Below are 72,089 nucleotides of genomic sequence, written 5' to 3'. Positions count from 1 at the left end.
TTTAAACTCGTAGGATTGATCGTTTCCTAACTTGCATAAAGAAAGGATGTGGGGCAAAACTCTAAAATTGGCATTTTTAAATGGGACATTCTTATTATACAACTGGATTAATCAAGTAGTTTTAGCGCATAGTTCAAGCTCGTTAAAAAATAAAGATAAGCCATGAGCAAATGTTTCCTCCCACGTTTAAGCTCATTAAAAAATGAACTATTCCTCGGTAAATAACCATCATGAATGTAGTACTTCAGCCTTTAAAAGACTTGGTCGCGTTCTCACCATCACCTCCACTCTGTATTGGCCGATCATTCACCTCCATTTGATTGTTTACCCATTTTGAGGAACAACTGCGAAGAGTGATCTCACTAGCCATCCTTGTAACACTGCCATGATTGGAACATTCCAAACCTTACCTGGAATCAACTGCTACCCATTTTTATCACTCGTTCCTCAAAAGACGAGTCTCCTTTAAGCTCTTTTCAACTGACTTGTAAAATATGAAAATATTGCTGAGCCATTGGCCTCTCCAGCTTGTTAATGGGACCGGAAGCGCTATCCCTCCTTTAGATTTTAATCTTTTTGGACCTGGGGGATTATTACACAAAAAGATCGAGCGCTTGTTTTGTTCAGCTCATTAAAAGTATCGAAAATTCATCCCTTATATATTGTTTTATACTTTTTCAGACTTAAGGGATTAGATGACGAAAAAGGAATTTTGGAGTTTCCTTTACATTCCTTTTTAGACTCTCTAAAATTGAAAAGGACCGAGTTATCTTTGTCGCTAAACTCGTTAAAAATTAATAGTGACAAACTTGTCTATAGACGAGAACGAGTTTCACTATCGCTAGGCTCGTTAAAACATAGCGATGGGTTTGCCTGAAGGGAAAATTATAGAACAAGCATATGTTATCCTCCTCAAGCTTGACAAAAATAAAGAGGTACTGGTCAGCAATGACTGGGGAAAAATTGAGAAGAAAACTTGAAGAAACTTTGTTGGTAGCAAGTCGCTCTTGAACATGACACTTTCACTCCGCATCCAAGTCGGGTTGGGTTGTTTCATTCACCGATCACATCACCATGGTCCCATCACACCATCCACATTTGGGGTCAATGCTACCAATCCATCACGTCAGTGTCGCTGATATGTTCAAGAGAAGTCATTCAGAGAATTCACCTGTGTCTCACCCGCTACAATACATTTACGCTCCATTCTTTCATGACCGCCACCCTAAACCTTATATCACCAGATCGTTTTCACCTCAATTAAAATCATTTGCTCCGTTCCGTGTCATTGATGTGGGATTCATTAAGGCCCTCCTATGATGGATTGCTTCTTGTCGACATCAGCTAATTATCCAAGAAGTCGATCTAGGAACACCCCATTCAGTACTTTAAAGCTTGCATGCCTCAAATGCAAGTTTCTCACTTCCGGCGACAGGTTTACATCAATGACCTTCGACCGAAAGATTTTGCGTGGTGTTCGACGCCAAGTCCTTTATTCACACCACGTGAATTGTACTGCAGTACCTTGAGGGTCATTATCATTATCGGTGATTCCTCTCACGCCTGTTAACAACTTACATCATTGGCTGGTAATCAGGTGATGTCTTTACATGTTCGACTCCAGAACATCTCTCACATGGATCGACTTGTACTTCGAGTGAAGATCGAACGAGATTGAAGATCCCGGATCTAGTTTCATCCATTTGGGCTACGATATATATTCAGGGAAATAAAGACATCAAATGTACATCATTGCTGCACAGATAATCATCCAATCAAAGGGATGACGGCTCTATCAGAATCATCAGTCTACACTCAGACGATTGTCTGTCCTATGTACATGAAAATGAATTTATAAAGCTGAGCATGGGAATGCTCGCCTCAGCTAGATCATCAAAATATTATGAAGATAATGTATTGTATTGTATCTTATTACAGGTCTCCTCCCAGCTTGAAAGAACTTTGGATCCTCATAATAAAGCATTTCACCTGACATCAAAAGATTAACGACCTCATGCTTTAGGGGGCAACTATTATAGACATTTTTTGGCACTACAACCCCAAGCATGAAATGTCCATAAACCAAGGGCTCCTAAGTCCCTAAAAGTGTTGTTCTAACCCCTAAAGGAACAAGGTCAACTGATTACAGCTTCTCCCAGAAGTTCTCCATGAAAAACTGCTCAGAATTGGTCAAAACAGGATCATTTCAGCTGCTCCATAGGCAAAGTGTGTTGCATCTCACCTAAACACACTGTGTGGGTGTGTTGCATTTCAAAAATCCCTTCTATGGGGTGCGATGGGCGAGAAGTGACAAATGGCAGTGTCATTCCGCGAGGTGGAGAGGCATGGAAACTTCCAGAAACTTCTCCTGTGACACTTGCCTCTCTGAATTCGACCAAGGATGAGTAAGAGATCATCAATCTCCAAGTGGAAGCAAGAACTATCAGAGGGAAGACACTAATCAAATCACAAGTTGACTCATCTCCCTTACAGATATCTATATATGGATCCCTCATCCCAAAGATCCGGAGGCTGGAATTTAGCATATGGTAAGGAATTGTTGCTAGTTTCTTGAGACAACATCAGATTGTTGGGTGATCTAAGCTTTGTATGAGGTGAAGAGGGGCTTCCTTGCTGAGAGGATGATACTGGGTCAGAACAACTGGTTATAACTCCCCTTGGCTCTTTCTTGTTTATCAATAAAAGATATTCAAGTTTTCCTCCATACTCTTGTGTCATTTATGTTTGCTGCATTTGTATGGTCAATTTACATCTGATCCTAGATTGTTTATGATTATAGATCCGTGTTCTTTTATAGTGCTATGCTACTGTGATCTTACAGGTACTCTGTGAAGCTGGGCGTGCAAGGGAGCAAGTAGCGAAAGACTATCAAGAGAGAGAGGAATCGAATCAGAAGATTAGCGCAAGACAGAGGTTGGTCTTCTTTGTTCTTCTCTCATCTATACTTCATAAAGGAAAAATGAAAGTAGCTTTACTTTGTTTGTTTCTAAGGTAGCTATCACACCTTAGTGGGATAAGCAGTTCTGTGTAGACACTTTTCCCTATAACACCCTTGCACAATTTACAACAAAACTTAACCTTCCGCGGAGGAGCAGAAGGTGGTCCGACCTGAGATGTACTCAGAGAAATAGCTGCACAAGTGGCCTCATGTTTATCGAACTTCCTCTTCTTCTTCATCTTCTTATTCTTCTTATTAGTCTCCTGGTTACTAGATGTGGAACTTTCACCAGGCGAAGGAGGAGAGGAGGAGGAAGAAACAGGGGAATAAGGCATAGGCTCAACCTTGGAATCATCATGTCATGTTTTGGATGAAGGAGACAGTGGAATAGGAGTCATGACACTCAAGACCACTGAGGTTGAAAACAACCAAACATGCAAACCGATGGTTAACGCAGGCAAGGAAAATGTTGCCATATATGGAGCACTTATATTTCTAAAAGGAGGAAAGGGACCAGGATTTCCATCTGGGGGAAGACCTTGACCAATAGACATGGGGACTATTTCCATCGAGAACAAGCCTAAGAAACACTCTTATCACAAGTAAGAACTTGAGTTGTTACCAGGAATATTTCGTGGGTAGTAAATTTTATGACACAAGAACAAAACTTGACCTTTTCATGTTTCAAGAGTCGAGAAAAGGACGAAAAGGTGACTCTATCTCTTTCGAGGTTTAATGAGCCTAAAAGGACAAGTGTGTTATAGACATTTTTGTGCCTTACAGCTCTAAGCATAAAATGTCCATAAACCAAGGGATCCTAAGTCCCTAAAAGTGTTGTTCCTACCCCTAGAGGAACAAGGTCAACCAATTACAGCTTCTCCTAGAAGTTCTCCACCAGAAACTGCTCAGAATCAGTCAAATCAGGATCATTTCAGCTGCTCCACTAGCTAGCTGCGTTGCATAGCACCCCAATACACTAGCTAGGTGCGTTGCAACGCACCTAAATGCACTACCAAGGTGTGCTGAGCGGGAAATGAAAAATGGCAGTGTCATTCTGCGAGGTGGACAGATAATGGAAGCTTCCAGAATCTTCCCCAATGACACTTGCCTCACTGAGTTCGACCAAGGATGAGTAAGAGGCTCTCAGTCTCCAAGTGGAAGCAAGAACTGACAGAGAGAAGCCACAAGTCAAATCATAAGCTGACTCATCCTCTTTGCATACATCTATATATGGATCCCTCATCCCATAGATCCAGAGGCTGGAATTTTGTACTTTGCAGAGAATTACTGTTGATTTTGAGATAGAGATCAGTGCATTGGGTGATTTATGCTTTGTTAGAGGTGAAGAGGGGATTCCTTTGCTGGGGGGTTGATGCTGGATCAGGAATCATCGGTTGTAACTCCTCCTGGACCTTCTTGTTATATCAATAAAACTATTTGAGTTTCTCCTACATGCTTGTGTATCAATGATGTTTTGTTATATTTGCATGTTTAGCTTAAATCTGATCATAAGCTATTTATGAATGTAAATCGATGTCTTTGTGTAGTTTTCCTCTTCTGTGATCTTGCAGGAACTTGGTGAAGCTAGGCAAGTAAGGGAGCAGGTAGCTGGAAGCTGTCAAAGAGGAGAGAGATTGGATCAAAGGACTAGCGCAAGACACAGGTTGGTTCATCCTATTCCTCTTCGTTTACAGTTCATAAAGAAGAATACGAAAATAGTTTTCCTTGTTTGTTGCTAAGGTACTGTCACACCTTAGTGGGATAGGGGCGTTCTGAGTAGACACTTTTCTCGTCAACAAAATGGCGACTCCGCTGGGGATCATGTCTAGTTAGTTTGTTTGTGTTTCTCTTGTTGTTTGTTTCATAAACACATAAGTAGCAATCGAACTGCATTTGCCATTATCAAATGCAAAGTAGACACCTGCTATTTCAATCCACTCACTAGATTTGTTTATGATTTGAACAGAGGATTCACAAATGATCTGATTACCCTTTGTGATAGCTCTTAGACCTCTTTTAAATCCACCCTCTGATTGTGCATTACTGATTGCTTTTACTTGGCCAAAATCCATAGATTAAACTGTAAACTGTGACCCAGAACCTGGATAGAAGTCTCGTTTCTGCCCCAGCGCAAGCACTGTGAAGAGACTCTGCATTTCAACGCAGTTCCTGAGAGGGCTACCCGCGCTGCAATTTAGTTTCTCTGTGTAACAGGTGCGCTGATCAGCCTTTCCCTGTGTAGCTGAGGTTCTTTGCTTCATTTTTCAGTTTTGTCTCTGATTTTGCAGCCTTTGATCAGTGTGTGTCGGTTTTAAAACCCCTTTCCTTTGCCTTAATTCCGCCTCCTTTGTACAAAAAGGCTGTAGATGTCCTTTGTGTGTTTGTTACATCATTTACAGTTTTCCATTGAAAAAGTAGAATAGTCATACTGTCGTCCTTGGATTTAGATCTATCGTAAGTGTCGATTTTGATCTTAGGAGAAAGTTTATTTGTTGTTGACAGTTGATTATACTTTTACTTTTACCTTTGGTTTGAATTTGTCACTTTCTAGTGTCGAAATGAGTGTTTATTTCAAAATCATAAAGTGTCGTAATCTTCTCTACCTTTTGATTTCGAAAAGAAGCTTGTTTGTGTTTTTCACTTGAAAGCAAATTCAGATTGGTACATCAACTTTATTTTTAGGCATCAATATTAAGAAAGTGAAAACAAATACATGCATATGTGCATTTACATATTGATAGTCTGTTTGGCTTGATTTAGGAAAAGTGCATCTACAGTGTGCTCTTTGCTCTTTGAGAAAAGATTGTGTCTTTCTTTTCCCCTTGTAGCTAAGATTTTCATTGTTGAAAAGAGATAAAAGCTTGCTTATCATCTTTAGATTGCATTTTAGGAATTACATCTACATCTCGTGGTGATCCCAAAAGGCAAACTTCTAAGAAAGATCAACTTAAAATAAACTGAATGAATCTAACAACGCTTTGGAACTTAACGCACAACATTTAGAGGTCTAGGCTAGAGACGTATTCCGGCGTCGTAAAGCCTGGTAACTGTTGTCCTCACTGATGGTTGGGTGATTCCTCCACTTTGAGACGATAAGTGCCAGTACGGACTTGTGCTCCCACATACTGTCGAGTATATATTGGGAGACCCCTATAGGCTTAAAACCTTTTATCCATAGGAAGCCGTGTTGGCCGCCCTACTGATCGCAATGCACCAAACACAACATTCGGGAAGATTGACTGCCGTACCGTAAAAAGTATTCTGCAGTTTTGCGATTGGTTTGGTACTCCCTCTACCTAGATCTCCAGAGCAGTCCCTTTCATTCCTTTTCAGACTCCTTAACGGAAAAGGTCCATCTGAGCACTTGTCACTTCAGGCTCATTAAGAATCGAAGGAGACTAGAGTCATCTTTTGTTTTTTCTCGACTCTTTAAAACTGAAAAAACAAGTTGTGTCAAAAGCGTCTAAAATTCATTTAATTCGGAAACATAATTCCCCTTTTTATTTTAGTTGATCGAGTAATCCGCAATTGTGGAAGAAAGTCAATTGAAACCCCGTTGTTCGCGGAGGCTTACGAGTCAACCGTCTTTGTCTCCGGAATCGAAACCAGTACGGACAAAGAGAACTCATTTAACCGGTTCGAAATCTCCTATTAAAGTTAGAACAAGTGTTCCAACAACATCCGAGATTCCGGTTACTCCAAACATTTCTGGAAACCCTGCCTCTACAGAAGAAGTTCAACAGCCACAAAGGGACAGTGATACTGATCCTAGCCTAAGAGTAAACACTTGTGTTACTGAACCAGTTCCATCTACAACATGTTCGGAGAGTCTTGCTCTTCAAACATCTGTCGCTGTCAATTCCACCCCTTCTTCGGCACCAGAAATATTTTACGGACCTGACGGTCTTCCCCTTCCACCTGGTTTGATTGCGATTGAAGAAATTGTAGAAGATCCTCAAACAAGTACTCCAACGCACTTTGGAGTCAGGGTCACTCTATATCCTTCTTCATCAGAAGTTAGTCTACCACCAGTGGAAGTTCCTGTAGAATCGCTAGGTAATCTTTTGGATAGACTCCAAATGTCTGAACAACCGTCAACATCTAGGACTGTGTCGACTGACACAGCGACAGCAGAACTCCCTGCCGTCACTCCGACAATGTTTGTCGGCATACCGTCTGTCCCAACTAGCTCTCAACCGCTAGAAGGAGCCCACTCAGGGGCTATTTCGACAGTCTGGTCCGTTCCTGTTTGTTCAACCGGAATAATATCTGGAAACTCTTGTGTTGAGTCTCAACAAATTGATCCATTTGGAGGTCAATTTGGGCAGTCTGGTCCCCAAGGGAAAACAATCCCCTTGAGTTCTGGATTACCACCATATGGGGGGCAGTATGCCCTATCATTATCCCCTCCGGGAGGATATCCATACGGGAGTTCACAGCAATATTCAGGTTATACTGGAATTACCTCAAGTGGTTGGGTACCTATACTACCTCAACAACCAAGGGTTGTGTATTCGATGCAACAATGTGTACCTATGTCGAATATCCTGACTACACCAGCTATTGTGACAGTGTCACAAGTTCAAACGCTGCCTGTTGTATGTCAACCTCAGATTGCTCAGGTTGTAATGCAACAGCCCCTTGACCCTGTGACTCAACCACAATCGCCAACTAGTGGGGTGACACAGGTCCAGACGAGTACAATTACCCCACACCTTGGTCCAACGGTTAGTATAGCGCAACAACACATGGCTTCTCAACCATGGATGGTGCAATACCAACAACCACAATTCCAACAAGTATACCAAGGTTCTGAGCAGCAAATCTTTGCGAACAGTGGATAGCCGTACATTCAAAACGGTCAAAATCAACCATTTTACAATGGTCATGTCCACCAACCGTATCAGTCATACCAGCATCAAATGCATTATGTTGGCATGCAAAGACCAAATGCTCAGGCAATCCCATCTTACCCTAGGTATGCTTCACCTAATCTGAATCAGCAGTTACCATTCGTGGCAACTTTAGAGTTACCTGATTTAAACCGGTTAACAAATGATACAATTGCTTACGCCCCTTGGTGGCCAGCGATTCCTCATAAACTTCCATCAGATATTCCTAAATTTAATGGAAATTTGGGCAAAGATCCATCGAATCACGTGATGACATTTCATCTATGGTGTTCATCAAACACCCTAAACGATGATTCGATAAGGCTTGGCCTCTTCCAGAGGACGTTAACAGGTCCAGCGGCAAAATGGTACATTGAATTTCCTAGAGCTTCGTTTGAAAACTTCAGTACCTTAGCCACAACCTTTTTAACCCATTTTCAATTACCAATAAGGTATGAAACGGGAACAGAACTCCTTACCAACTTCAAACAGACAACGGCCACTCACATATCTGATCATATACATGAGTGGCGACGTCGTCGTAGGATGGTAAAAACGTACATTCCCGATCAGCTATTAGCTGAATGGTTTATCAAGTCATTACTACCTTCCATTATGGAAGATGTGGCAAATGGGGGAGTCGTAACGGAAGAACAAGTTATCGCTTGTGCGCAATATCTGGACTTGATCTATACTCAGTCCGGCATGCTCTACGACAAAATACCTGACGCCCCTAGACCGGAATTCTCAATTCCTCCTCCTCCTAAATCGAACAATGACTCTCACGCCAGCGATGGCGTGATTGGCACAACAGACATGAAATCGACAAAGGCTACATCTAATAAGGCCCGTAAGATTTCAGATCAAAATGCAAAAGACGAACTTCTTGCTTCGGAAGTAAATGCCGTATCGACGGATAAGGGCAAAGAAACCAAACAACCAGGAAGCAAGAAGAAAATCAAAGGGAAGAAGAAGAAATAGGATGAATCATCACCTGAAAAATCTTCTTCAAACCCTCCTGGAAATAGGAAACCAAAAAACCCATGCTATATATGTGATGGAGATCATTGGACCGCAGATTGTCCACACATAGCTGAGCTTAAAAAATTCTTTAAGAGTTCGAAAACTTCAGCAGTGTTAACTGATCCGTTTCCAAATCCAGGAGAAAATCTGGTTGAAAGTGGAAATGCTTCCCCGTCTCAAGTGCTAATGTTGTCGATTTCGAGACAGCAGAATGATGCTTTGATTTTGACAGGGAACAAAGATTACGAGAATCCGCAGCTGTCGAATAACAAGGATAAAGATCAACCAAGTAGTTCGACCACAACTTCGACCGAAGTTGTACCACCCATCATTCCCGAATTAACAATAAAACCGCTGAAGGGAGTAGTACACAAGTCGACATTTAATCCCCGTGCTAGAGCGGCACAACATTATAACATAGTGGAAGATTTGGCCCAATCGCCATCCGCTATGTCGACTCTTGAAGTACTACAAAATTTCCCATCCCAAAGGCAGGCTTTGTTATCGGCGATTGGTGGGATTGACCCAAAGGATTCCAATATTGTATCCTTCGACCACAAAGGATACGATCCTCGGTTGCCGGCTCAACTAGCTTTCCTTGTTCAAGTGAAAGCCCTCAACAAAACTGTTCATCGAACAATTATTGATGAGGGGGCATCTACATGTATTATGTCGATGAGTTGCAGGAAAACTTTAGGATCTCCAACCTTGTCGCGATCCTCGACAACGTTAAAAGCATTCGACGGAAGGACATATAACCCATATGGTATCCTAAATAACTTGAAAGTTGAGCTAGGGGGGAAAACGGTAGAAATAGATGTTGAAGTCATCGATGGGAATCTTGATTACAACATCCTACTAGGAAGACCATGGATATATGCCATGGCAGCTGTTGTGTCGACCTATTTTAGAAAGATTGCATTTCCCTTTCAAGGAGGGATTACAATCGTCGATCAACAAAACTTCCTCCCCAATGGTTCTCAAGTTACAGGAAGCATTCCCATGATCCATGGAAGCCCCCATTCGCTTCAGAATATCGGAGTAGGCCTACAAAAAGATCCTATACTAATGGGAACTTTCGCTCTTCCACCTCCAATCAATCTAGCGAAAGTAGCGTCGATAGGAACCTGCAATATGATATCTTCCACAAAGATCTCAGAAAACGATATCAACATGGATCATGCAATGGTTTTGCCCCCAAGCCCAATAGAAATATTATAGCAATCAATGTTTCTAGCATGGGAGGCAAACCCAAATCAACGCTCATCAAGCGTTTGGATAGATAGGTCTAGAGAATATGGCACCCCTTCAGATCCTTGGTCGCAAGTGCATGTCACCGACGAAGGAATTCTCCAAGCTATGGTAGTTGAAGGAGCACCATGGAATGATTCCCACCATCGTTCCCTTCTTCCGGATTGTGAAGAAGAGACTCAACATGACCTTTATCATCCATCAGTATTTGATTTCCTTTCAAATACTGTAAATACGGTGGATTCCGAGCGAAACTTATCCAACATTGAAGAGACTATAGCCATAAATATCTCGACTAAAACAGATGTTGTAGAGAATATTTATGTTGGCAAATGTTGTTCTCCTTCAGAACTGGAAATATATAACGCTCTTTTTCGCGAATTCAGAGATGTCTTTGCTTGGTCATACAGTGAAATGCCAGGCATCGACTCGAGTATCGTTGAACACGAAATTAAGATGTATCCAGATGTCAAACCGGTACGACAACGGCTCAGGCAGGTGCACCCCAAGAAAGCCGCTGCCATTAAGGCAGAAGTTGAAAAACTTCTCCATGCTGGTTTTATCTACCCGGTTCCTTTGACCGATTGGGTATCCAATATTGTCCCTGTTATGAAGAAACAAGGGACAATTAGAGTGTGTGTCGATTATAGGGATGTAAATCAAGCTTGTCCAAAAGACAACTACCCTACACCCTTCATCGACCAAATAATTGAGGAATGCGCCGGATGCGCAATTTTTTCATTCATGGATGGATTTTCCAGGTATAATCAAATAAATATCCGCCCACAGGACCAGTCAAAGACTACATTCATTTCTCCGTGGGGCACATTCGCATATCGAAAATTACCCTTTGGTTTAGAGAACACGGGAGCGACGTTTCAGAGGGCAATGAATTATGCCTTCCATGACATCAAAAACATCGTTCAACCATACCTCGATGACCTTCCATCTCATTCGTGAAAGCGGACTGATCATCCGCAGCATTTAAGAGCGATATTTCTACATTGCCGACACTACAAGATACGACTCAATCCACACAAATGTGTATTTTGCGTCAGTTCTGGTCGTTTACTTGGCTTTGTAGTCTCCAAGGATGGGATTCGTCTCGACCTGTGCAAGGTCCAAGCAAGCATAAATTTGCCTCCACCTTCAAATTTGCTTCAGATTCAGAAACTCCAAGGGAAAGCAAACTTTCTGAGGAGGTTCATTCTAAATTACGCCGAACTTACTAAAGGTTATACATGTCTTTTGAAAAAGGAGGTACCCTTTTTCTGGGATCAGGTCGCACAAGCTTCCTTTGATGCTTTAAAAGATTCCCTAATGAAAGCATCTTTAATGTACGCCCCCGATTATCAAAGAGATTTTAACCTGTATCTGGCTGCAGCAGATACAACCATCGCAATGGTTTTAGTCTAAGAAGTCAATGGAATTGAACATCCTATACATTATTTAAGTAAGAACTTAAATGATACAGAAAGAAAATATTCTTACGTTGAAAAACTAGCACTTGCGGCTGTTCAAGCGATACAAAGATTTCGACACTATGTCCTCTTTCGGAAAAACTACCATTCTGTCCGATTGCAACCCCATGACTTATATATTGTCGCGACAGTTGTTGGGGGGCAAATATTCGAAATGGATAGCGATCCTTCAAGAGTTTGATCTGGAATTCGTAAAATCCAAATCAAAGAAAGCTCTAGTTTTTACAGAATTATTATGTGATCTCCCATCGTCGTCCAACGATGAAACATTCGAAGAATCAATCGTGGATGAAAATTTGTTTCTGATATCTACAAGCAATGAGTGGTATGGAGATATAATAATTTATCTCCAAACCCAAAAGTTTAGGCCTAACACCTCACACTCTGAACAAAAACGTATTCGATACCAAGCAAAAGACTACATGATCGTCGGTGATACACTTTACCGTCGTGGTATTGATACATTTCTGAGAAGGTGCCTCACCCATGAGGAGGCCGAAAAAGCCCTGAATGAGTGTCATTCAGGGGCCTGTGGGGGGCATCAATCTGGACATGCTACAACACAAAAAATCTTACGAGCTGGATACTTCTGGCCAACAATGTTCAAAGATTGCATAACCGCAGTCAGAAGTTGCCATGCTTGTCAAATTTTTGATAGCAAAACCAGAAGACCACCCACACCTCTACAGCCAATAGTTGCTGTTGGGCCGTTCGCCAAATGGGGCATCGATTTCATGACATGTAACCCCACCTCGACCGGGGGGCATGGGTATATCATAGTCGCAGTTGACTATTTTACCAAATGGGCTGAGGCGATGCCTACATTAGATAATACCGGTGAAACAGCTGCCCTTCTCTTTTTCAATCATGTAGTCACCAGATTCGGCGTACCACAGGCTATAGTCACAGATCATGGATCGCATTTTCGCAATCACATGATGCTCGAATTAGCTGCCAAACTAGGATTGTCTCACGACAGCTCTACTCCATATTATCCGCAAGCCAACGGACAAGTTGAAGTGATCAACAAGGTCCTGAAGCGCATGTTGCAAAGGATGATCGGAGTTCACAAAAGAAGGTGGCACCTAATCCTGTACTCAGCCTTGTGGGCTTACCGAACATTGGTAAGGAATGCAACCGGGTTCACACCCTTCCAACTGGTATATGGCCTGGAAGCAGTCTTACCAGTCCAGTGCGAAATCTCGTCTCTTAAACTCGCAGTTGATCTCCTCCCTGGAACTTCAGAAGAAGAGGCTTGTTTCTTGGAATTAATCCAATTGGATGAAACCCGTCGTGATGCCACTTAGGCTAACGAAGCCCATAAGAAACGAGTCAAGGTGCAGTTCAACAAAAATGTCAAACCCCGTGTCTTCTCAGAAGGTGACTTGGTCTTGCTTTATGACCAAGAATCCGATAAATTGGGAGCAGGTAAATTTAAGTCTTTATGGATGGGCCCCTATATTTTTAAACGGGTGTTAGCAAAAGGAGCCTACTAGTTAATGGATTATGACGGAATTCCACTGGCGCAACCTCGTAATGGGTTGTACCTCAAGCGTTACTATGCTTAAATAGTAACCAATATGCTTTTGTTGTATTTTGTTTTCGCTAAAGTGTTCGTTTTGGTCGAGTAATCCACCTTTTTACATTTATTGCAGATGTCAAACCTTTTGGAGACATGTGTTGGATATGCCGACGGAGTGAGTCGTAGTTCGCGGAACCTGTCCTCCGCAGCCTGGGCCATTTTTGATCCAAGCGGCGAGTTAGTAAGTTTCAGAGGTGTATGTATTGGTCAATCAACGAATAACATCGCTGAGTATAGCGCGTTGATAGAACTTCTCTCTGATGCCATCACCCATGGTATACGCCGACTAATTGTCAGGCTAGATTCACAACTCGTAATACTACAACTCAATGGTATATATTCCGTCTGAAACCCAGCTATTTATCGCATGTTCCTAAGGGTTAAGATTTTGGAAAGACAATTTGATCTTATTCAATACCAACATATTTCCAGAAACTTAAACACATTAACCGACTCATTAGCAAACTATGTGTTAGATAGACATTTGCAACATTTATAAAAAGAAACACATCATCAATGTTTTACATGTGGATCATATAGCTCAACCAGAATAAAACCCCAAAAATCAAAATATATATATAGCTGTTTATGGTTTACATATAATGTTCTGTAACCAAGACAAAATCGGTCACATGACCCAAAAACTCAAAATGCTAGGGGGCACCCTAGTCTAATGATGCTCGTGATAGCAAGTCACAGCTTGTGCGATCATGCGTAAGAGACGAGTCCATCGTCTAGGCACACCAGTAGTATGCCGCTGTAATTGCAAAGGTAGCTCGTCGATCCTCACATCTAGAATATCGAGAGTAAGGCTCTCAACCTGCTCCTGCACAGCTGTGAGATTCTCGGCCACATCAAGGTCACGAAGAATAACCCTCCCGGCGGCCTCTCCTACTGGGGCAACGGCTGGCACTCTCAGGCGAACTACTGGACGAACAGGACCAACATTTGCATGTACACATGAGTTTGATTAAAGTCTTGATAGAATAAAGCACAAGGACATTATAAGTAAAAAACAGTAAACAGTGATATGGTCAAAGATTTTACCAATAGCGCCCCACTACTTGCCATCCGGCAGTACTAAATCTGGATCACCCCGGAAGTCCATGCCAGCATATGGATACTCGGCATAAACCATCTCCTGACAATCAAACCACCTGAAGAAGGTATCAGAAAACGAAATCTGAGACTAGCCAGCATGCCTAGACATATGGTCAACCCATCTCTGCATACGTGGTTCAGTAGGAGAAGGTAAGTCAAGTGCAATGTACTGCGGCTGCATCAGTGGTATCTTCTCCAAGGCAAAGGCGGTCAAAATAGAACTGAACCCAAAGTTCTTCAACCTCCCGTGCTTTATCTTGGTCAACTGATTTTTCATCACAAGAAGTACTGCATCGCACCAGTTGGAGGCATTCCAAGGCATGCTGCATATAGGATCTGTTGGCTACATGAAGAGACGCACTACCGGCCATCCTACCAAAAGTAAACAGGATAGACCTAAGGGACTTGTCAGTGACATCACGGATGATGATCTTACTGTCTTTACTCGGCTGAGATCCTTCCCTGCAATACTGGCGGACATAATCTCTCACAGAGTCACTTCCTCGGGCCGAACCTGACAAAGAGATGGGGGCACCCCGCCTCGACAAACCAGTCAAGAAGTAAATGTCTACTGCAGTCAAGGGGATAGATTTGCCTCTAATCTGGAAAACTTGATTGATAGGATCCAAAGCATCGAGCAAATACTGCAGTAGGTTGATCTGCTGTCTCATGCTAGAGATGCGGAAGAACTTCAGCAAGCCATAGTTCCGCAGCGCATTCACTGTAACCGGATCATGTAGGGCAATCATGTTCTCTTCTTCATGTTCTCGTTCTCGCCATGTAAGGGTCATCTTGCTCCAAGATCTCTGAAAAACAAACAAGAGAGGAGTTAGATCCTGATTTTGATGAGAAACAGACAAAAAATTTCATCAAAAACTGTGCAACAAATTCCTTTTCTGCGCCCAACGCACCTGCAGCAGTGTTCCACCTGTGTTGAATGTCAAACTGCCTTCATACTGGCCAACATTCAGCGCAGGTTTCGATGTACCTAGGGTGCGTTGATGGCAGAACGAACCCATCAAACCCCAGGGGCTCAGAAAAGTAGAGAATGAAGCACAGAATGCAAAAAGGAAACCATGAAATGAAAGAGCTCGGGTTTAGCTCCTACCTGGTCCAGACGGCGCCGAGAATCGTCCACAGAATCTCCCGAAATCAGCTGATGAAAATCAAGGGGGAAAAGGCACCTCCAAAGCTCCAACAAACCAAGTTCAAATGAAATGGTAAAATGAGAGGTAAAAACACTTTTTAATTGCTTTTTACGTAGTTCAAAGTAAAATATTAGCGTTTTAATCTCATTTTCAAGCAAATGTTGTTCATTTCTAACTAGTTTGATGAAGCAGTACTATCTTTGGAAAGACGAAGCTATTTATGGTAAAAAATCAAAACAAGACCATCTAATCGAGCAGTTTTAGGACATAGTTCAAGCTCGTTAAAAAATAAACATAAGACATGAGCAAGTGTTTCCACCCGCATTTAAGCTCATTAAAAAATGAACTATCCCCCGGTAAATAACTACCGTGCATGAATATTTCAGCCATTAAAGCCTTGGTCATGCTTGCACCGTCACCTCCACTTTTCCATTGGCTGATAATTCACCTCCATTTGATTTTTTACCCATTTTTAGGAATAGCTGCGAAGAGTGATTTCACTAGCCATCCTTGTGACACTCCCGTGATTGGAAAATTCCAACCCTTACCTGGAATTAGCTGCTACCCATTTTATCACTCGTTCCTCAAAAGACGAGTCTTCTTTAAGCTCTTTTCAACTGACTCGTAAAATATGAAAAGATTGCCGAGTTTTGGCCTTCCAGCTCGTTAAAGCGACCGGAAGTGCTATCCCTCCTCTAGATTTTAATCTTTTTGGACCTGAGGGATTATTACACAAAAAGATCGAGCGCTTGTGTTGTTCGGCTCGTTAAAACTATCTAAAATTCATCCCTTCTGTATTGTTTTATGCTTTTTCGAACTTAAGGGATTAGATGACGAAAAAGGAATTTTGGAGTTACCTTTACGTACCTTTTCAGACTCTCTAAAAATGAAAAGGACCGAGTTATCTTTATCGTTAAACTCGTTAAAACATAGCGATAGGTTTTCCCGAAGGGAAAATTATAGAACAAGCATATGTTATCCTCCTCAAGCTTGACAAAAATAAAGAGGTACTGGTCAGCAATGACTGGGGAAAAATTGGGAAGAAACTCAAAGAATCTTTATTGGTAGCAACTCGCTCTTGAACATGACACTTCCACTCCGTGCCTGAGTCGGGTTGGGTTGTTTCATTCACCAGTCACATCACCATGGTCATGCCATACCATCCACATTTGGGGTAAATGCTACCAATCCATCACATAAGTGTCGCCGACATGTTCAAGAGAAGTCATCCAGAGAAGTCACCCGTGTTCCATCCACTACCATACATTATACTTCATTCCTTCATGACCGCCATCCTGAACCATATATCATCAGATCGTTTTCACCTCCATCAAAATCATTTTCTCCGTTCCGTGTCATTGATGTGGGATTCATCAAGGCCCTCCTTTGATGGGTCGCTTCTTGTCGACACCAGCTCATTATCCAAGAAGTTGATCTAGGAACACCCCATTCAGTACTTTGAAGCTTGCATGCCTCAATGGCAAGTTTCTCACTTTCGGCGACAGGTATACATCAATGACCTTCGACCGAAAGATTTTGCGTGGTGTTTAACGCCAAGTCCTTTATTCACACCACGTGAATTGTACTGCAGTACCTTGAGGGTCATCATCATTATCGGTGATTCCTCTCGCGCTTGTTAATAGTTTACATCATCGACTGGTAATCAATCGATGTCTTTCCATGTTCGACTTCAAAACATTTCTCACATGGATCGACTTGTACTTCGAGTGAAGATCGGACGAGATTGAAGACCCCGGATCTAGTTTCATCCATCCGGGCTGCGATATATATTTAGGAAAAATAAAGACATTGACATGTACAGCATTGCAGCACAGATAATCATCCTACCAAAAGGATGATGACTTCATCAAAATCATCAGTCTACCATCAGAAGATTGTCTGTCCTCTGTACATAAAAATGAATTTATAAAGCTGAGCATGGGAATGGCCGCCTCAGCTAGATCATGAAAATAGTATGAAGATAATGTATTGTATTGTATCTTATTACAGGTCTCCTCCCAGCATTGAAAGAACTTCGGATCCTCCTAATAAATCATTTCACCCGATAAACGGCCTCATACTTTAGGGGGCAACTGTTATAGACATTTTTGTGCCTTACAGCTCTAAGCATTAAATTTCCATAAACCAAGGGATCCTAAGTCCCTAAAAGTGTTGTTCCTACCCCTAGAGGAACAAGGTCAACCAATTACAGCTTCTCCCAGAAGTTCTCCACCAGAAACTACTCAGAATCAGTCAAATCAGGATCATTTCAGCTGCTCCACTAGCTAGCTGCGTTGCATAGCACCCCAGTACACTAGCTAGGTGCGTTGCAACGCACCTAAATGCACTACCAGGGTGCGCTGAGCGGGAAATGACAAATGGCAGTGTCATTCGGCGAGGTGGACAGATAATGGAAGCTTCCATAATCTTCCCCAATGACACTTGCCTCACTGAGTTCGACCAAGGATGAGTAAGAGGCTCTCAGTCTCCAAGTGGAAGCAAGAACTGACAGAGAGAAGCCACAAGTCAAATCATAAGCTGACTCATCCTCTTTCCATACATCTATATATGGATCCCTCATCTCAGAGATCCAGAGGCTGGAATTTTTTACTTTGCAGAGAATTGTTGTTGATTTTGAGATAGAGATCAGTGCATTGGGTGATTTATGCTTTGTTAGAGGTGAAGAGGGGATTCCTTTGCTGGGGGGTTGATGCTGGATCAGGAATCATCGGTTGTAACTCCTCCTGGACCTTCTTGTTATATCAATAAAACTATTTGAGTTTCTCCTACATGCTTGTGTATCAATGATGTTTTGTTATATTTGCATGTTTAGCTTAAATCTGATCCTAAGCTATTTATGAATGTAAATCTATGTCTTTGTGTAGTTTTCCTCTTCTGTGATCTTGCAGGAACTTGGTGAAGCTAGGCAAGTAAGGGAGCAGGTAGCTGGAAGCTGTCAAAGAGGAGAGAGATTGGATCAAAGGACTAGCGCAAGACACAGGTTGGTTCATCCTATTCCTCTTCGTTTACAGTTCATAAAGAAGAATACGAAAATAGTTTTCCTTGTTTGTTGCTAGGGTACTGTCACATCTTAGTGGGATAGGGGCGTTCTGAGTAGACACTTTTCCCGTCAAAAAAGTGCTTAGATGGACTTTTTCTTTTAGGGAGTTCGAAAAGGAATGAAAGTGACTACTCTGGAGAACCTAGGCAAAGGGTTTACCAAACAACCCATAAAATTGTATATACACCTTTGCAATCATATGAAAACCAAGGACTTTCCGTATGGAAGCCAATCTTCCCGAATGCTATGATTGGTGCATTAGGGTTTTCAAGGTGGTAGACAAGGCTTCCTAGGGATATAGGATGATAACCTAGTGGGGTCTCCCAACATATACTCAACAGTACTGGGAGCACAATTCCGTACTAGATCGCTATTGAGTCACAGAATCACCCAACCTTAAGTGAAAACAATAATGACTAGGTTTAACGACGCCGGAGCACGTATGTAGCCTTGACCTCTAAATAATTTGTGTTATGTTCCAATGCGTTTTTAAGTTCATTCATTTCTTTTTAGAGTTGATCTTGGATTATGTTTCATTTCCCAGGCCTTACTGTATGTATACAACAACCTAGGATGTAGCTAGAATGAGTAAAGCATCTTTCATTTCGATGAACACCTACTTACAGAAAGGTAGAGAGTTCATTCCCAAACCAAGAAAAGTGAATGCAAACACTAAGAAACACAATGCATCAATACACTAATCTCACGATGTATCGATACTACTAAGAAAGATTTAAAATTCTCTTTCCAATTTCTCAAACATGAAATTTTTTAATGCAAATGTACTTTCACTTTCGTATGCTAAATGAATGCAAACTTTTGATTTTTTTTTTTTTTTGAATTTAAAGATACAAATGAGCGAGTGTGAACTAATCGATCCAAATAATTGTGATCTATGCTTGGTAGTTAAGAAATCGAAGCAATATCAAAAATTGGTTTAATAACCGACACTAAAAATCAATCAGCAAGGAAAAAGCCTTAAGCAAATCAATAATATGGTTGCGGATGAACCTTGGATAGACAAAAAATGCAAGAAAATGGTTTGAAATTCTTGAGAGAGCAAGTCACAGGGTCTAAAAACATAATATTCACTCAAATGAAATCAACGAGATAGTACCTTAACAAAAAGCAATCAAAATAAGCTAATGAGAGACAAGAAACAACAGGGGATAAACAAGATTGATGGATTCAGGAGGTAAAGTTGTAAAAAAAACTTTACAGGAATCGTCGTAGGAATAACACCAGCAACTAGGGATGATCAGCCACTAGCTGTAGCAACAGAGCGATGTCGTCATGAGAGTACATGTCTCTTCCGCAATGGGTCAATTTTAGGAGTCGTCGTGACTGTACGACGGGATTCAGTGATGCACAAAACTTTGCAACAGAGAAAAAGCGACGTCGGTGCAACTGTTAAACTATTTTCAGTGACGATCTTAAAAACAATGACATATGAAAAAGAAACTCCCAAACAAAAACCAGTCAATCCTACATACAATAGAGGGATTTCCCAGATTGACCGAGGTAACCCAAAAGACTGATAGTTTATCCCCAAAATTCAAGAGACACTAAATCAAAACCAAAACAAGAGAAAACAAGAGAAGAAACATACAAAGGACTCCCCAGTGGAGTCACCAACTTTTGATGCAAGAAAGTATTCCCTCCGCGGACAGAGGCAACCCCTCTAGCCCTAAAGTGGGTCTAGTCACAGCAAGGACAAAACAACAATTAATTCCCTTAAATAGTCATCGTTGGAAGCCTACCTCAAACGGATGGTTGATGAAGTTCTGTTGTGCTACTCCAGCGTCCATTTCCTTCTCCTTAACGAGTGATCAACCTAAAACACCACAAAGAAACAACAGAGCACATAACCAAGGAACAATAATGATATATTTACTCACAAAGTCAAGAAGTCATGAGCTATCAAGTAAATTGCATACAAGACATAGGAAATCATCATTGATTGTATTAATAATAAATCAAGAGCAAAGCTTACAACCGAGTCTTGGCATCGCAAGCCTTCTTAGAGGGTCCAACCAGTGTGTTTCTTCAAGCATTCACTCTCGAAGATGGGTCTCCCAAATAGCAATATATCTCTCTCTCTTATTCACAAGATTTAGCACAAGGTTAAGGGCACTCCAAACCTTCTTGCAAAATATAAAGCAATCCCACACTTGTCACACTCACACCAAAACTATCTACCAAACTCAAAAGTAGCAACAGTACTATACAACCAAAAGAACTAGCAGATGATAGCAATGGTGAGTGATTTTATAGGAGAAGGAGTCCCCATGAAATGAGGGAAAGGGAGCTTATCCTCAGGACAAGCAGCACAAAAAATGAAACTACCATGCCAGAGGGGGAAGGGCGACCCAAACTGACCTAAAAACCAAGTCTAGAGACATCTAGAAGGCCAACTGTTGGAACGAATTTTCCCAATCTAGATTGTCGCTGGTCGTTAACTAAGCTTTAGCATTGACATCGATAGGAATCAATGTATGCAGACCGATCGTCACTAAAGATAGCTAATAGCCTCACGCTGGGGCATGAAATATGACCGTCGCTAGAAACAGGTGTACTCCCGTGATGGGGTCACGAAAAGACTGTTTATGATAGGGGTCCGTCACGTATATTAAGTGTATTATCGTGACGAGGCCGAAAACTTAGGAAAAGAGGGTCAATTGACAACATAAGAGAGCATTTGTTTAATATGAGCATGTTTCACTAGATACATGACATAGTAGAAGGACTGGGGTGAAGGTAGTGACAAATTACTGTGTAACACAAACACCTACTTATAGGATGCAGATTGAGGCACGAGGTCAAGATCCAGCTACAGTGATAGCACGAGGCAGATTTCAGGGATGCGGACAGCGACGAGGAGGAATGGGACTTTGACGAGGCCGGGGAAAATTAGTTTGCTACAATTATGGAGGACCTGGGCACTACGCACGGGATTGCATGAACCCAACCAGAACATGCTGCCCGTACTATTACCAATTCGGTCATGACACAGTAGATTGCCCCACACTAATTGCACAAATGTGGGAAAATGGGGTGCTCCAGGCTACTCCCACTTAGAATGTCTAGACGATGAAGGTGGAACCATGTGAGGAGGATCCTAATGTGAACATGATGCTCAGAAGTGGTGCAACTACAAGAGAAGATAAAGGGAAGCAACGTGAGGAGGATGCATGGGTTCACAAGGCCCCTACAAGGCAACCTAAATTTGATTTGGAACGCACAAAGGAAACATTTATGGAAGCTAAGAAGAGCTTCACGGAGCCTTCTACTTCGGGTAGCAAGGATCAGACTGAGACAGAGTTGGATACTTCTATGTTAACTACCTTTCTGGAGACATGCATGAAGCCATTACAGGACACTAGAGCGATGAACAGATTGCAATAATTGATAACTAGATGCACAGGGTCCGGTGAACTGCGCATGATCAGGAAGCTAGGCAAGCATGCTCTATTCACAGGGTGGGAGATGTGGTTGACTTCCCAAATTGGCGATTATGAGATGGATCAAGTCATTCTAGACTTGGGGTCAGATGTGAATGTCCTACCTAAACAAACATGGGAATTCATGGGTAGGACCACATTACAATGGTCTCCTATTCAATTATGGATGGTGAACTAGCAAAAGATCTTACCCATGGGGAGACTACAAGGAGTCACAGCAGATATAGAAGGTGAAAGAACATAGAGAGACTTCGAGGTAATAGAAATTATGGATGACAGTAACCCTTACCTAGCACTATTAGGGATATATTGGGCCACAGACATGAATGGAGTCATTAATTTAAAAGACCGAAAGATGATATTTGAGAAAAAGTCTCTATGCGTAGTCATTCTGCTGGATCCGGGTAAAGGAGTGTGCTACACTGAACCCGTACGTGATGAGGAGAGTGATGAGGAATTGGATCATATCTACCAGATCACAGCAAAAGATCAGGATTGGGTGAATTCCACAGTGGATAGGAGAATCTCATGGGAACGCTACAATTCTTGTACATCGGACTTCGATGAAGAGATTTAGCAATGGAAGAACCGATTGCATGAGGTAACAATGATAAATTGTAATATGATGACTAGATCACTATGCCATGTAACGATAGAAGCAAGGGAGTGGCCGACCAATGAGGGTGCAATGAAAATGGAGGAACCAGTAGACCACTGTGAAACGGTGAGTTTGGAAGAAAAGAAAGGTACATAAAGGAGGTCGTTGTGTGCAACAACTGCATAAGGGTGGAGTATACACCAAAAGACGAGGGGAAAGTGGCATGAATTTAGGAGATGGGCACGTAGTTAGGTTGGAGGACAAAAGGGGATGAGAATCCATTGACAATGTAGGGTGCGGGTGTCTGGTGTGCTAACGCCTAACCGCATATGAAGCAAAAATCAAAATTCACCATAGCGATGTAGCCCGCCAACTGTTCGTGACAAAACCAGTAGGACAGCAGGAGGGTGCACGAACAACATAATATGATCCACTAGGACTCTGCAAATACTAGAGAGTCGATGGACCTATCACAGGAGGGAGGCGAAGGTGTGCTTCTTAATAGTAAGACAAGATGGAACCCAGAATGAGCAAGGTAGTATTAGGCTTCGTGAAATCAATGAAAAATGGGCGTAGCGGAGAAGGAGAAGCGCGATGTTAGGGAAAGGAATCAGCAAAGTAAAATAGGGTGTCACACGAGTGGGCTGCGCGAATCTACACATAAGGGGACCCAGTCTGGCTAGGTCTACCTTGGCAATAGGATGAGCTGCAACCCAACTATCATGGCTGTGACCACACCAATGGAGGAGTGTACCCCATACAACAACACCTAAGGAGCTAACGGATACGAAGGCACTCAAAAGGTGCCCATAGCCCGGGCTAGTAGGGATGCTGAGACATCACACTTGGGGTGTGACCACCTAACTAGCTATGGAAAGCATAGTCTCAGTGCCCCCTACAGTTGAAAGAAGGCGCAAGACTATAAACGAGTCTGCGGAAAGTCGGCACGGAAAGAAGGTTCTGTGTTGGGCCATTTGGAAAGCATGATCATGGCTATGTCAAAGGGGCTGCGTTGCCATGTGGAATGGTTGGCAGGTGACCATTAATGCCACTATTCCTGATAAGAAGTTCCAGTTACGGCAGAGAGGAGCGGGTGGTAGGTCATTAAGACAGGAGTTCCGAGATAGATACGAAAAGATACACCTCCTAGAGGATATTAATGGACTAGAAGTGGAGGGAAGGGATATATTCAAATTTACACACTCCTATAACACCCTTTGGACAACACTAGGATATGTGAGATCTAAACTAGTGAAGACCAGAAAACACCCTACTACTAGGTATTCCATGAGTACCATGGAAAGAACCCAAGCACAGTTTGCGGAAGAACTGCATCCAACCCAAGAGGAGCTAGATGAAGTGGCTGTGGCCCTGAGGTTCCAAAGTCCCCATGCACACTGCGGCCCGTGAAAGATAAGCAGATGATGGGGCCAATCACGGTATCCCAGAGATTCAGTAAAGTGTCAGTAGCCAAAAATGGCAAAGAAATCACCACCGAACCCGATGAAGACGAAGAATATTTGCAAGACATAATCACTCAGAATGAAGCACAAGATGAGGACGAAGAAGATGCATTCCAAATACCTTCATTACCCCCATATGTCTCTCCATGGAATGGGATGGCCAAGATACCAAAGGACCTGGATGTTGCGAAGAGTACTCTCCAGATCCCGCTTCTTCTGGATGAGATAAGGTTTGATGGTTTGCCGCTAGGCGAAGTACCGGGTATCAAGTTCGAAGATTTGGATCTCGTGGACAGTGAAAAGTTCCCCCAACTGGTTGCAGACAAATTACTATCGTGGAAATGGTTACTGGGTGTGGAAAAGGAGGGCTTACTTAATCTGAGGTGGATACCCCACTACCACTGCGCGACCATCACCATTTTTGTGATCCGAAAGTTACTCTGTCTGGTACATGATGGGTATCTCTGGTTGGAAGAGCTGATTCTGATCATAGCTGATTTAGTGCACCGGATTACTCACCTGCCGATTAAAGGGAATGACCTTGTGACACAGTAATTTGTCACTATCTTCACTCCAGTCTTCCTACTGTGTCATGTGTCCAAAGTTGTTCATGCTCATGTTAAACAAATACTCTTTGATGTTGCCAAATGACCCACTTCTCCAAAGTTTTCTGCCTCATCACGTCTGTTGGCTAAATAAACGTGCTGATGGGCGCTCCAAAATAGTCCAAAAGCACTTCCATCGCGGAAGTTACACGTGATTCCCGCGATGGTTGAATTTTATGTGCCAACGCAACTATCACTTATAGTCTTTAGTGATGACATGACTATATACGTTATTCAATAGCGATGTCAGTGCCGAAGACCAGTTATGTGCCCATGATGATCCAGATTGGGCGAATTTGTTCCAACAATTGGCCTTTTAGATGACTCCGAACTTGGTTGTTGGCCTAGTTTATGTCACCCTCCTTTCTCTGGTGTGGTTGTTCTGTCATTTGTGCTACCTTCCTTGGAGATAAAATAATCCTCCCACCTTTCATGGAGACTCCTTCTCTTATTTAAACTCTCACCATTGCTATGTGCTGCGAGCTTTTTGGAGTTCTTATTCTTTCGAGTGGTTGCTGATAGTGCTGTTAGTACTTGTGAGCTTGTTAGATAGCTGGTGTGAGTGTGACAAGTGTGGGATTGTTGATAGCTTGAGGAAGGTTGTGAAGTACCTTTGATCTTGTGTAAAACTTGTGAGTGAGAGAGACTTGTGTATTGGAATATCCATCTTCTAGTGTGAATGCTTGAGGAACATGCTGGCTGGATCCCTCTAAGCAGGCTTGTGACATCAAGACTTTGGTTGTAAGCTTACTCTTATTTCATAATTAATGCAATCAATGATGTTTTCATATGTATTGTATGTAATGTACTTGATAGCTCATGACTTCTTGACTTTGTGAGTAAATAGATCATTGTTGTTCTGGTTACATGCTTTGGTGTATTTCCTTTGCATTGTTTTAGGTTGATTACTCATTAGGAGAAGGAAGCGAAAGCTGGAGCAGCGCAACGGAACTCCATCGACCACCGGTTGAGGTAGGCCTCCAACTATGAATGTTTAAGGAAAGCTATTTTTGATCTGTCCTTGTTTGTGACTAGACCCACTCTAGGGCTAGAGGGGTTGCCTCTGTCCGCAGAGGGAACACTTTCCTGCATCACAAATTGGTGACTCCACTGGGGAGGCCTTTGTTCTTTTCTTGTTTACTCTTGTCTCGACTTTTGGTTTGGTCTCTTTTGAGGTTTTGGGGATTATTTATCGGTCTTCTGAGTTTCCTGGCCTGATCTGGGAAATGTCCTTATTTGATTAAAGATTGATTGTCTTTGGTTTGGGAGTTTTTGGTTTGCTTGTTACTGTTTTGAACATCATTGCGGCTTTTAATTTAACAGTCGCGCTATCATCGCGTCACCCCTTTTGTAGTATCTTGTTCATTGCATAATTACGCCTAACAGTCGCGACGGTTTTGTAAATCAGACCATCGCGGAAAAGTCGTGTACTTCCGCACTGACATCGCTTGGTTGTTGCTGTGTGCTCTTTATCAGTGCTTGTTGCTTGCGTATCACCCGTGTTGATTGCTGTAGAATTGATTTTTTCAATTCTGCCTCCTGAATCTGTCAGTCTTACTAGTCCCTTGTTGTTCTCACTTGTTTGATGACTTTTTTTTCACTGTTTAGAGGTTGAGGCACTCTCTTGTGAGCTTTGTTGAATGAATCTTTTCCTTTTGCTTTGTGACCTAGTTTCATTGTTTCAAGTCTTTTGGATCAGTTTCCCTTGGTTTCTTGTTTCCAAGGATTCATTTGTTGCTTGCTGTTGGTTTGATTGAGCCTTCCCCTTTGCTTACTTTTGGTTGATTGTTTAGTGATTGTTATTGGACCAATCTCGACATTGATTCAATTTCTCTTCACTACCCGGACATAGATTGAAATTGTTTGGATCAACCGTTTTTCCACATTTGTTTGTTGCTTATTGGTTTCTTTTAGATTTAAGAGACATCAAAATCAAAAGAAATTCATTTCATTTAGCATGCGAAAGTGAAAGTGAATTTGCATTTCAAGTTTCATATTGAAAAGTGAATGGTTAAATCTCTCATTAGTAGTATTTGTGAACTTTAGCGATTGGTGTCTGTTTGCATTGAGTGACTGTTTGTTGCCTTGGTTTTTTGGGTTTGGGAATGATCTCTCTACCCTCCCATAGGTAGGTGTTCATCGAAGAAAAAGGATATTTCATTCATTCTAGCTGCATCCTAGGTTCTATTATATACATACGGTAAGGCCTGAAAACTGAAACATAATTCAAGATCAACTCTAGAATGAATTGAATAAATCTAACAACGCATTGGAAAATAACGCACACATTTAGAGGTCTAGGCTAGAGATGTGCTCCGACATCGTTAAACCTAGTCACTTTTGTTTCCACTCAAGGTTGGGTGATTCCTCCTTCTGTGACTCAATAGTGGTCTTGTACGGAATTGTGCTCCCACGTACCATCGAGTATATGGGGAGACCCCACTAGGTTATCATCCTTTATCCATAAAAAGCCATGTATGCCGCCTTACAAGCCGTAATGTACCGAACACAACATTTGGGAAGATTTACTACCATACGGAAAGTCCTTGGTTTTCATATGACTGCCAAGGTGTATATGCAGTTTTATGATTTGTCTGGTAAACCTTTTGCCTAGTTCTCCAGAGTAGTCACTTTCATTCCTTTTCGGACTCCCTAAAAGAAGAGGTCCATCTGAGCACTTATCACTTCAGGCTATTAAATATTCGAAGGCGACTAGAGTCATCTTTTGTCCTTTTCTCAACTCTTTAAAAATGAAAAGGTCAAGTTTTTTTCCTGTGACTTAAAATTTATTCGGCCACGATTCACATTTACCCAGTTAGATCTTGTTTGTGTTAGCTTGAGTAGGGTCCTTTCTCGTTAGTTTTCTTGGGATCTTTTGAAGTCATCATCCTGGCGAAATCACCAATCCCGTCTCCCGTCCCAAGTGACCAAGGGTCTCCTTCTTCTGTTGCCCCTGAGGTACCGGTTGTGAGTGATACTCTCCCTGTTATTCTGAGTATCCAACCGATTAAATCTCGTGCTTTAGAGGACGAGACTTACGAGATTCACTGGAACCCCATTTGGGAGCTTTCTAAAGAAGATATTCCTGGTACTCCTCCTATTGTTTCAGTCCCAATGTCTTCTTCTGATATGGAGGACACATCCCCTGTCACAAGTGAAGAGTCCGTTGCGATGAGCGGTGAAATTCCCACCTCAATGGAAACTCCACCTTTTCGTATCACCCCTCTTGGAGTTACGTTTCCTTTGCGCTATAAGGCGTTGAGGGATGTTATGTCTTCTAGGACTCCCCCTACGAGTTATAAGTGGTCGCACACCATCAGTTTGACCTCGGAGTCCTTTATTCCTCAAATTCACAATGTGCCTGTCACTTCAGTCCAGACTATTCCATCTGTCTGTGTGGCTTCTTCAACCCCCATTGTCGGTGTCGTTACTACATCTTCAGTTGTGACTGCGGCTGCTAGACCTTCTTCAAGCTCAGCTAACAGTGGCCCATCAGCATTTGTACCTGGAATTGTTGACCCTATGCTAGGTGCCCCACCTTCTTCTGGTTCTATTCCAACAGTGGGGGCATACGATCAATATTTGCATGCTGTTCAGAATGCGGATCCTCAAAATCCATTTCATTATTATGATTCTAGAGGGGCTCATATCTATTACTGTGGACCTCTGCCACCTCAGCCTATGGTTGAGGTCACGGTCCCATTATCCGTTGCTTGGACCCCCACTGGTTATGGCGGTGGCCAAGTATCGCCTGCACATCTTCAAGGACCACCTCATCAAGGCCAACTGTCTTACATGCAAACCTCTTATGGGCAGCAATATTACGGGCAGTCTTATCTAGGGCAACCTGGAGGCCCACAAGGACAACCCTTTCAGGGACAACCTTCGGCCTTTCGTGGTCCATCTTTTACCTATTTTGGGCAACCTTCTGGTAATCTGGGACTACCTTACATGCAACAAGGCCAACCTGGTGTCTAGCAAGGCTATCCTTCTGGGCAAGTTGGTCAACCTTACGGTCAGCAAGGCCAATCCACTGTCTAGTATGGTCAAACATCTGGACAAGTCGGTCAGCCTCAAATCTAATCAGGTCAACCAACAGTCCAATTCTCTTAGCCATCCGGTCTATCAGGACAACCCTTAGTTGTGCAAGGACATCCCAACACCCAGCAAGCTCAACCTTCTGGGTAGATGGGTCAACTTCAACCTCAACTGGGTCAACCTTCTAGCCAGATGGCTCAGCCCCAGTTCTCTCAAGGACATCCTTCTAGGCCTTCTCAACTGGGCACTCAAATGATTGTTGCTTCTCAAGCTCAACCTGGTTTTCAGCCCCAGGCCGAGCTCCATACCCAATCCGGTCTTCAAATGCAGGTTGGACCTCAATCCCAACCGGCTTATCAAATGCAGCCTACCTCTCAAGCTCAGTTTGGAGCCCAGCCGCCATATGGTCTCCAACAATCCCAAGGGAAAACTCAATTTGCCCCGTATCAAAATTATCAACAACTGCAGGTGAGTCCTTATCAGAATTACCAACAACCTTATGTTGCTCTTACAGGCCAAGTTGGTAATCAGTGGAATGCTGGGGGGCAAATCCAGGGTTAGCCATCCTATAACACCTATGGACAAAATCCCTACAGAAAAAACCTTCCTGGGCCAAATCCGTCTGGACAAAATCAATGGGGGCAACCAGCAACTGGCTGGAACTCTGGTACCACCTCTTACCCCCAACCTCAGATATCCTTTAACCCTCAATTACCCTTTTTAGCAACGTTGAAATTACCAGATGTGTCCAAACTGACCAATGATCCTATTCTTCATAATCTGTATTGGCCCCCGGTTCCAACTAAGATTCTCGGTGATTGTCCCAAATTCGATGGTAAAGTTGGAGAAGATCCCAAAGCTCACATCATGACTTATCATCTATGGTGTTCATCTAATTTGTGGCTTGATGATTCAATCCGGCTTCACCTTTTTCAAAGGACTCTCACTGGCTCTGCTACTAAATGGTATAGTGAGTTATCTCGTGGATATTTTCAGGATTTTAACTCATTGGATATGGCATTTTTAACTCATTTTCAGTTGCCCATTCGATATGAAATGGGCACACACCTCCTGACATCCTTAAAACAGACAACGGCTACGCATATCTATGATCATATCCATGAATGGAGATGGCATCGTCGTTTGATTAAGTTTTGGATTCTCGATCAGCTTCTTACCGACTGGTTTATGACCTCATTCGTCGGTCTGATAGCACGGGACATTGCTATGGGGGCATGTGTAACTGAAGAGCAGGCTATTTCGCATTCTCAGTACCTTGACTTGGTTTACTCCCAGTCCGGTATGCTATATGATTATTTTCCTGATGCCTCGAGACCTGGAACTTCCAAAGCTCCGCCAACACCATCTGTTGATGGTATCATCGGTTCTGTTAATCTGCCTTCAAAGAAAACTTCCGCAAACCCTGGGAAGAAAAAGTCGAATGCTCTGAATGAAAATACTTCTCAGGCTATATCCAATTCTGGTAGTACTTCCAAGGTTAACGCCGTCCAGTCCACCATGGCGGACAAAGCCTCGAAAGGAAAGAAGAAGGGAAAAGGAAAGAATAAAGCAGATCAACCTAAGCAGGATTCCCCTAAACCTCCACCTAAGGAAGGCACCAAATTCAATCCCAAGTAGCCTTGTCTTATCTGTGACGAGGATCACTATACCAAAGACTGCCCAAGGCGGTGTGAAATTAATCGTTTGTTGAAAGGTGCTCCGGGGACTCCTACTGTGCTCAAAGAACCTTTTCCCTCACAGCAAACATAAATGGTGGTTGATCCATCCCAATCCTCTTCTCCCTTTGGTTCTCAAATATTTATGGTTGGGACGATTCCCGTCCACATCAGTACTTGGGCAAAAGAGTATCTGTCGCCTACCAGGAAAGAGCCTAAGCTCCCCTCTAACGCTCCTCTGTCCAGTTCTAGTTCGCTCCATATCAAGAGACCTAGCATTGAGACACCCATTCGACCCCCTCCAAAAGGTGTACTTTGGAAATATTCTTACAACCCTAATGCTCATGCTACCCAGCACTACAACATCGTTGAGGACTTAGCCCAGGCTCCATCAGCTATGTCCGCTTTAGAAATACTCCAGAGCTGCCCCTCTCAGAGGAAGTCCTTGCTATCGGCCATCGGTGGCATAGACCCGGATGACTCAGATCTGATTACTTTCGACCTAGAAAGCCATATACGGAGACTGCCTCACCAAATTGCCTTCCTCATACAGGTCATCATCAATTCCAAAGCGATTCATCAAACAGTCATTGATGAAGGCGCTTCAACTTGCATCATGTTTGTTTCCTGTTGGAAGGCTATTGGTTCTCCAACTCTGAGCCAGTCTCCTATGACCTTGGAAGCCTTTGATGGGAGAGAGTCTTGCCCTTATGGTATAGTCCAACATTTTCCCTTTACTTTGGAAGGGAAGTCAGTCGAAGTGGAAGTTGAAGTTGTTGATGCTAATCTTACCTACAACCTTCGTCTAGGACGTAGCTGGACATACGCCATGCGATCCATGGCTTCATCTCTATTTCATGTTATTCACTTCCCTCATCAGGGGAAGATCGTCACCGTAGACCAGCTGTCCTTCTTTGTCTCCTCTTCCGAAGGCAATGTGCTCTTTGTGGAGCATACCTCCATCGCATATGAGAGTGTGGGAGCTGGACTTTTTAAAGATCCTGCTCTGATGGGTGTTTTTTGACTCCCACCTTCTAATGTTGCTCCTATCAATATGATTTCCGTCCACTCTGATCCATGGGTTATTCCCCCCGCTGATCAGGTAGAATCTTGGGGCGATGAGATTTCGTTGAGTCCCGCTAAGCTCAAATACGTCGAAATTGTTTCTACATCAGCTCCACCTTCTGAACCTGCTCCTTCGAGCAGGGCTCCCAATTCGTACACTCATTCCCCTTGGCCTGGAGATGACACTTCTTCAGATCTATTAAACGAAACATTTCCTTCTGATGAGGCCATTATCGAGACCATGTCTCTCGAGGAACCCCCTTGGTATGATCATCACCATCATTCCTCGTTTCTCCCTACCCACCGGGAAATGCTTATCTGTCTCAAGCTGTTTGCTCCTTGTCTCCCATCCCAACCCCTTCAGACACCCATTCAAGTTTATCAAGTGTCTTCTGAAGGAAATATGGGAAACATCACGCAGACCCAGCCCATCGACATCTCTATGAAACCAGGGATTGTCAAGCATATCTATGTCGGAGTCACTTGTACTCCAAAGGAAATTCAGCTCTATACTGATCTTTTTCACGAATTTCGTGATGTCATTGCTTGGTCCTACAAAGAAATGCTCGGAATTGATCCTAGTATAGTGGTGCATGAGATACCTACGTATCTAGGTGCTAAGCCTGTTCGTCAACGTCTACACCTCGTGCACCCCCGAAAGGCTGCGGCTATTAAAGCGGACGTTGAAAAGCTTCTTAAGGCTGGTTTTATTTATCCCATCCCACTCACAGATTGGGTTTCCAATATCGTCCCTGTGACTAAAAAATAGGGTACCATTCGAGTCTGTGTTGATTATCATGATATTAACCGGGCCTATCCCAAAGATAAGTTCCCCACACCCTTCATTGACCAGCTCAACGATGAGTGTGCTGGGAGCGAAATGTATTCATTCATGGACAGTTTTCCTGGGTATAACCAGATCAATATTGCGCCCGCAGATCAGCATAAGACTGCCTTTATCTGTCCGTGGGGCACTTTCGCCCTACAAAAAGCTCCCTTTCGGTTTGAAGAACGCCGGTGCTACCTTCCAACGTGAAATGTCCTATGCATTCCATGACATTCGTCACATTGTACATCCATACCTGGATGATCTACCAGCTCATTTAGAAAAATTCCAGGACTATCCTGCTCATCTTCGCGAAATCTTTCTCCGCTGTCGACACTACTGCATCAGGCTTAATCCTCATAAGTGTGTCTTCTACGTTAAGTCAGGAAAACTGCTCGGATTTATCATCTCCCGAGAGGGCATCCATTTGGATCCCCTTAAAGTTGAGGCTATTCTGAATCTTCCTCCCCCTGATTCTCTACAACAACTGCAGAGCTTGCAGGGCAAAGAAATTTTTTTAAGACGATTCATTACGAACTATGCCAAAGTGGCTAAAGTTTTCACACGGTTATTGAAGCGAGACACCCCTTTTCATTGGGATGCCGCTGCTCAAGAGTCCTTCGAGCATCTCAAGGGTCTCCTTGTTTCCACTCCATTGTTGCGTCCTCTGAATTATCATCGTGACTATACTCTGTATTTGGCCGCTGTCGATACCACTATTGGCATGGTTCTCGTTCAAGATGATGATGATGACACTGAGCATGTCATATATTATCTCAGCCCCAATCTTCTAGATACAGAAACTCAATACACTTACGTCGAGAAGTTGGCACTGGCCGCTGTTTGTGCCGTCCAACGTTTCCGCCATTATATCTTGTTGCACACTACGCCTGTGGTTTCTGATTGCAACCTGATGACATACATTCCGTCACGTCAGTTGCTAGGGGGCAAGTACCTGAAGTGGATCGTCATCCTCCAAGAGTTCAACTTGGAATTCACCACTGCCAAGTCTAAGAAATCCCTTATCTTTGCTGAGTTACTTTGCTCTTTGCCATCTCCTACCATGCCCTCTCGGCCAGAGGACCATATCCTAGACGAAACTATGTTCCTAATTAGCACCCTCGATCCTTGGTAGGGGGATATCATTGTATATCTGCAGACATCCTCTTTTCGTCCCGATGTGTCTAAGGATGCTCGACGATGGATTCGTCATCAGTCTCAGCCCTATCATATTATTGGGGACACCCTGTACCATCTCGGCTGATCCGGATTTAAATAGGAACGCAATAAAATATAGAGATAACCATAAAGACAAATATGCAACGGAAATAATACTTCATTTCATTACTGTAAAATACTGAAATATGCTTACAAATAGAAATGGAAATAACCCAGGTAGGGCGATGGTAGCTTATCTCTGAGAAGATATGTGTCGGCTACATGCCTCTGAACTGTTCTCCAAAAAAACTGTGTTACAATGAGGCTCGAGGGCCTATTTATTGTTGAGAAACAATGGAAAACCCTTCACATTATAAAACCTAACCCTAGAAGATGAAACGCCAAATTGCGGGCCTCATTTTTTTGTGTAAGTTGGTACATCAACTTCCCGAGGTCGCGAATTGGTCGTACTATCTCCGTTTGACATGCATGATAGCCCATTGGAAAGATCTCTCCTAGGAATACAACGAAAAAGACGATTTTTAGGCAGAAAAATCGCTGGCGGTGGATTTCCCAAAAAACGTCGTTTAGGGCCTCAAAACAGCTCTGGAAGTTTAGGACCCGAAAAACTGCTAAAAATATTAAACTGTGCTATAATTAAGGAAACAGAAAAACTGAAAGAGACAGTTGTGGGGGTCCAAATGGGATAGGTGGGTGGCCACCAACATCCACCTAGATCATTCCTCCCCCCTTAGGAAGCAATGGTCCCCATTGCGTTGAGTTCCTCCCTGAGATGAGGAAGCTTCTGCTGAGCTGGGTCTCTGGTGAGCTGTTCAGCAATCTCTGATGTGTCCAGAAATGGTGGGGAGCATGGTTGGTGACGGTCCACATTGAACACTCGGTGCAAGCGAAGGAATGGAGGAATGCTGTGCTTCAAAGCATTGTTTCCCGTAGCCTTGTTACTGGTGTAAGGACCATGTCGAAGTGGTCTGAGTTTCTGATGGGTTCTGGTAAGGTGCTCCCTCTGCAAATGTAACCAAACTTTGTCACCCACTTGAAACTTGTGTCGTACCCCTCCAGGTAAGGAGAAGTTGTTCTTGTGTTTTGCACGACTGTATCCCTCTGTTGCTGCTGCTGTGTGGAGGAACCCTTCGCGGGGGTCATGGATGTAGCAACGATCTTCCCCTTACTTTGGGAGTGAACTAGATAGAAAATAAATTTCCTAGTCTGTGAGATGAGCTTGCTGCCTTTCTTAGCAGTGATCAAAGAGGTGGCAGTAGGTGGGGCTACCTCCGGTATCTTGTATAATGAATTATCCAAAGAAATGATGACAGTGCGAGGCCTTGACTCATACACAGCATGTCACCTCCACAAGTATTGTTGGCCTAATAGTACATCACAAACATCCAGAGGTGTGACATCACACAATACCTCATCTGTGAAGGGCTTGATGCTGTAGGGAAGGCGGCACTGCTGGCAAACTTTGAGATCTCATCCTTCGTGAAGCCAACCGATACTGTACGGCTGTGGGTGTGGTGTAGTTGGTAGGCCCAACCGCTTCATGACCTCTGCTGAAATGAGGTTCTTTTGGCTGCCACTGTCGACAATGAATTGCAGTGGCAAACCCTTCACCCACATCTGTGAGTGGAAAAGACGTTCCCCCTCCTCTAGATCTTCGGGCTCATTTTTTTGGATCTTGGCAGTAGCAATAGTGGCGTTGGGATCCACATCAATGATCTGCTTCCCTTTGTCATTCCCCTTGTCGGGTTCTGAATCAGATTCGGAAGCCTTCAACTCGGCCACCAGTGACTGCTTGGTCCGACACTCACTTGTGTTATGAGTGGGACTCTTGTGGAACTCACACCACTTTCCTATGTCCTTCTTCGGCTTCGTGGTGTTGTTCTTTTCTTGTGGCTTCGACGAGTTGTCTTGGGTCACCCCGCCTTGGCTTTTTCCTTTGGGCTTTGGATTTGCAGATCCAAAGTCTCGCTTCTTCTGTTTGAACTTTTGCTCAATTTTGACAGCGTATCGGTATGTTGTGCTGAGTGAGGAGATGTTCAAGAACTCCATCTCTTCCTGGATGTATCTGTGTAGGCAGCCTCAGTATTTGAGTACCAAATGTAGCTCAAAATCTTTTATACCCAATTGTGTGCGAAGGGTATGAAAAATGTTTGTGAACTCCGGCACATCTTGGTCTCATCCCTGCCACAGTGTGGTCCATTTGATGTATTTGTCCTCATAGCTTTTGACAGGGTAGTACTGCTCCTTGATGGCATCCCGGAAGTCATTCCAAGTGGGTGCAGTTGAAAACAGTGAGCCTGTACTTTCATCCTTCTGTTCGCAATAGGTTTCCCACCAGTCCTTGACATGGGGGGCTGCTTTGAGAAGAGCGAAAATAATCTTTTCCCAACTGGGAAAATCATGAAGAGAAAAATAACCCTCTAGAACATTTAACCATTTATCGACGGCATCTGTGTCTATCTGACCCTCGAATATGGGGATTTCAAAATTAACTTGTACCTTAAATGGTGTGGCGTTTCCAGAGTTGCTGTTGGAAGCCGATGCATCGCCCCTGGGTAGCTGCTGAAGGATTTGGGCAAAGTTGTCCATCATTTCGTTCCTTTGTCGCTCAAGGGCTTCTTCGAGCAAGATTTTGATAGGATCTCTTGCCCCCTCGTTTTTCTTCTCATCTACCATGGGAGGTCGTCGAGATTTGTGAGGCTGGTCTTGCAAAGGTTTGACCAGTTCCAGACCTAACTCCTTATATCCCGACCTCGTTGGGGACATGCAAAGAAAAACAGAGAAAAAGCAGACCGCTCTAATACCACTAATCTGGATTTAAACAGGAACGCAATAAAATACAGAGATAACCATAAAGACAAATATGTAGTGGAAATAATACTTCATTTCATTACTATAAAATACTGAAATATGCTTACAAATAGAAATGGAAATAACCCAACTAGGGCGATGGTAGCTTATCTCTGAGAAGAGATGTGTCGGCTACATGCCTCTGAACTGTTCTCCAAAAAAATTATGTTACAATGAGGCTTGAGGGCCTATTTATTATTGAGAAACAATGGAAAACCCTTCACATTCCAAAACCTAACCCTAGAAGATGAAACGCCAAATTGTGGGCCTCGTTTTTTTGGGTAATTTGGTACATCAACTTCCCGGGGTCGTGAATTGGTCGTACTATCTCCGTTTGACGCGCATGATAGCCCGTTGGAAAGATCTCTCCGAGGACTATGACGGAAAAGATGATTTTTATGCAGAGAAATTGCTGGCGGTGGATTTCCCAAAAAACATCGTTTAGGGCCTCAAAACGGCTTTGCAGGTTTAGGACCCGAAAAACTTCTAAAAATAGTAAACTGTGCTATAATTAAGGAAACAGAAATATTGAAAGAGACAGTTGTGAGGGTCCAAATGGGATAGGTGGGTGGCCACCAACATCCACCTAGATCATCAGCACTGACTCCATTCTCCGCTGATGTATAACATTTGAGGAAGCTAAGTGAGTTTTGAATGACTGCCATTCTGGCGCCTATGGTGGTCACATGTCTGGATATGCTACTGCTCAAAAGATCCTTCGCGCCGGTTATTTCTGGACCTCCATCTTTAAGGATTTCATTCTTGTTTTTTGCTCCTGTCACGAGTGCCAGATATACTAGTGGAAGATGCGTGCGCCTGCCACTCCATTGCACCCTCTTGTTACCGTTGGCCCTTTTGCAAAATGGGGCATTGATTATATGACCTGTAACCCTTGCTCGGCCGGGGGGCATGGGTATATTATATTTTCCGTCGATTACTTCACAAAATGGGCCAAGGTAATGCCCACATTATCTGAAGATGGTCACATAGCGGCGCAATTTTTGTTTAATCATGTTATTTCATGGTTTGGCGTCCCTCTGGCTATTGTCACTGATCACGGGAAGCATTTCCATAATCACATGATGACCGAGTTAACAACCCAGCTAGGCTTATGGCATGATAGTTTGACTCCATACTATCCTCAGGCCAATGGCCAAGTAGAATCCGTCAACAAGGTTCTAGTTACGATGCTTCAATGTACCGTTGGCATGCGCAAGTCTAACTGGCACTTGATGTTGTTCTCCGCCTTCTGGGCCTACCGAACCTCTATGAAGGATGCCACCGGTTTCACTCCATTTCAATTAGTTTACGGACTGGAGGCTACCCTTCTCATCGAGTGCAAGATCCCTTCTTTGAAGTTGGCCGTTGAAATACTTCCCGACACTACTCCAGTAGAAGAACGCCTTCTTTACCTAGAATGGCTGGATGAGACCCGTCGGCTAGCATCTCTAGCTATTGAAGCATAGAAGAAGAGAGTGAAAACTAACTTTGATTATACTGTCCATCCTCGTTCTTTTGTTGAGGGAGATTTAGTCCTGCTCTATGATCAAGCGAATGATAAGCTAGGGGCAGGCAAACGCGAGCCCGTTGTTATAGACATTTTTGTGCCTTACAACATTGAGCATGAAATGTCCATAATTCAAGGGATCCAAAGTCCCTAAAGATGTTGTTACAGCTCCTAAAGGAACAAGGTCAACCAATGACAGCTTCTCCCAAAAGTTCTCCACCAAAAACCACTCAGAAACAGTCAATTCAGGATCAATTCAGAGGCTCCACTAGCTGTCTGCGCTGAAAGCCAGAGATTACACTGGCTAGGTGCACTGCAACGCAGGTAGAAGCACTACCAGGGTGCGTTGAGTGGGAAATGAAAAATGGAAAGTTCATTCAACGAGGCGGAAAGACCTTGGAAGCTTCCAGAATCTTCCTCAATGACACTTGCCTCAATGAATTCGACTAGTGATGAGTAAGAGGTTCTCAACCTCCAAGTGGAAGCAAGAACTGACAGAGAGAAGCCATAAGTCAAAACATGAGCTGACTCATCCTCTCTGCTCACATCTATATATGGATCTCTCACCCAGAGGTTCAGGAGGCTGGAATTTTGTACTTTGCAGAGAATTGTTGTTGGTTTGAGATTGAGATTAGTACATTGGATGATTTATGCTTTGTTGGAGGAGAGGAAGGGATTCTTTTGCTGGGAGGTAGATGCTGGATCGGGCCTCACTTGGTTGTATCTCCTCTTGGACTTTATTACTCTATCAATAAACTATTTGAGTTTCTCCTACATGCTGTATACCAATGATGTATTGTTATGCTTACATGTTTAGCTTAATCTGATCTTGAGCTTTTTATGAATGTATATCTGTATCTCTGTGTAGTTTCTCTCTCTTGTGATCTTGTAGGAATTCGGTGAAGCTGGGCCGGTGAAGGAGCAAGAAGCTGGGAGCTACTGAAGAGAGGAGTGATTTGGGTCGAAAAACTAGCAGAAGATATAGGTTAGTTAGATCCTTCTTCCTCACTTACATCTCATAAAGGAGAATATTCAAATGAGTTTACCTGTTTGTTGATAAGGCACTATCACCTCTTAGAGTGGGATAGGGGTATTCCGAATTGGATACTTTCCCAACAATAAATTGGCGACTCCGCTAGGGATCGTATCTTGTTGGTTTATTTGTGTTTTTGGTCTTGTTCTTCTCATAAACTCAGGAGTGCCGAATCGAAATGCATTTGCCATTTTCAAAGTGCAAAGTAGAGATCTGCCACTCTAGTCCAATCACTGGGCCTGTTTTTATGATCTGAACAAACTGATCCACAAGTGCTCTAACAGCCCTTTGTGATAGATCTTAGTCCTCCTTTAAATCATCCTCCTAATTGTACCTAATTGATAGCTTTGATCTGGCCAAAAACTGTTGATTTAACTGCAAACCGTAACCCAGAACCCAGAAACAACTCTCGTTTCTGCTTCAGCGCAGACTCTGTGAAGAGGTTCTGCATTTCAACGCAGGTCCCGTGAAGGCTACTTGCGCTGAATGTCAAAACCTCTGTGTTGGGAGTGCGCTGATCAGTCTTTGCCTTGTGCAGCTGTGGTTCCCTGATTTATTTTGCTCAATTTCATCTCTGTTTTTTGAAGCCTGTTATCAGTCAGTGTACCTATCTGAAACCCCTTTTCTTTGCCCCAATTCCGCCTCAGTTGTATAAAGAAACTGTATTTGTTCTTTGTGTATTTGTTACATCATTTGCAGTTTCCCATTACAAAAGTAAACTAGTCATATTGTCGCCCTTAGATCTAGACCTGTCGTAAGTGTCGTTTTGATCTTAGGAGTGATTTTGTTTGCTGTTCACAGTTGATTGAGCTTTTACTTTTGTCGTTTGGTTTGAATTTATGCATTTCTAGTGTCGAAACAAGTAAATCATAAGGTGTCGTAATCGTCTTTTTAATTTTGAAAAAGGAACTTGTTTATGTTTTCACTTGAAATCGAATTCAAATTTGTACAACAACTTTCTTTTTAGGCATCAATATTAAGGAAGCAAAAACAAATACATGCATTTGTGCATTTGCATTTTGATAGTTTGCATGCTTTGATTTAGGGAAAAGTGCATTACAGTGTGCTTTATGCTCTTTGGAAAACGTTGTATCTTCCTTTTCCCTTTGCAGCTAGGATTTTCATTGTTGAAAAGATATAAAAGCTTGCTTATCATCTTTAGACTGCATTTAGGAATTGTATCATACATCTTGTGGTGATCCAAAAAGGCAAACTTCTAAGAAAGATCAACCTTAAATAAATTGAATGAACTTAACAATGCTTTGTAACATAACGCACAACATAGAGGTCTAGGTTAGAGACGTGTTTCGGTGTCGTAAAACCTGGTGACTGTCGATCTCGCTGATGGTTGGGTGATTCCTCTTAAGGGACGATAGTGCCAGTACAGATTGTGCTCCCACGTATCGTCGAGTATATATTGGGAGACCCCTATAGGAATAAAACCTTTATCCTTAGGAAGCCGTGTCATCCACCCTACTGATCGCAATGCACTGAACACAGCATTCAGGAAGATTGACCGCCCGTACCTTAAAAAGTATTCTCCGGTTTTGCGAAAAGTTTGGCACACCCTCTACCTAGAACTCCAGAGCAGTTCCTTTTGGCCTTTTTCAGACTCTATAACAGAAAAAGTCCATCCGAGCATTTGTCACTTCGGGCTCGTTAAAACATCGAAGGAGACTAGAGTCATCTTTAGCTTTTTCTCGACTCTTTAAAAGTGAAAAAGCAAGTTGTGTCTAAAGCGTCTAAAAATTCATTTAATTCGGAAAAACACTTTCCCCTTTTGTATTTTGGTTGATCGAGTAATCCGCAATCATGGAAGAAATTCAATTGAAACCCCGTCGTTCGCGGAGACTTACGAGTCAACCGTCTTTTTCTCCGGAATCGAAAATAGTACGGACAAAGTGAACTCGTTTAACCGGTTCGAAATCTCCTATCAAAGTTAGATCAAGTGTTCCAACAACATCTGAGATTCTGGTTACTCCAAACATTTCTGGAAACCCTGCCTCTACAGAAGAAGTTCAACAACCACAGAGGGACAATGACACTGATCCTAGTCTGAGAGCAAACACTTGTGTTACTGAACCAGTTCCATCTGTAACCGATTCAGAGAGTCTTGTTCCTCAAACATCTGTCGCTGTTGATTCAACCCCTTCTTCGGCACTAGAAATATTTTACGGACCTGACGGTCTTCCCCTTCCACCTGGTTTGATTGCGATAGAGGAAATTGTAGAAGATCTGCAATCAAGTACTCCAACACATTTTGGGGTCGGGATCACTCTATTTCCTTCGACATCAGAAGTTAGTCTACCACCAGTGGAAGTTCCTGTAGAATTGCTAGGTAATCTTTTGGATAGACTCAAAATGTCTGAACAACCGTCAACATCTAGGACTGTGTCAAATGACACAGCGATGGCAGAACTCCCTGCCGTCACTCCGACAATGTTTGCCAGCATACCATCTGTCCCGACTAGCTCACAACTGCTAGAAGGAGTCCACCCAGGGACTATTTCGACAGTATGGTCCGTTCCTGTTTGTTCCTCCGGAATAATATCCGGCAACTCTTATGTTGAGACTCGCCAAATTGATCCATTTGGAGGTCAATTTGGGCAATCCAGTCCCCAAGGACAGACAATCCCCTTGAGTTCCGGATTGCCACCGTATGGGGGGCAGTATGCCCTTTCATTACCCCCTCCGGGAGGATATCCATACGGGAGTTCACAACAGTATTCAGGTTATACTGGAGTTACATCAAGTGGTTGGGTACCTATTCTACCCCGACAACCAAGGGTTGTGTATTCTATGCAACAATGTGTACCTATGTCGAACATTCCTACAACACCAGCTATTGTAACAGTGTCACAAGTTCAAACGTTGCCTGTTGTATGTCAACCTCAGATTTCTCAGGTTGTAATGCAACAGCCCCTTGACCCTGTGACTCAACCACAATCGCTAACTGGTGGGGCGACACAGGTCCAAACGGGCACAATTACCCCACACCTTGGTCCAACGGTTAGTATAGCGCAACAGAGCATGGCTTCACAACCGTGGCTGGTGCAATACCAACAACCACAATTCCAACAAGTGTACCAAGGTTCTGAGTAGCAGATCTTTGCGAAAAGTGGACAACCGTACATTCAAAACGGTCAAAATCAACCACTTTATAGTGGTCAAGTCCACCAACCGTATCAGTCATACCACCATCAATTACATTATGCTGGTATGCAAAGGCCAACTGCTCAGGCAATTCCATCGTATCCTGGGTATGCTTCACCTAACCTGAATCAACAGTTACCATTCGTGGCAACTTTAGAGTTACCCAATTTACACTGGTTGACAAATGATCCAATTGCTTACGCCCCTTGGTGGCCAGCGATTCCTCACAAACTTCCTTCAGATATTCCTAAATTTAATGGAAATCCAGGTGAAGACCCATCGAATCACGTGATGACGTTTCATCTATGGTGTTCATCAAACACCCTAAACGATGATTCGATAAGGCTTTGCCTTTTTCAGAGGACGTTAACAGGTCCAGCATCAAAATGGTATATTGAATTGCCTAGAGCTCATCGTATCCTGGGTATGCTTCACCTAACCTGAATCAACAGTTACCATTCGTGGCAACTTTAGAGTTACCCAATTTACACTGGTTGACAAACGATCCAATTGCTTACGCCCCTTGGTGGCCAGCGATTCCTCACAAACTTCCTTCAGACATTCCTAAATTTAATGGAAATCCAGGTGAAGACCCATCGAATCACGTGATGACGTTTCATCTATGGTGTTCATCAAACACCCTAAACGATGATTCGATAAGGCTTCGCCTTTTTCAGAGGACGTTAACAGGTCCAGCAGCAAAATGGTATATTGAATTGCCTAGAGCTTCGTTCGACAATTTCAGTACCTTAGCCACGACTTTCTTAACCCATTTTCAATTACCAATAAGGTATGAAACAGGAACGGAGATCTTAACCAACTTCAAACAGACAACGGCCACTCACACATCTGATCATATACATGAGTGGCGACGTCGTCGTAGGATGGTAAAAATGTACGTTCCCGATCAGCTATTAGCTGAATGGTTTATCAAGTCGTTACTTCCTGCTATAACAGAAGATGTGGCAAAGGGGGTAGTCGTAACGGAAGAGCAAGTTATCGCTCGTGCGCAATATCTAGACTTGGTCTATACTCAATCTGGCACGCTCTACGACAAAATACCTGACGCCCCTAGACCGGAATTCTCAATTCCTCCTCCTCATAAATCAAACAATGACTCTCATGCCGGTGATGGCGTGATTTGTACGACAAACGCGAAGTCGACAAAGGCCAACTCCAAGAAGGCCGGTAAGACTTCAGATCAAAATGCAAAAGACGAAATTCTTGCTTCGGAAGTAAATTCCGTATCAGCAGATAAGGGAAAAGAAACCAAACAACCAGGAAGCAAGAAAAAGAAAAGCAAAGGGAAGAAGAAGAAACAGGGTGAGTCATCTCCTGAAAAAACTTCTTCAAACCATCCTGGAGATAGGAAACCCCCCTTCGGGTGTCAGATATGTGATGAGAATCACTGGATGAGAGAATGTCCATACAAAGCTGAGCTTAAAAAATTCTTTAAGAGTTCGCAAACCTCAGCTGTGTTAGCTGACCCGTTTCTAAATCCAGGCACAAATCTGGTTGATAGTGGAAATGCTTCCCCGTCGCAAGTGCTTATGTTGTTGATTTCCAAGCAAAAAAATGATGCTTTGATTTCGACAAGGAACAAAGATTACGGGAATCCGCAGCAGTCGAACGGCAAGGAAAAGGACCAACCAAGCAGTTCGACAACAACTTCGACAGAAGTTGTACCACCCATCATTCCTGACTTAACAATAAAACCGCCAAAGGGAGTAGTACAGAAGTCAAAATTTAATCCTCGCGCCAGAGCAGCGCAACATTATAACATAGTGGAAGATTTGGCCCAATCGCCATCTGCCATGTCGACTCTTGAAGTACTACAAAATTGCCCATCCCAACGGCAAGCTTTGTTATCAGCCATTGGTGGGGTTTTATCCTAAGGATTCCAATCTTGTATCCTTTGACCACAAAGGATACGATCCTCAGTTACCAGCTCAACTAGCTTTCCTTATCCAAGTGAAAGCCCTCAACAAAACTGTTCACCAAACAATTATTGATGAGGGGACATCTACATGTATTATGTCGATGAGTTGCTGGAAAACTTTAGGATCTCCAACCTTGTCGTGATCCTCGACAACATTAAAAGCATTCGACGGAAGGACATATACCCCGTATGGTATCCTAAATAACTTGAAGGTTGAATTAGGGGGAAAAACAGTAGAAATAGATGTTGAAGTCATCGATGGGAATCTTGATTACAACATCCTACTGGGAAGACCATGGATATATGCCATGGCAGCTGTTGTGTCGACCTATTTTAGAAAGATTTCATTCCCCTTTCAAGGGGGAATTACGATCGTCGACCAACAAAACTTCCTCCCCAATGGTTCACAAGTTACAGGAAGCATTCCCATGATCCATGGAAGCCCCCATTCGCTTCAGAATATCGGAGTAGGCCTACTGAAGGATCCTATACTAATGGGAACTTTCGCTCTTCCACCTCCAATTGATTTGGCGGAAGTAGCGTCGATAGGTACCTGCAATATGATATCTTCAACGAAGATCTCAGAAGACGATATCAACATGGATCATGCAATGGTTTTACCCCCAAGCCCAATAGAAATATTGTAGCAATCAATGTTTCTGGCATGGGAGGCGAACCCAAATCAATGCTCATCAAGCGTTTAGGTGGATAGGTCTAGAGAATATGGTACCCCGTTAGATCCTTGGTCGTGAGTGCATGGAACCGACGAAGGAATTCTACAATCAATGTTGATTGAGGGGGCACCATGGAATGATTGCCACCATCATTCCCCTCTTCCAGATTATGAAGAAGATACTCAAGATGACCTTTATCACCCTACAGTTTTTGAATTCCTATCAAATACTGTAAATACGGTGGATTCCGAGCGAAACTTATCCAATATTGAAGAGACTATAGCTATAAATATCTTGACTAAAACAAACGTTGTAGAGAATATTTATGTCGGCAAAGGTTGTTCTCCTTCAGAACTGGAAATATATAACGCTCTTTTTCGCGAGTTCAGAGATGTCTTTGCTTGGTCATATGATGAGATGCCAGGCATTGACTCGAGTATCATTGAACACGAAATTAAGATGTATCTAGATGTCAAACCTGTAAGACAACGGCTCAGGCAGGTGCACCCCAAGAAAGCCGCTGCCATTAAGGCAGAAGTTGAAAAACTTCTCCATGCTAGTTTCATCTACCCGGTTCCTCTAATCAATTGGGTATTGAATATTGTCCCTGTTATGAAAAAACAAGGGACAATTAGAGTGTGTGTCGATGATAGGGATGTAAACCAAGCTTGTCCAAAAGACAACTACCCTACACCCTTCATCGGCCATATAATTGATGAATGCGCCGGATGTGAAATCTTTTCATTCATGGATGGATTTTCTGGGTATAATCAAATAAATATCCGCCCGCAGGACCAGTCAAAGACTGCATTCATTTGTCCATGGGGCACATTCGCATATCAAAAATTACCTTTTGGTTTAAAGAACGCAGGGGCGACGTTTCAGAGGGCAATGAATTACGCCTTCCATGACATCAAGAACATCGTTCAACCATACCTTGACGACCTTCCGGCCCATTCACAAAAGCGGACTGATCATCCGCAACATTTAAGAGCGATATTTGTACGTTGCCGACACTACAAGATATGACTCAATCCACACAAATGTGTATTTTGCGTCAATTCTGGTCGTTTACTTGGATTTGTAGTCTCCAAGGATGGGATTCGTCTCGACCCTTGCAAGGTCCAGGCAATCATCAATTTGCCTCCACCTTCAAATTTGCTTTAGATTCAGAAACTCCAAGGGAAAGCAAACTTTCTGAGGAGGTTCATTCCAAATTACGCCGAACTTGCTAAAGGTTATACACGTCTTTTGAAAAAGGAGGTACCCTTCGTCTGGGATCAGGTTGCGCAAGCTTCCTTTGATGCTTTAAAGGATTCCTTAATAAAAGCATCATTAATGTACGCACCCGATTATCAAAGAGACTTTAACCTGTATCTGGCTACAGCAGATACAACCATCGCAATGGTTTTAGTTCAAGAAGTCGATGGAATCAAACACCCTATATATTATTTAAGTAGAAACTTAAATGATACAGAAAGTAAATATTCTTATGTTGAAAAACTAGCGCTTGCAGCTGTTCAAGCGATACAAAGGTTTCGACACTATGTCCTCTTTCGGAAGACTACCATTTTGTCTGATTGCAACCCCATGACTTATATATTGTCGCGACAGTTGCTGGGGGGAAAATATTCAAAATGGATAGCAATCCTTCAAGAGTTTGATCTGGAATTTGTAAAATCCAAATCAAATAAAGCTCTAGTTTTCGCAGAATTATTGTGCGATCTCTCATCGTCGTCCAACGATGAAACATCCGAAGAATCAATCTTGGACGAGAATTTGTTTCTGATATCTACAAGAAATGAGTGGTATGGAGATATAATAATTTATCTCCAAACCCAAAATTTCAGGCCTAACACCTCTCACTCAGAACAGAAACGTATACGATACCAAGCAAAAGACTACATGATCGTCGGTGATACGCTTTACCGTCGTGGTATCGATACAGTTCTGAGAAGGTGCCTCACCCATGAGGAGGCCGAAAAAGCCCTGAATGAGTGTCATTCAGGCGCGTGTCGGGGGCATCAATCTGGATATGCTACAACAAAAAAAATCTTACGAGCAGGATACTTCTGGCCAACCATGTTCAAAGATTGCATAACCGCAGTTAGAAGTTTCCATGCTTGTCAAATTTTTGATAGCAAAACCAGAAGATCACCTGCACCTTTACAGCCAATAGTTGCTGTTGGGCCTTTCGCCAAATGGGGCATCGATTTCATGACATGTAACCCCACCTCGACCGGGGGGCATGGGTGTATTATAGTCGACGTTGACTATTTTACCAAATGGGCCGAGGCGATGCCTACATTAGATAACACTGGTGAAACAGCTGCCCTTTTCTTTTTCAATCATGTAGTCGCCAGATTCGGCGTACCACAGGCTATAGTTACGGATCATGGATCGCATTTTCACAATCACATGATGGTTGAATTAGCTGCCAAGCTAGGGCTATCTCATGACAGCTCTACCCCGTATTATCCGCAAGCCAATGGGCAGGTTGAAGCGATCAACAAAGTCCTGAAGCGTATGTTGCAAAGGATGATCGGGGTTCACAAAAGAAGGTGGCACCTAATCCTGTACTCAGCCTTGTGGGCCTACCGAACATCGGTAAGGAATGCGACCGGGTTCACACCTTTCCAACTGGTATATGGCCTGGAAGCAGTCTTACCAGTCCAGTGTGAAATCTCGTCTCTTAAACTCGCAATTGATCTCCTCCCCGGGACCTCAGAAGAAGAGGCCCGTTTCTTGGAATTAATCCAATTGGATGAAACCCATTGTGATGTCGCGTTGGCTAACGAAGCCCATAAGAAACGAGTCAAGGCGCAGTTCGACAAAAATGTCAAACCCCGTGTCTTCTCAGAAGGTGACTTGGTCTTGCTTTACGACCAAGAATCCGATAAATTGGGAGTAGGTAAATTTAATTCTTTATGGATGGGCCCCTACATTGTTAAACGACTGTTAGCAAAAGGAGCCTACGAGTTAATGTATTATGACGGAATTCCACTGGCGCAACCCCGTAATGGGTTGTACCTCAAGCGTTACTATGCTTAAATAGTAACCAGTATGCTTTTGTTGTATTTTGTTTTCGCTAAAGTGTTTTTTTTGGTCGAGTAATCCACCTTTTTACATTTATTGCAGATGTCAAACCTTTTGGAGACATGTGTTGGATATGCCGACGGAGCGAGTCGTAATTCGCGGAACCTGTCCTCTGCAGCCTGGGCCATTTTTGATCCAAGCGACGAGTTAGTAAGTTTCAGAGGTGTATGTATTGGGCAATCAACGAATAACATCGCTGAGTATAGCGCGTTGATAGAATTGCTCTCTGATGCCATCACCCATGGTATACGCCAACTAATTGTCAGGCTAGACTCACAACTCGTAATACTTCAACTCAATGGTATATATTCCGTCCGCAACCCAGCTATTTATCGCATGTTCCTAAGGGTTAAGATTTTGGAAAGACAATTTGATTTAATTCAATACCAACATATTTCCAGAAACTTAAACACATTAACCGACTCATTAGCAAACTATGTGTTAGATAGACATTTGCGACATTTATAAAAATAAACACATCATCAATGTTGTACATATGGATCACATAACTCAACCAGAATAAAACCCCGAAAATCAAAATATATATATATATATATATATAATTTGTTTATGGTTTACATATAATGTTCTGTAACCAAGACAAAATCGGTCACATGACCCAAAAACTCAAAATGCTAGGGGGCACCCTAGTCTAGTGATGCTCATGATAGCACGTCACGGCCTGTGCGATCATGCGTAAGAGATGAGTCCATCGTCTAGGCACACCTGTAGTATGCCGCTACAACTGTAAAGGTAACTCGTCGATCCTCACATCTGGAATACCAAGAGTAAGGCTCTCAACCTACTCCTGCACAGCTGTAAGGGTCTCACCCACATCAAGGTCACGAAGAATAACCCTCCCGGCAGCCTCTCCTGCTGGGGCAGCGGCTGGCGCTCTCGGGCGAACTGCTGGACGAACTGGACCAACATCTGCATGCACACATGAGTTTGATTAAAGTCTTGATAGAATAAAGCACAAGGACATTATAAATAAAAGCAGTAAACAGTTATATGGTCGAAGATTTTACCAATAGCGCCCTACTGCTCGCCATCCGGCAGTACCAAATCCGGATCACCCCGGAAGTCCATGCCAACATATGGATACTCGGAATAGACCATCTCCTGACGCTCGAACCACCTGAAGAAGGTATCAGAGAAAGAAATCTGAGATTGACCGGCATGCCTAGACATGTGATCAACCCATCTCTGCATGCTTGGTTCAGTAGGAGAAGGCAAGTCGAGTGCAATGTACTATGGCTGCATCAGTGGTATCTTCTCCAAAGCGAAGGCGGTCAAAATAGAACCAAATCCAAAGTTCTTCAGCTTCCCGCCCTTTACCTTGGTCAACTGAATTTTCATCTGAAGAAGTACTACATCACACCAGTTGAATATTTTCAGTTGGAGGCACTCCAAGGCATGCTGCACATAGGATCTGTTGGCTACGTGAAGAGATGCACTACCGGCCATCCTACCAATAGTATATAGAATGGACCTGAGCGACCTGTCAGCAACCTCACGGATAATGATATTGCCATCTTTACTCGGCTGAGATCCCTCCCTGCAATACTGGCGGACATAATCTCTGACAGAGTCACTCCCTCGGGCCGAACCTGACAAAGAAACGGGGGCACCCCTCCTCGACAAGCCAGTCAAGAAGTAAATGTCTACTGCGGTCAAGGGGATAGATTTGCCCCTAATCTAGAATACTTGGTTGATAGGATCCCAAGCATCGAGCAAATACTGCAGTAAGGAAATCTGCTGCCTCATGCTAGAGATGCGGAAGAACTTCAGCAGGCCACAGTTCCATAGCGCGTTCACCGTGACAGGATCATGTAGGGCAATCATGTCCTCTTCTTCATGTTCTCGTTCTCACCATGTAAGGGTCATTTTGCTCCAATATCTTTGAAAAACAAACATGAGATGAGTTAGATCCTGGATTTGATGAGAAACTGGCAAAATTTCATCAAAAACTGTGCAACAAAACTCTTTTTCTGCGCCCAGCACACCTACCCAGTGTTCCACCTGCGTTCAAGGTCAAACTGCCTTCATACAGCTTGACATTCAGCGCAGGTTTCGAGTGAACTGGGTGCGCTGATGTCAGAGTGACCCCATCAAACCCCAGGGGCTCAGGAAAACAGGAAATCAAGCACAAAATGCAGAAAGGAAACCATAAAATTAAAGAGCTCAAGTTTAGCTCCTACCTGGTCCAGACGGCGCCGAGAATCGTCCACAGAATCTCCCGAAATCAGCTGATGAAAATCAAGGGGGAAGAGGCACCTCCAAAGCTCCAACAAACCAAGTTCAAATGAAATGGTAAAATGAGAGGTAAAAACACTTTTTAATTGCTTTTTACGTAGTTCAAAGCAAAATATTAGGGTTTTAATCTCATTTTCAAGCAAATGTTATTCATTTCTAACTAGTTTGATGCAACAATTGAAGTTACAGTACTATCTTTGAAAAGGGCAAAGCTAGTTATGGTAAAAAATCAAAATTAGACCATGTTATCGAGCAGTTTTAGCGCATATTCCATGCTCGTTAAAAAATAAACATAAGATCGAGCAGTTTTAGCGCATAGTTCATGCTCGTTAAAAAATAAACATAAGATCGAGCAGTGTTTTTCCGCGTTTAAGCTCGTTAAAAAATGAACTACCCTCCGGTAAATAACCACCGTGAATGTAACATTATCAGCGATTAAAGCCTTGGTCGTGTTTGCACCGTCACCTCCACTTTTCCATTGGCCGATCGTTCACCTCCATATGATTGTTTACCCATTTTGAGGAACAGCTGCGAAGAGTGATTTCACTAGCCATCCTTGTGACACTGCCGTGCTTGGAAAATTCCAACCCTTACCTGGAATCAGCTGCTAACCCGTTTCATCACTCGTTGCTCAAAAGATGAGTCTTCTTTAAGCTCTTTTCATCTGACTCGTAAAATATGAAAAGATTGCCGAGTTTTGGCCTTCCAGCTCGTTAAAGCGACCGGAAGTGCTATCCCTCCTCTAGATTTTAATCTTTTTGGACCTGAGGGATTATTGCACAAAAAGATCGAGCGCTTGTTTTGTTCGGCTCGTTAAAACTATCGAAAACTCATCCCTTCTGTATTGTTTTATACTTTTTCGGACATAAGGGATTAGATGACGAAAAAGGACTTTCGGAGTTGACTTTATGTACCTTTTTAGACTCTCTAAAAATGAAAAGGACCGAGTTATCTTTGTCGTTAGACTCATTAAAAACATTAAATAGCGACAAACTTGTCTTTAGACGAGAACGAGTTTCACTATCGCTAGGCTCGTTAAAACATAGCGATGGGTTTGCCCGAAGGGAAAATTATAGAACAAGCATATGTTATCCTCCTCAAGCTTGACAAAAATAAAGAGGTACTGGTCAGAAATGACTGGGGAAAAATTGGGAAGAAACTCAAAGAACTTTTATTGGTAGCAAGTCGCTCTTGAACATGACACTTCCACTCCGTGCCTGAGTCGGGTTGGGTTGTTTCATTCACCGGTCACATCACCATGGTCTTGCCAATACCATCCATCTTTGGGGTAAATGCTACCAATCCATCACACAAGTGTCGCCAATATGTTCAAGAGAAGTCATCCAGAGAAGTCAACCGTGTCCCATCCACTACCATACATTATCCTTCATCCTTTCATGACCGCCACCCTGAACCATATATCATCAGATCGTTTTCACCTCCATCAAAATCATTTGCTCCGTTCCATGTCACTGATGTGGGATACATCAAGGCCCTCCTTTGATGGATCGCTTCTTGTCGACATCAGCTCATTATCCAAGAAGTTGATCTAGGAACAACCCCCTCAGTACTTTGAAGCTTGCATGCCTCAATGGCAAGTTTCTCACTTCCGGCGATAGGTATACATCAATGACCTTCGACCGAAAGATTTTGCGTGGTGTTCGACGCCAAGTCCTTTACTCACACCACATGAATTGTACTGTAGTACCTTGAGGGTCATTATCATTATCGGTGATTCCTCTCGCGCTTGTTAACAGTTTACATCATTGACTGGTAATCAAGCGATGTCTTTCCATGTTCGACTTTAGAACATTTCTCACATGGATCGACTTGTACTTAGAGTGAAGATCGGACGAGATTGAAGACCCCGGATCTAGTTTCATCCATCCGGGTTGCGATATATATTCAGGGAAAATAAAGACATTGACATGTACAGCATTACAGCAGATAATCATCCTACCAAAAGGATGATGATTTCATCAAAATCATCAGTCTACCATGAGACGATTGTCTGTTCTATGTACAGAAAAATGAATTTATAAAGCTAAGCATGGGAATGCCCGCCTCAGCTAGATCATGAAAGCAGTATGAAAAATAATGTATTGTATTGTATCTTATTACAGGTCTCCTCCCAGCATTGGAAGAACTTCGGATCCTCCTAATAAAGCATTTCACCCGATAAATGGCCTCATACTTTAGGGGGCAACTGTTATAGACATTTTTGTGCCTTACAGCATTGAGCATGAAATGTCCACAATTCAAGGGATCCAAAGTCCCTAAATATGTTGTTACAACTCCTAAAGGAACAAGGTCAACCAATGATAGCTTCTCCCAGAAGTTCTCCACCAAAAACCACTCAGAAACAGTCAATTCAAGATCAATTCAGAGGCTCCACTAGCTGTCTGCGCTGAAATGCAGAGATTACACTGGCTAGGTGCACTGCAACGTAGGTAGAAGCACTACCAGGGTGCGCTGAGCGGGAAATGACAAATGGCAAGTTCATTCAACGAGGTGGAAAGACCCTGGAAGCTTCCAGAATCTTCCTCAATGACACTTGCCTCAATGAATTCGACTAGTGATGAGTAAGAGGTTCTCAACCTCCAAGTGGAAGCAAGAACTGACAGAGAGAAGCCACAAGTCAAAACATGAGCTGACTCATCCTCTCTGCTCACATCTATATATGGATCTCTCACCCAGAGGTTCAGGAGGCTGGAATTTTGTACTTTGTAGAGAATTGTTGTTGGTTTGAGATTGAGATTAGTACATTGGGTGATTTATGCTTTGTTGGAGGAGAGGAAGGGATTCTTTTGCTGGGAGGTAGATGCTGGATCGGGCCTCACTTGGTTGTATGTCCTCTTGGACTTTATTACTCTATCAATAAACTATTTGAGTTTCTCCTACATGCTGTATACCAATGATGTATTGTTATTATTACATGTTTAGCTTAATCTGATCTTGAGCTTTTTATGAATGTATATCTGTATCTTTGTGTAGTTTCTCTCTCTTGTGATCTTGCAGGAATTCGGTTAAGCTGGGCCGGTGAAGGAGCAAGAAGCTGGGAGCTACTGAAGAGAGGAGTGATTTGGGTCGACAAACTAGCGGAAGATACAGGTTAGTTAGATCCTTATTCCTCACTTACATCTCATAAAGGAGAATATTCAAATGAGTTTACCTATTTGTTGCTAAGGCACTATCACCTCTTAGAGTGGGATAGGGGCATTCCGAATTGGATACTTTTCCCAACAACACCCATGTGGCTTGGGCCTTATATTGTAAAGAGATTTTTATAGAAATGGGCCTATGAGCTAATTGATTATGAAGGGAATCCTCTCGATAAGCCCCTAAATGGGCTTTACTTGTAAAAGTACTATGTGTGAATTCCATGCACTTTGGTTTGTACATACGTGTGTTTTAGCAGGTGTGTTATGTGTGTGTTTTCATGTTTTTGGCTTGGTGTGAAGGCGTGATTCCTGCTTATTGTGTCTCTTGCTTCTTGTGCAGATGTCTGGTAGACCTTACGTTGGTTTCACCGATGGTGCCTACCGCAGTACCCGCAACTTGTCCTCTGTGGCATGGGTGATATACGATCCTCATTGTGAGTTGATAGACCTTCAAGGTGTTTGTTTAGGTTGTACCACAAACAATGTCGCTGAATATAGTGTTGTGATTGAGTTACTAGCCGAGGTGATTAATCTCGGTATTCATGCATTGGTTGTGAACCTAGACTCTCAACTTGTCATCCACTAGCTCAATGGGTGATATTTCGTGAGAGACCATCGCATTTTAAGTTTGTATTTACGTGTTAAATTGTTAGAGAGGAATTTTGATTTCATTACATATCAACATATTCCACGATAATTAAACACGTTAACTGATGCATTGGCTAATCATGTATTAGATAGACATTTGCGTAACATGTAATCAAAACATCATACAAAAAAGCATGTAGAGCACAATCATAGACCATAGGAATATGTATGTATGTATATATATATATATATATATATATATATATATATATATATATATATATATATATATATATATATATATATATATATATATATATATATATATATATATATATATATATATATATATAAGACCTATGGATTGAACGCGGGTATGCACTTCTTTCGGCCATGGAGTTGAGAAAGGGGACTCCTATCACATGGATGGACTGTGTTTGGAGGAGCTAGGGTGGGTGCACCTCAAGCTGGACCTGCCTGGTTGTTAACCTCGCTCTTTTCCCGAGGTATGGGTAAGTTCTCCTCTATAGCGATGATGGGTAAGTAAGTTCTTTTCCTATCGGCCATTGTTGATGTGGGCCCTGCCTCCTTCCCACTCGGATATGGCAAACGGGGGATATGGTAACGGGATATGTTTTAAGGGGTTCTCCATCCAATGGGGGCCTTCTCTCTTTACTTATATATATATATATATATATATATATATATATATATATATCGTGTGGCACACCAAGGCACTCAAAAATAAGTGTACATGTCCAAATAGAGTTTGTGTTCTCTGTACATCTGAGACACATGTTTCTCAAAAAATCACCAACAGGAAATAAAAACCTAGGTGTCTACTATGGTGGGTTGTGCTCCCTATAGTACACCGCCGCTCATGTCACCCGCCTCAACAAGCGGTGCATCCTGGGTTCCACTCCTACTATGTGGATCTGGGATGCTCTGGGGACCTCCTCAATCCCCATATAATCTGTAATCCCTGCTAGTAGGCCCTCAAGGTTCTGGATCAGTGTCTCCATCATATCATCTTCTAGAGGAGCTAGGGCTAGTGCTGCTATGCCCTATGCATCCCTCCACGCCTCTAGAGCTAGCCCGATGGGTCTCACTAGTCCTACATCTGCATACCATAGCGTTCGTCATTAAGTCATGTACATAAAAAAATAAAAAAAAATCATAAAAAATCAAAATCAAAATTTATGATCAAGTGTCTTACCACCGTCATCCCACTGCTCTCCACCGAGTAGCTGCATGTCAGGATCTCCGCGGAAGTCCATACCAGCATATGGCCAATCCTCCACAAAGATTGTTTGTCGCTCTAGCCACTCTCGGAAAAATCTCCCCCACGCCACTGGTCGTCTGCCACCTCCTCGCAACATGATGTGAGCCCATCACGTGGCCCTCATTCCACGTGGCCTGGGTAAGTCCAATTCCATGTCTTGTAACTGCAGTGCCGGAACCCGCTCCAGCATGAGTGGGACTAAGATGGATCCATAACCAAACTACTTCATCTCTCCTCGACGGCAGTTGGTGAGTTGCCTCTTTATGTTCACCGTCATCATCTCTGCCCAGTTAAACATGGTGGGATTGAGACACTTGAGAGCTAGCCAGAGCTAGGTCTTAGAAGCCTCATGTTGGGCTTGGGAGCCCGCTACCTATGTCACCATGGAAAGCATAGCATGAAGGACTACGTCGTCCACTGTTGGGATTTCCACCTTCCCACTCCTTATCTTGCGTGCCCATGGGAACACTTGAGCTATCAGCATATCTAAGGAATCACCCCCAGGTCACTACCCCTCTAGAATGGGCCTTTCACCTTGACGAGATAGCCCAATAAAAAAATATACATCTGTAGATTCAAACCCGATATCCCGGCTTCGAATGATGTCTCATCTGTGGGATTCCAATCCCTGATCAGTAGCTCCAACAAGTCATGTTGTGACTGCAGGTGTGGAGTTAGGAAGAATTTGAGCAATCCACATGCCTGTAATGCGTTTCAGCACCCCACATCGATAAAAGCTTCTATATCATTGTTATCATGCATTCATTCTTGCCAGACGAATGCCATTATAGCCTGCAGGACGAGAAAAGTCGGATTAGCACTTCATTTGGGAATTTCAACGCGGAATTTGCATGAAAACATAAGTTCACGGCATCATAGCGTCTGTTTTAAAAACATACGCGATGGAATGAGGTCACTAGTTCAGATTTTTCACGATCATCGCGGAAGTACACCAATTTTTTGTGATGATCGGAGTGTGCCTTGTGTAAAAATTTTCAGCCATCGCGGACCCAATATGGTAAACCCGCGATGACCAAGCGGCAGAGCCCGGTTTGAAAATCTACCTAAACTAGCACATGGAACAATCAAAACGCATGAAAAAAGAATTAATTTGAAGCGCAGGGCAGCGTGTGTCTACCTAGAACCAGTTTCAGGGCAAATGATGCACGGATGGGGCCGAATTTCGCTCACCAAATTCAGTGCTCCAAGTTGCTCCACGGTGAATTGAACAGTACTACGGTAAAAATGAATGGGTTAATCCTTTTTTATAGTGATTTTTGCAAACTTGAAAATTACACTTTGTAAATTTGGTTTTTTCTCATTGTTTTGCCACATGGATAGTCAAGATATGGTTTTTACCTATGATTTTATGTGTATTGTTCATATTATCTCGAACGGGTTTACGTATGACGTGTTTTTTGTGCAGAACTTTAGGTAGTGGAATTACGACTGTTTCATATACACTTGATCCCAAAAAGTCATCTTTAAGCTCTTTTCCAACTTGAAAAATGAAAAGATGGCCAAGTTTTCATCTTGACTCGTTAAAAGAAACGAGAGGCGGTCACCTTTAAGCTCTTTTTCCAACCATTTCAGGCTTGTTACTGGTTGCGAAACGATGTGCTTCTGATTGCGTTTCTACTTTTTTGGGTCGAAGTCACTACCTATGAAAAGTACTCCTCGATCATAATGGTCGGGTGGTTCTTTCGAGTATCGTTTTATACTTTTTTGGGCTCGAGAGACACAAATCTATGAAAAAGGACCCCCCCTGGAGTTTTCTTTTAAGTTTTTTTTCAAACTCTCTAAACATGAAAAAGACTCCGATTTTTACCTATGTCGGACTCATTAAACCCTGACGACATTGGACTCATCACCATGACGAGACTCGAGCTTCTCCTTCCTAGGGCTCGTTAAACTATTACTAGGTTGGACTCAACAACAGGTTTATCATTGATTGTCTATGGTATCTAGTCACTCTTGAACATCAAAACTTTTGCTTCTTGTCAGGTTAGGACATCTATACATCGTCATTTGGCCTTCTGCAGGTTTGGGTCATCATTCTAGCCTCATTCCATCTGATCCATGCCATCTCCTTCGAGCCTCCAATCCCTTGGTGCCTGACTGCTGCCACCCCCCTTTGGAGTCGTGTCGCCGACATGTTCAAGAGTATAATCCTTCTGCAGTTTACACCTTCGTCTTCTCCTCTGATGCTCTATTTCGCCATCTGTCTCTTGTTCCTTATCTCGTGTCGTTGATGGGGGAAACATTATGGCCCTCCTACAACGGGTCGTCTCCTGTCGACTTTAGCTCATTATACAAGAGATTGATCTAGAGATCCCCTTTGGTACCTTAGAGCTTGCATGCCTCAATGGCAAGTTCTTCGCACCTGACGGTCGACTTTCATCATTGGTCGTCGATTGGGTGATTCCACGAGTGTTCGACTTCAGCTCCTTCTTCACACTTCGTGGATTGTGCTAGACAGTACCTCGAGATCCATTGGCATTATTGGTGGTTTCTCTTGTGCTTGTTAATGGTTTTCATCATTGACCAGTAATCAAGCGATTTTCTATCATGCTCGACCTCAACACATCTATTTGCATGTTAGAATTTGTACTATGATTGGATGGGTTCAAGACCCTGAACTCAGATTACACATGTTCAGGCTACGTGGATTGGTTTATGGTTACATGACACATTGATGGATGGCTGCAACCATGCCTAAGTCTTCATGGATGGTTGCGACCATACCTTTATCATCATCATGGTCTCATTAGCTGGATCGTTGCATCCATACCACAAACCTATTTCGTATGTCTTTTGGATGGCTCTGCCCATGCCTAGACTACATGTAATTCATTATCAGAGATATCAATTGTACTTGCGTGCAAGTTCTTCCAGATGGTGTTCCAGCTCAGCCCGTTTCGTAAAGCATTTCACCCCTCCCTCTCTCTCGGGCTTCATACTTTAGGGGGCATCTATTACACAGTAATTTGTCACTGTCTTCACTCCAGTCTTCCTACTATGTCATGTGTCCAAAGTTGTTCATGCTCATGTTAGACAAATGCTCTCTGATGTTGCCAAATGACCCACTTCTCCAAAGGTTTCTACCTCATCGCGTCTGTTGGCTAAATAAACGCGCTGATGGGTGCTCCAAAATAGTCCAAAGGAACTACCATCGTGGAAGTACACATGATTCCCGCGATGGTCGAATTTTATGTGCTAGCGCAACTATCGCTTGTAGTCTCTAACAATGACATGACTAGATACGTTATTCAATAGTGATGTCAGTGCGGAAGACCAGTTATGTGCCCGTGATGATCCAGATTGGGCAAATTTGTTCCGACAGTTGACCTTAGAGATGACTCCAGACCTGGTTGTTGGCCTAGTTTATGTCGCCCTCCTTTCTCTGGTGTGGTTGTTCTGTCATTTGTGCTACCTTCGTTGGAGATAAGCTCATGCTCCCACCTTTCATGGAGACTCCTCCTATTTAAACTCTCACTACTTCTATGTGCTACGAGTTTTTTAGAGTTCTTAGTCTTTGGAGTGGTTGTTGATAGTGCTGTTAGTACTTGTGAGCTTGTTAGATAGCTGGTGTGAGTGTGACAAGTGTGGGATTGTTGATAGCTTGAGGAAGGTTGTGAAGTAGCTTTGATCTTGTGTAAAACTTTTGAGTGAGAGAGACTTGTGTATTGGGAGATCCATCTTCTAGAGTGAATGCTTGAGGAACATGCTGGCTGGATCCCTCTGAGCAGGCTTGTGACGTCAAGACTTTGGTTGTAAGATTACTTTTATTTCATAATTAATGTAATCAATGATGTTTTCCTATGTCTTGTATGTAATGTACTTGATAGCTCATGACTTGACTTTGTGAGTAAATAGATCATTGTTGTTTCAGTTACGTGTTTTGTTGTATTTCCTTTGCATTGTTTCATGTTGATTACTCATTAGGAGAAGGAAGCGGAAGCTGGAGTAGTGCAATGGAAATCCATCGACCACCGGTTGAGGTAGGCCTCCAACTATCACTATTTAAGGAAAGCTATTGTTGATCTGTCCTTTTTTTTAACTAGACCCACTCTAGGGCTAGAGGGGTTGCCTCTGTCCGCAGAGGGAACACTTTCCTGCATCATAGACCCCACAGACATAGTTGGAACAAGTAACGATTTGGGTCTTGCAAAAATAATGAAGGCTAAATATAAGCTGGAAAAAGGAAAGCATGGGTATGTAATAGCGAGCATCAAAGACCGAGGGGTGCGAGTCGCCACCTATCTACTAGCTAGTAAACTCATGAGGAAATGCCACATAGATGAGGTGCCAACCCCTGTCATTGCACTTACGAGGTAGTGTGCAGAAGGAGTCTAGTTCCACTGGGCACAGTTCTTATGCGATGAATTTTTGACAAATTGTAAGGAAGCACAGGAAAAAGGTAAGACTTTCCATTATGCATCATTGTTACTATCAATCCTTCTGGTTTCAAGAGAATTGCTGCAAGGTAGCCAGTTTCCTAGCATTGAGCACAACCGACCTAAAGCAGTGTGATTTACCTCGCTCTGGGCTACAAAGGATGCCATGAGGGTCCGAGAGATCAAGGTATTTTTGATATTCATGGAAGTGAGTATTCGGACATGGATTACTCGCAGACTATGGATGTCCCCAATAGTCTACAACAATTTGCAAAGCACGGTTGAGTTCAAAGCAGACATGCACAACCTATATATCCGGGCATGGAAGGATCCAAAGCGAACATGGGTCAAGCTCCCGTTCATTGCAACAGATGATGCAACTTACGAAGTATTGGCAGCATGGCCTCTAAAATGGCGCGCCGCAAACAAGGCTGCATTAAAAAGGATGGCGGCACAGCAGCGAAAGAAGGAAATCCAACTGTGACTCACTAAATTTGTAGAAAGGACACGTCAGGGACAAAAGGCCACTTTGCTATAGGAGGCGACCCAGGAAGTAATTGCCGAAGAGACCATGGAAGATCAGGAAATGTCCTCAGAACTGGACAGGCAGAAGGAATTAGAGACACAGGAATGCACTGACTTTACCACAAAATCAACCCAAGGAAAGAGGCCACGTAGCAAGGAATCGCCACATGCACGTAAGAAGTCCAAAATAGCTAAGACTTTGGAGAAATAATTTCTTGACAATAGCAAACCAGCGCGCAATTTCGCTACCGGTGCATTAGAGGAGCTGATGCTAGAGAAGACAACTATTTCGGGGGAGCTCAGAGCACAGTTGCAGGCATTACATGTGGTACTCTCGGGAGGGATGATACCAAACCTAGCAAATGATACATCCGTAGCCGAGCAGATGGTGTGTAGTCACATAATGAGCAGTTTAGTGTTGCCAGAAGGCGCTGTCTTAACTGAAGTTGAGGGTGACATGTGAAGTTGGGAGTTGAATTTGACTGCTCTGCCTCAAGAAACCCTCTACCAACTACAGGATGGAGTAACCACTGAGCTACGTGCTAGGGAAGGCCGCGCACTCCAAGTCTTAATGGAGGATAAGGAAAATCTGGAGCAAGTCAGCCTACAACGTGATGACTTTATCACTCACAACTAGGAAGTGGAACAGGCCATGGTGGCAGCTTGTAGCAAGGTACCAAAGTTGGTTGTCTCAGCAGAAATTTTAAGGACAAGATCCATTACATGGGCGCTGGATTCTGTACAGCCCAAGAGGAGGCCGAAAAAGCTCAGTGGGAATGAAATTTGAAAATTATGGAGCTAAGATTGAAGGCGCAACGACCCACACCCTCAGAAGTTTGAGAGCAGTACCACGGTGAAATTTATGTAGGGTTGGAAATAATAAAGCGCGCGATCCATGATTGCTCGAGATTGTTGGATCAATCCCTCCTCACGCTCACATCCTATAGGATGACCCAATGCTATAGCAGGTAGAAACAGAAGTACAGGAGTTACAACACGCATATGACAAAGTCTAAGGGACTATACAAGAGGTTGCCATCACACAACGACTGGACAAAATGAGGGAGGCCCAAGCTCTCAAGGCACAGGTTGACACGGCTCAGTAGAAGGAAGTAGTGCTTAAAGAACGCATCCAACCTTGGCTTGATGAGGCATTCACGGTCTCTTCCAACATCGAGGGCAAGGGAAATTTTAGGGGCTAATATTCACACATGAGCTAATTTTCCATGCTTTTTCCAAAAAAAAAGATTCACTAATTCCCATTTTTTCCTAAAATTGATTCGCCCAAATTTTATAAGAAAAAATTATTTCACCTTAAAAATCACCAAAATTTTATAGATACTATATTAAGTCATTATAAGTTTGAATATTTTTGCTAAAATATCACCATGCATTTTATAACTTGCATATTATGCACTAGTAATATTTGCCAAGGTTTCTAATCTTCAAGATAAATTTCCATCCTTAAATTTTTTTCTAATCAAGGGATAGTTAGCAAACATGTAAGTAGCATCTGAACCCAGGCAAGTAATGGAATTAGATATTGATACATTAGTGACTCGTGTAGAATGGGTAAAGTAGATGGCGGATGATTTTGTTGCGAGAGTAAGTGAAGCACAGAAGTTGCTAAATGACCTTCACACAAAGATTGCTGCACTAGCCGAGTGACTCGGGACGAGTCACATTGATTGTGTTGGGGGCCTGTTGGGTAGCAGAGGCCCCGCGTAATGGTCTTGGGACCGAAAGTCCACAATTTTGGGGAAAAGTATGGTAAAAGACTCTGCAAAGTGTGCAGAGCACGAATTGTAATGATTCAAGTCAAAGGGTTGTACGCCCACAAATAATGTAAAATAATAGGAAGTGATTCGGCTTGCACATGATCCGCGGACCATGGGAATGTATAAATAGAGCAAGGCTCTATGGCTAGAAGTCAGTTTATGGGAAGTTTTTGTTTGGGATCTTAGTGTTATGGGTTTGTGAAGATAGTCTCATCTGTGTTTGTAAGCCCATGTCAAGGGTGTTGGATATGTGCAGAGGCCTGGTAGAGTCCACAATTATGTGTGTAGAGGCCTGGTAGAGTCTGTAGCTATGTGCTTAGAGGCTTGGTAGAGTCCGTAGCTATGTGTGCGGACCCCTGCAGCTGAGTGCGCAAGGCGAATCAGGTTGTATTGACGGAAATTTTTAATAAAGATAAGTGGTTTCTGAAGTATCACAGATCTATTGTGTTCTACTTTATGAATCTGTTATATGAGTTAATATCTTTGTATAATTTCACGCACTGGGTTTTATTGTTAAATGTTTTCTTAAACACTATAACAAGAAGATCAGATCTATAATCGCATTAATAAGAAAGTACACCCGCACGAATCTACACAGAGGCCCGATAATAGTCTAGAGTAGCGTGAGGCCACAGAATGGTTTGTGACCCCTCTAGACCACATCAAGGCATCCCAAGGGTGTGAAAACCTGGTTCTAGCACCCTCCCTTGCTACCTCGGGTGAGACCTCGGTCCGCGGTCCACGGGCTATTGTCGAAAGGGCCAGTAGCTGTGGGATTTGTTTAGCTAACAACTCTTCCAAACCTGGATGAGGGCCCAATAAGCCAACACCACCACACCATTGATGGTGAACCCTACTATCCCATTTTTACCAAGTACAACACTCACATTACACCCTCCATGAGTGGAACCCAGCCTATGCCAGGCTCCACCCCCTTAGTTTCAAACTCTATACCTTCGAAAAGTTCTACATACAATGCTCCTTATAACGCTCAATATAACACAGTTAGTGCGGGTCCCTTCAACCAAAAATATGGTTAGCATCCATTGTATAGTTCTAACCCCTAGATTCAAATATCCAGGGCCACTCCCAATATGCATATACCGGTCAGGAGCGTAACAGTTCCCCCTCCATTTTCAGGCATGCATGGTCAGTCACTGATTGACATGAGCACTCCTTATGTCAGTCAAGGACATATGGTTAGTTTTGTGGTGGCCGGGAATCCTCAAGGAGGTCCCAACCAATCCATGGGGTCACCCTACTCACAACCTCAAATGAGTCAAGGGGGCACCGCTTATCCTAGGGTTAATGCTATCACAATCCCCATGGAAATCTATTGGGCAAGGAATCCCCCGAAGGCATGTTTGGGGCTCAAAGCCCAATTTTTGACTGAATGGTGTTGTAAAGCTGCATGAATTGCAGGCGCAGAAGTATGTTAGAGTCACAGGGTTGTCCGCCCTAGTTTTTTAATGTAATGTCGGCCTACCCATGGTTCGCAGACCATGGGATTGTATAAATAGAGTGAGGCTCTAAGTGTAAAAACAATCGAAGGAGAAGTAGGAGAGTAAAAGAAAGAGTCTAAGTATCTAAGTGTGTCTTTGGCTCATAGGGTAGGAGAAGGCTCTACCGCTGAGTGCATAGAGGCCTAGTAGTCCATAGCTAAGTGTGTGGACCCTTTGTTGTGGGGAAAAATGCCTATGCAGGACGATCCTATCCACCTAAGGTGTGACAGCGCCTTAGCAACAAACGAATACAACTATTATGATTTCTTCCTTTATGAAATGTGAAAGAGGGGAGATCGACAGACTTACTGTTGTCTTCTGGTTGTCCCTTGATCTAGATCCTCTTCTCTTTGTGTGTCCACAGCTACTTGCCTCCTCGCTTGCTCAAGAGAACAGCTACTTGAATCCCACGAGATCACAAGAGAACAGCTACCTGTGACAAGAGAACAACTACTTGCGACAAGAGAAGAACACAACACAAAGGAAAATATACATATTCATAAATGATTCAGGATTAGAAACAAATCAAATACACTAATGCAATCATATAAAATACACTAGCATATAGGAAAGAATCAAGATAGCTTTATTGATTGATAACAAGGTTCAGGAAGAGATACAACCCATAGGGCTCCAATCCAGCATGTCCTTCCCAGCAGAATGGAATTCCTTCTTCAGCTCCCTTCAAAGCATTAAGCACCCAATATTCCCAGCCACAAACCAACAGCAATTCTTTGCAATAACAAAATTCCCGCCTCTAGATCTCATGGAGGAGAGATCCATATATAGATGTTTGGAGAGAGGATGAGTCAGCTTGAGATCTAACTAGTGTCCTCTCCCTCTATCAGTTCTTGATTCCACTTGGAGGTTTCTTGCTTCCACTTGGAGATTTGGAACCTCTTGATGCAAGTGTCATTTTGGAAGCTTCCCGGGCATTGACACCTTGAGGAATGACTCTGCCACATGTCCAAACTCGATCAGCGCAGGTAGCCTTTGTTGGAGTTGACATTCAACGCAGGTAGACAGTGGAGCAGTTGACATTCAGCGCAGATGCTCAGTGGAGCAGTTGACATGATCCAGAATTGGCTTGTTTTTGAGTGTTTTCAGGTGGAGAACTTCTGTGAATTGCTGTGGTTGGTTTGCCTTGTTCCTCTAGGGGTAGGAACAACATGTTTAGGGACTTTGGATCCCTTAGATTATGGACATTTCATGCTCAATGCTGTAAGGCACAAAAATGTCTATAACAGTTGCCCCCTAAAGTATGAGGCCGTTTATCGGGTGAAATGCTTTATCCAGGAGGGTCCGAAGTTCATCCATCTGCTGGGAGGAGACCTGTAATAAAATACAATACAATACATTATGATTCATACTGCTTTCATGATCTAGCTGAGGTGGGTATTCCCATGCTCAGCTTTATAAATTCATTTTTGTACATAGAACAGACGATCGTCTGATGGTAGACTGATAATTTTTGGCGAAATTATCATCCTTTGAGTAGGATGATCATCTGCTGCAATGATGTACATGTCAAATGTCTTTATTTTTCCTGAATATATATCGCAGCCCGGATGGATGAAACTAGATCCGGGGTCTTCAAACTCGTTCGATCTTCACTTTAAGTACAAGTCGATCCATGTGAGAATTGCGCTGAAGTCGAACATGGAAAGACATCGCTTGATTACCGGTCAATGATGTAAACTGTTAGCAAGCGCGAGAGGAATCACCGATAATGATAATGACCCTCAAGGTACTGCAGTACAATTCACGTGGTGTGAATAAAGGACTTGGTGTCGAACACCATGCAAAATCTTCTGGTCGAAGGTCATTGATGTATACCTATCGCCGGAAGTGAGAAACTTGCCATTGAGGCATGCAAGCTTCAAAGTACTGAAGGGGGTGTTCCTAGATCAACTTCTTGGATAATGAGCTGATGTCGACAAGAAGCGATCCGTCAAAGGAGGGCCTTGATGAATCCCACATCAGTGACACGGAACGGAGCTAATGATTTTAATGGAGGTGAAAACGATCTGTGACATATGATTCAGGGTGGCGGTCATGAATGGATGAAGGATAATGTATGGCAGTGGATGGGACCCGATTGACTCTTTCTGAACGACTTCTCTTGAACATATGGCGACACTGATGCGATGGATCGGTAGCATTACCCCAAATATGGATGGTATGGCGAGACCATGGTGATGTGACCGGTGAATGAAACAACCCAACCCGATTGTGATACGGAGGAAAAGTGTCATGTTCAAGAGCGACCTGCTACCATCAAAGTTTTCTTGATTTTTTCCCAATTTTTCCCGAGTCATTGCTGACCAGTACCTCTTTATTTTTTTCAAGCTTGAGGAGGATAACATATGCTTGTTCTATAACCTGCCCTTCGGGCAAGCCCATCGCTATGTTTTAACGAGCTTAGCGATAGTGAAACTCGTTCTCGTCTAAAGACAAGTTTGTCGCTATTTAACAATTTTAACGAGTCTAACGACAAGGATAACTCGGTCCTTTTCATTTTTAGAGAGTCTGAAAAGGTACATAAAGTTAACTCCAAAATTCCTTTTTCGTCATCTAATCCCTTAAGTCCGAAAAAGTATAAAACAATACAGAAGGGATGAGTTTTCGATAATTTTAACGAGCCGAATAAAACAAGCGCTCGACCTTTTTGTGCAATAATCCCTCAGGTCCAAAAAGATTAAAATCTAGAGGAGGGATAGCTCTTCCTGTCCTTTAACGAGCTGGAAGGCCAAAACTCGGCAATCTTTTCATATTTTACGAGTCAATTGAAAAGAGCTTAAAGAAGACTCGTCTTTTGAGGAACGAGTGATAAACAGGGATAGCAACTGATTCCAGGTACAGGTTGGAATTTTCCAATCACGGCAGTGTCACAAGGATGGCTAGGTGAAATCACTCTTCGCAGCTGTTCCTCAAAATGGGTAAACACTCATACGGAGGTGAACGATCGGCCAAATGAAAAGTGGAGGTGGCAGGTGCAAACACGACCAAGGCTTTAACGGCTGATAAATTTACGATCACAGTGGTTATTTACCGGGATAGGTTCATTTTTTAGTTAAAAATGAGCTTAAACACTGGAGGAAACTCTGCTCACTGCTTATATTTATTTTTTAACGAGCATGAAGACCGCGTTAAAACTGCTCAGATCTTGCGTTTATTTTTTAATGAGCATGAACTTTATGCTAAAACTGCTCGATGATAAGCTTGCATGCCCCCAGCATAACAACACAAATCGAGGTGTATGCCCCCCAAGCTTCATTGCATTCAACTTGGTGGTTGGAATGAAGGTTTACCTTTGAGATTTGGAAAGGGGATTGTTTCATTTTTTAATGAGGTTGAGATAGTAAAAGAACTATCCTCATGACTCCCTGTTTCATTTTTTAACGAGGTTGACACGAGATAAGAACCGTCCTCAGAGTCCAAATCCATTAGATGTAGAAGGTTTCATATTCCACTGTGGCCACTTCCGCCAGATTACTTGGAGGCGGTAGGGCAAAAGTACCCATTAAAGCAGGGTCTTTTAGGAGACCTACTCTGATATTTTGGAGCGAATGATTGCTTCCGTGGATCATTGGAATGCTTCTCGTAACTTGTGAAATGTTGGGGAGAAAAGTTTGTTGGTCGATGATTGTAATTCCTTCTTGGAAGGGAAATGCAATCTTCCTGGAGTAGGTCGACACAACTGCGGCCATGGCATAGATCCACGGTCTTCCTAGTAGGATGTTGTAATCAAGATTCCCATCGATGACTTCAACATCTATTTGTACTGTTTTCCCTCCTAGTTCAACTTTCAAGTTATTTAGGATACCATATGGGGTATATGTCCTTCCATCAAATGCTTTTAACGTCGTCGCAGACCGCGACAAGGTTGGAGATCCTAAAGTTTTCCAGCAACTCATCGACATAATACATGTAGATGCCCCCTCATCAATAATTGTTCGATGAACAGTTTTGTTGAGGGCTTTCACTTGGATAAGGAAAGCTAGTTGAGCTGGTAACTGAGGGTCATATCCTTTATGATTAAAGGCCACAAGATTGGAATCCATTGGGTCAATCCCACCTATTGTTGATAATAAAGCTTGCTCTTGGGAGAGGCAATTTTGTGGTACCTCAAGCGTCGAAATAGCGGACGGCGATTGGGCCTGGTCCTCTATTATATTATAATTCTGTGCTATTTTTGCACGAGGATTAAATGTCGACTTGTGTACTACTCCCTTTGGCGACTTTATCATTTGTTCAGGAATGATGGGTGGCACAGCTTTGGTCAAAGTTGTTGTCGAACTACTAGGTTGTTTATTAGCCTTGTTATTCGACACCTGTGGATTCCCGTAATCTTTATTCCTTGTCAAAGCATCATTTTGCTACTTTGAGATATACAACATAAGCACTTGGGATCGGGAAGCATTTTGATTAGCAACCAGTTTGGTTCCAGGGTTTGGAAACGGATCAGTCAATACTGCTGAGGTTTTTGAACTCTTAAAGAGTTTCTTAACTTCAGCTATATGTGGACAATCTCTCGTCCAATGATCCTCATCGCATATATGACACCCCGCAGGGGGTTTCCTTTTTCTCCCTTTCTTTTTCTTCTTTCCCCCTGGTTGCTTCAGTTGTTCGCCCTTGTCGGTCGACACGGCATTTACTTCCGAGGCAAGAATTTCATCTTTTGCATTTTGATCTGAAATCTTACGGGCTTTCTTGGACGTAGCCTTTGTCGATTTCGTGTTTGTCGTGCCAATCACGCCATCGCCGGCGTGAGAGTCATTGTTTGATTTAGGAGGAGGAGGAATTGAGAATTCCGGTCTAGGGGCGTCAGGTATTTTGTCGTAGAGCGTGCCAGACTGAGTATAGACCAAGTCCAGATATTGCGCATGAGCGATGACTTGCTCTTCCGTTACGACTCCCCCCTTTGCCACATCTTCCGTGATTGTAGGAAGTAAAGACTTGATAAACCATTCAGCTAATAGATGATCGGGAATGTACGTTTTTACCATCCTGCAACGACGTCGCCACTCATGTATATGATCATATATGTGAGTGGTCGTTGTCTATTTGAAGTTGGTTAGGAGTTCCGTTCCCGTTTCATACCTTATTGGTAATTGAAAATGGGTTAAGAAAGTCGTGGCTAAGGTACTGAAATTGTCGAACGAAGCTCTAGGCAATTCAATATACCATTTTTCCGCTGGACCCGTTAACGTCCTCTGAAAAAGGCGAAGTCTTATCGAATCATCATTCGGGGTGTTTGATGAACACCACAGATGAAATGTCATCACATGATTCGACGGATCTTCACCCGGATTTCCATTAAATTTAGGAATATCTGACGGAAGTTTATGTGGAATCGCTGGCCACCAAGGGGCATAAGCAATTGGATCATTCGTCAGCCGGTTTAGATCTGGTAATTCTAGAGTTGCTACAAAGGGCAACTGTTGATTCAGGTTAGGCAAAGCATATCCAGGATAAGATGGAATCGCCTGAGCAGTGGGTCTTTGCATACCAGCATAATGTATTTGATGCTGGCAACTTTGACAAGGTTGATGGGCATAACCATTATAATATGGTTGTTGATTACCGCTTTGGAAATGCGATTGCCCATTACTTACAAATACTTGTTGCTCAGGTCCTTGATATGATTGCTGGAATGGGGGTTGATGAGTTTGAACCAGCTCTAGTTGTTGGACCAGTTGTTGTTGTCCAATACTGGATGATTGACCAAGATGAGGAGTCACAGTACTTGTTTGAGCCTGAGTCGCTCCAGATAAGGAGGCACTAACCAGAGGTTGTGATTGAGTTGTCGAGACAAGAGGCTGTTGTATGGCAACCTGAGAAACTTGGGGTTGACATACAACAGGTAGCGCTTGTACTTGCGACACAATCACCATACCAGGTATAGTGGCAACTTTCGACACAGGGTGGACTTGTTGCATTGAATATGCAACCCTTGGTTGCTGAGGCAGTATCGGTACCCATCCGCTGGATGTAATTCCAGTTTGACCTGAACTTTGTTGTAAACTCCCATATGGTTGTTCTCTGGGGGGGAACAATGAAAAGGCATACTTCCCTCCATATGGTGGCAATCCGGTACTTAAAGGGTAGATTGGCCTTTGAAGACACATTGGATCAATTTGCTGAGTTTCAACATAAGAAATACCAGATGATAATCCGGATGAAGAAATAGGAACTAACCATGTCGTCGAAACAGTCTCTGATTGGATTCCAGCTTGTTGTTGACAATTTGCCGGGACAGATGGTATACCAGCGAACATCGTTGGAGTAGCGGCAGGAGGCTCTACCGCTGCTGTGTCGGATGACACAGTCCTGGATGTCGACGGTTGTTCAGACATATCTAGTCTATCCAAAAGATTTTCTAGCGATTCTACAAGAAATTTCTGATGAAGGTAGACTAACTTCGAAGATCAACGAGGGAATGGTGATGATTATTCCATTTAAAATAAATTTTAACGACGCTTGGACACAACTTGCTTTTTCAATTTTAAAGAGTCGAGAAAAAGCTAAAGATGACTCTAGTCTCCTTCGATGTTTTAACGAGCCCGAAGTGACAAATGCTCAGATGGACTTTTTCTGTTATAGAGACTGAAAAAGGCCAAAAGGAACTGTTCTGGAGTTCTAGGCAGAGGGTGTGCCAAACTTTTCGCAAAACCGCAGAATACTTTTTAGGGTATGGGCGGTCGATCTTCCTGAATGCTGTGTTCAGTGCATTGCGATCAGTAGGGCGGCCGACACGGCTTCCTAAGGATAAAGGTTTTATGCCTATAGGGGTCTCCCAATATATACGCGACGGTACGTGGGAGCACAATCCGTACTGGCGCTATCGTCCCTCAGGAGGAACCACCCACCTTCCACGAGATTGACAGCCACCAGGCTTAACAACGCCGGAACACGTCTCTAGCCTAGACCTATATGTTGTGCGTTATGTTACAAAGCGTTGTTAGGTTCATTCAGTTTATTTTAGGTTGATCTTTTTAAAGTTTGCCTTTCAAGGTTCACCACGAGATGTATGATACAAATTCCTAAATGCAGTCTAAAGATGATAAGCAAGCTTTATATCTTTTCAACTTTGAAAATCCTAGCTACTAAGGGAAAAGAAAGACACCATCTTTTCTCAAAGAGCAATCAGCACAGTCTAATGCACTTTTCCTAAATCCAACATGCAAACTATCAAATGCAAAATGCACAATGCAGGTGTTTGTTTTCCGCTTTCTTAGTATTGATGCCTATAAAGAAAGCTTTTTGTACAACTTTGAATTTGCTTTTAAAATGATCAATACAAACAAGTTCACTTTTTCAAAATCAGAGAAGATAGAAGAGATTACAACACTTAACGATTTTCGAAATAAAGACTTTTTTTGACACTTAAAAGAGACAAATTCAAACCAATAAGCAAAAGTGAATGTATAATCAATCTGCACACAGCCAATGAACTCTCTTCTAAGATCACAATCAATCAGATCTGAATCAAAGGCAACAGGATGACTATTTTACTTATGCAAAGGAAAACTGTAAATGATGCCACAAACACATAAAAACACTCACAGATTTTTTGTACAAAAGGAGGCGGAATCTAAGCAAAGAAAAGGAGTTATCTGACTGGTACCTATGCTGGTTAAAGGCTGCAAAAACAGAGATCAAAACAGGGCAACAGAGAGCAAAGAACCCCAGCTGCACAAGGCCAAACTGGTTCAGCGCAACCTCAACACTGAGGATTTGACATTCAGCGCAGGTAGCCTTCACGGGACCTGCGTTGAAATGCAGACTGCCTTCACAGCAGTTGCGCTGAAGGAGAAACTCTCGTTTCTCCTGGGTTCTGGGTCACAAATTGCTCAAAAATCAACAGTTTCAGGCCAAATCAGTAACACAAGCAAGGTATAATCAAAGGGATGCTTTGAAAGCTACTAAGATCTATCACAAGGATCATCAAATCATTTGTGGATCCATTGTTTAGATCATAGACAAGTCCAGCAATTGGATCAAAGCAGCAACTTTCTATTTTGCATCCAGGAAAGATGCAGTTCGATTGTTGTTGTCCAGTCTATGAAGTAAACAAATGACGGAAACACAAATGAAATGAATAAACAAGTTCCTCCCCAGTGGAGTCGCCAATTTGTTGTGGGGAAAAATGCCTATGCAGGACGATCCTATCCACCTAAAGTGTGACAGCACCTTAGCAACAAACAAATACAACTATTATGATTTCTTCCTTTATGAAATGTGAAAGAGGGGAGATCGGCAGACTTACCGTTGTCTTCCGGTTGTCCCTCGATCTAGATCCTCTTCTCTTTGTGTGTCCACAACTACTTGCCTCCTCGCTTGCTCAAGAGAACAGCTACTTGAATCCCACGAGATCACAAGAGAACAGCTACCTGTGACAAGAGAACAACTACTTGCGACAAGAGAAGAACACAACACAAAGGAAAATATACATATTCATAAATGATTCAGGATTAGAAACAAATCAAATACACTAATGCAATCATATAAAATACACCAGCATATAGGAAAGAATCAAGATAGCTTTATTGATTGATAACAAGGTTTAGGAAGAGATACAACCCATAGGGCTCCAATCCAGCATCTCCTTCCCAGCAGAATGGAATTCCTTCTTCAGCTCCCTTCAAAGCATTAAGCACCCAATATTCCCAGCCACAAACCAACAGCAATTCTTTGCAATAACAAAATTCCCGCCTCTAGTTCTCATGGAGGAGAGATCCATATATAGATGTTTAGAGAGAGGATGAGTCAGCTTGAGATCTAACTAGTGTCCTCTCCCTCTATCAGTTCTTGATTCCACTTGGAGGTTTCTTGCTTCCACTTGGAGATTTGGAACCTCTTACTCATCACCAGTCAAATTCCTTGATGCAAGTGTCATTTTGGAAGCTTCCTGGGCATTGACACCTTGAGGAATG

Source organism: Pinus tabuliformis, chromosome J (genome assembly GCF_031772625.1).
Source record: "Pinus tabuliformis cultivar Carrire ecotype Pingquan chromosome J, CPIR1, whole genome shotgun sequence".
Taxonomy (NCBI): Eukaryota; Viridiplantae; Streptophyta; class Pinopsida; order Pinales; family Pinaceae; genus Pinus; species Pinus tabuliformis.
Note: the sequence above shows the minus strand (reverse complement) of the source record.